The sequence below is a fragment of the Coffea eugenioides genome, chromosome 5, assembly GCF_003713205.1.
Source record: "Coffea eugenioides isolate CCC68of chromosome 5, Ceug_1.0, whole genome shotgun sequence".
Taxonomy (NCBI): Eukaryota; Viridiplantae; Streptophyta; class Magnoliopsida; order Gentianales; family Rubiaceae; genus Coffea; species Coffea eugenioides.
Window position 1 is genome coordinate 37,145,563 of NC_040039.1, and position 53,117 is coordinate 37,198,679.

Consider the following 53,117-nt stretch of genomic DNA (forward strand, 5'->3'; position numbering starts at 1 on the left):
CACTCAAAATGAATCTTATCGTCTCTTAGAGCTAAAAATTAGACTTTTTTTTTTTATAGTTATAAATATAAAAGAAACATTTTTTTTTTCATAACAATTATTTTTTTTTTGTGTAAGCAGGAGGACGGCTCGAATCTGAGACCTCTTACTTACACTCCCTCCCTCCGTACCATCCAACTCAACCCTCCTCCAAGCTAAAAATTAGACTTAAGGACAAGTGCAGCATTAATTTTGCATGAATTGGTGTATAGGAACTAAATAAAATGATTAATAAAGCAGTTACTATTATACAATTACATTGTAAATAGATAAGATATGATAGGATAGGATATGACTCTCATGTTTTCACTATTATTATTTTTATACTCCCTCCTCAATATGATTTCCATTCTTAATTTGTGCTTTAATTATTTCTCTGTGCTCTCAATCTAACAAATACCACGCTCCTAATTTGCTAATAACAATAATATCTCATAATACACCTTCACGCCACGGTGTTTAGTAACACTGATAAAAACAAGTATTCCATGTATTTAGAGTGCAATACTATACTATCGTAGACGTACATATAAAGTGTGGTATAATATACACATCGACTACATTCACTTGCTATGTGTCCAAAAAAACCCACTATTATATATAGCAATGAAAGGAACAAGTTCTCTCCCCACAATTATCCTTCTCCCCTGTACACAACTTCAAACTCACTGTCCTTTCAACACAACAAACACACACAGAGACGCACAGTAAGAGTGAGAGCTTCAATCTGATAACTATGTCTGCCATGATGGCCAGCATGATGGGAGCATCACCTGGAACATCATCGTCATCATCTTCTTCATCACCACCATCTATAGCATCAACACCATCAATACCCTCACAACCTTCTTCTCTGCCTGTCCGGAAGATCCCCGGAAGCTATGGCTGGCCATTGCTAGGGCCAATATCAGACAGATTGGACTACTTTTGGTTCCAGGGCCCAGAAACATTTTTCAAGAAAAGAATAGAGAAGAACAAGAGCACAGTTTTCAGAACAAATGTGCCTCCTACTTTTCCTTTTTTCGTTGGTGTCAACCCCAATGTGATTGCTGTTCTTGATGTCAAGTCCTTTTCTCACCTCTTTGATATGGAGATTGTGGAGAAGGCCAATGTTCTTGTTGGCGATTGGATGCCAAGCACTAAATACACTGGTGATATGCGTGTCTGTGCATATCTTGATACTTCTGAAGCAAAACACACTCAGGTATCATTCATTTTCCTGGATATGGAGATTGCTATTCTTGTTTTCCTACCTTCTAAACCAAAGAATGGATCACTTAATTGTACAAATTTTATTTTTCTATCTACGATAGGTACATCCTATAAGATCATGCAATTGAACACGAACTCTTCATTAAAGTTTTTTCTTTTTTTTTTCTTTTACCACTAGATCAAGCCTTTACTAAGTGAATTCACATTTTCTGGCTTAAAATTGTTAATTTCATCGTGCATCATTGCTATATTTTCTTCAAATTTAGTCGCAGTAGGAAACATTTATATGGTTTTTAGCCAGTCAATTGCTTAATTTGCAACATTTTTCTTAATTTTGAAAATCTTTTTAGTCTCATTTTAATTTTTAGGAATTTTCATGAATAATAAGAATTTCTATATTGTGTGCCTCCTTAATCTGAAGTGACAATTTGTTGAATGGTTATGGCCAACAAAGACAAAACTGGTATGATATTTTCTCACATGTTCACATCTTGAAAATCGGTTGCCTTTTTTACCCTTGTCCTAGGATCCGTGACCTCCATAGTTGTAAATTACGTTTTACGGTTCAGATCAGATCGTTGACGTAATTCGATCTAGATTGTAAAAGAGCATGCTGCAATGCAGCTGCACTGGTCCCTCGTCTCTTTTTCTATCTGCATGACTTGTGGGTATATTCGTGGTTCACCGTCGCGGCCGCGGTAGTACCGTGGTTACGATTGTTCTACCTTCATTGCGGTACGTCTTACGGTATGTCGGTTGAATATCAGGTGATACGCACATTATAACATATATAAATTTTCAAAATATCTTTCAAAATTACTAAAAATAAAAAAATATCATAAAAAGCATAATCTAAACAAGATGTTCGAGTTGGTTTCGAGTTGACTCGGAGATTTTGGCCGATTTCATGAATCACGAGTTCGAATCAGTCAATATCTGTTGAGTCAGAGTGAGTCGTCACAAACATGGAATTATTGACGATTCAGAGATCGATATCGTACCGATCCCTTCTATTCTGGTTATGACTCGGCCAAGTCGTATCGGGCTCGGCTGAGATAGCTAATCTTGGGTATATTAGCTTAAAAATTTTAACCATGTAGCATAGCTGTAATTACCAGTCGCTTAGATTTGGCACTGACTAATGCAGGACTGTGAAAGGCTTAGAAGATGAGAATGTAAAATGAAACTTGTGTGGCTTAAAGCTTATTTTGGGACAATGCACATCTCTAGCCGCTTGTTATGATTTTGTGATTAGTTCAGACAAGTAAAAACTGAAGGGGGCAACTAAAGTGTCGGGCATTTTTTAGGATAAGATGCTTGCCAATCCTTTATGAACAAGAAAGATCTATGCTTGCTCTCTTGCGATGCATTAGGCTGATTTTCGAGTCCAATCTAATGCACGAGAGTGATTTAAACGGACTCTTCTTGACCATTAGATGGAGACTCCATGGTTATTGTGAACCATACGGAAATGAAGACTTTAATAGGTCGCCATTATTGCTAAGCTGGTACAGCCCACCTTATCCACAAGAATTCATATCACTTTATAAATATCTTGCTGCTTCATGCCATGTGTCAATCTGCCAGTGATCCGTAACTTGGAACTGTCCACTGGTTTTTGTTTTTTCCTTTTTCTTTTGTCTGTTATGTTGGTCCTGTATCATCTCGGTAGGGTAGTGGAACTTTGGATTATTGCATATACACATAATTTTTTTTTTTTTTTATAAAACAAGACACGAGTGAGATTTCGAATGTTAGGATGCTAAAGAGAGATTAAAGTCTAAACCTTTTTTTTTTTTTTTTGTCAATACAGGATGTCGGGTCAATCCTTACAGGACCCGACTAATCCCCTGCATAAAATCTAAACCAATTGGGCCAAAATCACCTCGACTTACGTACACATACATTTTCTTCCAATTCTCTTCTCTTTTCTTTCTTTAATTGCATCAACAAATATCAACCAATATGATTTTCTCTTATTGAAATGATACTCAAGAAAGTAATACCTGTCATGATAAAGGAAGTTTGTAAGCTGTTATGGGACTGTGGCAATGTATAAAACCTTGACGAATTTGTTGTAATATGTAATGCTTCATGAAATTGTTACTGATATCGTTATTTGTTTCATTTTATCTAATTATCTAATTGAAAACTATTTTACGTAGGATATAAGAATATAAATTGCTGAAAAGTAAAAGGAATATGTTAATCAATTTGGAACAAAATGAAATTATGTTGACTGAGAAGTTCCATAATTGAATTTGTGGTACTTATTCGGTTTTAAGGTTTTTTAGATTTCAAAAACCATATAAATCTGATGTGTTACTTTGATATCAAATGGTATATATGAAAATTCTAATGCATACCCTTTTACTGATCTGTTTTAGCTAAATCATGTATTGTTCCTTAGTCTTCAATTTTCCTAATAATGTATGATTAATCTTCTATTCATTCACAGTGTATATATCGTTGGATTTAGATACATGACAAATCATTTGAATTTGAATTTAAATCTCAAATTTTGTATATATGGCACGCATCTAACCTCGTTAGTAGTATATACATTGTCATTGTATGAAAAATTAATTCAATATTGTTATCAATATGATGTTCATGGTAATATGTAACAATCTAATAACAATTCTGATGAAATTCTCAACTGGTACCTACTTTTATCAGTAAATTGTTTACTCTAAAGGTGTATAATTTTCAAGATTTGTTTGATCATTATGATAGCTCAAGAAATTTTCAATGGACATCCTAAAAAGGAGCTCAGCTATATGGGTGAAAACAATGGTGAGCAAGCTGGACACCATGTGGGCAACAATTGAATCAGACATCTCCAAATCTGGCTCATCCAACATCATCCCTCCTTTGCAACAATTTCTCTTCAATTTCCTCACTATTTGCATAACCGGAGCTGATCCCTCAACTTCCCCGGAGATATCGAAAGCCGGTTTCGCCCTGATTGATACATGGCTTGGATTGCAGCTCCTCCCAACTGTCAAAGTTGGCATTCTACAACCTTTAGAAGAAATCTTCCTCCACTCCTTTCAATACCCATTTTGGCTTGTCCAAGGTGGCTATAACAAGCTCGTCAAATTCATTGAAGAAGAAGGCACAGAAGTAATACAAAGGGGTGAAAAAGAGTTCAATCTAACTGCAAAAGAAACGGTTCACAATCTTTTGTTCATGCTAGGGTTCAATGCTTTTGGTGGCTTCTCATTATTTTTCCTTGCTCTTGTCAATGCTCTGGGAGATGACCAGAATCCAGGGATTCAAGAAAAACTCAGAAATGAAGTTAGAGAAAAAATTGGAACAGATTCATCAAAGCTTAGTTTTGAAGCCATCAAAGAATTGGAGCTGGTCCAATCTTTCGCTTATGAAACTTTGAGACTTAACCCTCCAGTTCCTTTGCAATATGCAAGAGCTAGGAAAGACTTCAAGTTGACTTCATATGATTCAGTGTACGAGATCAAGAAAGGTGAGCTTCTTTGTGGCTATCAACCATTGGTGATGAAGGATTCAAAGGTGTTCGATAATCCTGAAAATTTTGAGCCTGGAAGATTTACTGAAGAAAAGGGTCAGGAGTTATTGAATTATCTTTTTTGGTCTAATGGACCACAGACAGGGTCACCAAGTGAATCCAACAAACAGTGTGCTGCTAAAGACTATGTGACTCTCACAGCATCTTTGTTTTTGGCTGACATGTTTCAAAGATATGATTCAATTACCATTTCTTCAGGATCAATTACTGCTGTAAAAAATGCTAATTGATCAACTTGTGTGCAATATTCGGATTCAGAAGGATCAGTTTTACAAATATTATCACGTTATGAAGGTGGTTCTTTTGCATAATTATGTAAGTCTTTTCTTTTTTTCGAATTGGTTTGTTACTTCCATGAAGTTCACACTCTATTAATCCTAAGATTAATTAAACATACACTAATAATGTAGAAAAGATTAATCTATAATTTAGAAAGTTTTACTACTCTAAACATGCCCATATTTCTTGTACTTGTGTAATTTTACCTAATTATAAGACAGGTTACAATATGTTTGTCTTCTAGAATAAGGCAGAGGTTAAAATGAAGAATATGCATTTTTGAAACAATAGGTTTAAGCTTTTAGATTGTGCCAGCTAGGGCCTTGGTCCTCCTATTAGGTGATCATTGTTGTGTTTTTCGCTTTTCTCAATAAGAATAATAAAAGAGGGTAGATAGTGATTAAAAGGTTGGTGCAACTGGACTAATCATCAATCAGGAAGATATAAGATGGATGGTACTTATGTTTCACCAAAAAAAATACAAAATAAAAGTCAGGGGAATGGTACTTCTTCTCTTTTTTTTTTTTCATTCGTCGCTATTTTATTTATATCCTACTCTATTCTAATCTATCTAAGAGGAGGCCCAACTGGACCTATGAGGGACAGGTGGAGACTAAATCATCACCGAACCAAACGGGTGCATTCTAAATTTTTTAGAAGAGCCACTTATTGTGGCAATTGAAACCTTGACTTCTCACCCCACCAAGCGATCACCAGCCCAAAGGCGGGTGGTTAGGGGAATGGGGGATGGTACTTAGGGTCCTACATTTTTGTGAATTGGATGATTGTCTTTGTTTGTATATAGAAAAGTTAGGTTGCAAAGGATAAGGCATGGAATCTGGACCGAAGGTTTATTGCAGTGTCAATGAAAATTTTATCTCGGCATTCTTACAAGATGTCAGAAACATCTATTTTTGTATTAAAATTTTTTTTCTTGAAAACTGCAATAAATACTCAGAGAAGTGTTTGTTCTCCGTCATTGAGTATATCTTCGTGCTCTACATACTTCTTCTGACAAAGATAAGAAACTATCTGTTCAAGATAAGTTATTAAATTCAGGTTTGATCATCTTTGCCAAAAGAAATTTGTCTATAACAGAGCAATAAATATTCATGAAACTGCTGAGCATTTAGCATTGGTCTATTCGACACAGGTACTGTAAACATTTTTTGGTATACTAGCGGGTCTGGATAATGCAATCTCTTTTCAAATTAAAATTTTTATTTTTGTATATATTGTATGTAGATAGACTAGCTAGTACTATTTAAAAAAATCATTTATATTGACACTAGTAACAATTCACGTACTTTACACATGAATATATTTTTCCAAGATATAAAATCTTTAATATATTAAATTTCTGTGCAAAACTTGGATTATTGGCATAATATAAACAAAGAAACTATAAAATGAACAAAATTAAACAATTGGTAATTGTACAAAATATTTATTGTGTGCAAAGAAATTAAAAATTTATTGTGCATTCTGCAGCTATAAAAACTCTAAAGATGGAAGATTATCATATTTAAGTTACGTTGTTGGTATAATATTGACTAAGAAACGATATAATAAACAAAATTAAGCAATTGCTAGTTGTAGAAAATGTTTATTATACACCAAGTAATAAAAAGTTTATCGAACTCTAAAGATGGAAGATTATCATATCTAAACTATAAGTTGTTGCATATTTTACTTGGATTGTGATGGTAAGAAGAAGAAACTTTCTATGTTGTGTCAAACCAGTGTGTATAACAAAACCTAAGCAAAATACATACTAAAACAATATGATTTGGATACAACAAATTTTTATCAATTTCAGTAGTTGTAAACCTTTTCTGTTATATTTTTAATAATTATTGATACTTTTTGAAGTTTTCTTAGTCAATATGACATAATATAGTGAATTTAATAATCAATTTAACCTTGTATTTTCACATTAACTATTTATAACATTTGTCTTCTTATTAATTGTGGTTTTCTTCTAAACCAATATATATATATATATATATATATATATAGTTAGCTTTAATTATCACGCATAAGAATATAATAATTAAAGATAATTTTAACACATACAATAGTTGGAGATGAAGAACATGATTGGTGAATATAGTTGTAGATAGGTAGTTTTAATTTTAATTTCCAACATTTTGCAGATGTAATTTATTGAAATTTTTCATTTTTCTTATTAGTATCATGATTGAAATGCAATAACTCTAATTAAAAGACATAAGGGTAATTTAGGTATAACAAAAACTAAGATCAAAATATGCTTACACTCACACACCTTATTGTCAAGACTCGTCATGCTTTTTATATAATAATAATAATGATAATGATTATTATATATTTTAGAAGTTGTCACAACATGCACAAATGTATTGGGTTACAATAATTCATTCCAATGGAAGATATATAGAAGCATCAATATTATCTTATTTGTATTGATTTCTTAGATCTACTATATCTATTGATTTGGGATCTATATATATCTATATCATGTTTATTTGATGTAATTTATGTTATTAGTGAAGATTTATTGAATGAAATGACATTTACTATCAAAAAGAAGAAATGGCCATGACACAAGTCACAACCACTTTGAGATCTACTAAATCTTTAATTTCACCAACTAAAAAAAAAAGATGAAAAATGAAAAACACTCTTACAAGGATACTCTAGGAGAAAACAAAATTCTCACTTGAAAAATTTAGGGGAGAAGAATATCTCACTAAAAAATCCTAAGAGAGAACAATCTCTCACTAGAAAATCTTAGGAGAGAATTTATTTAAACAAATGAAATAAAACTAGGAAAAGAGCCCCTCCATAGGGAAAGACCAAATTTAGATGAAATTGGAAGAATTGGTCTTGTTTTACTCCAAAGAATTTAGAAGAGTCAATCTCCCTTGGCTCAGTGTTTTCACTGATAAAATCACACTTTCTATATATTCCGTACTGATTACCAAACAAATTTCACATTGCGCCTCTAAGTCTATTGTTAATTCTGATTTTGCAACCAAAATCTATTGTAGACGCTTTAGACTTCACATCCTCAACTTTTTAGTCCATCTCAATTTGACCCAAATCTTTATAACGAAAGTTTACTAAATCAATAGGTTTTTTGCTCTGTCATTTGAACTTGGCCTTGGTTTTTTTTTTTTTGGATCGCAACGATAACATTTATATAACTATTCTAACCTAGTCTAAGAGATGAAGGAGTCTGACCGACAGAGAACCCGTTGGAGGAAACCATTTAAAAGTGTAGCCATAATTAAGTGACAAGAACCCTTGCCTCCCACCTTAACCGCTCACCAACACCACTAAAACTTTAAAGTCTTGGTGATGACCAACAGCTCAAGAGGCTGTTGGCTTAAAACTTGGCCTTGTTTGGAAGAACCTAATTCAAAGATCAATTTAGTCTAGCTCTTTTTTTTCTTTTTTGGTAATTTTAGAAAAATTTATTGCAACACATTTGTTATTAAATGTACATGAAAAATAAAAAGATGATTGAAGGGTATGTGTTCGAAATTTTAAACAAACATGGTCAACATAACAGATGAGACACTATTCAGTTCCTTGCCATTTCAGAGGTGTTTACCACCCTTTTTCAATTTCAGTTCCTTTCCTGTTCTTACGAGATGAAATACTATTCAGTTTTACTGTTGCATCTAAATCCAGTAACTTCAAGCTGTCAAGATATAACCACAGTTGAAGATTGAAAAATAATCATCACAAAACCAATAAATTGCTGATTTGACAATCCAAAACTTTCCCAGAAGGTAGAAGTGGTAGTAACATGATCACAAACTTCCCAAAGCATCCTACAATTGGAAATCAACATTACTATAAGGTATGGCGTCAAATCTATATCGCTTGCTTCACAGTTCACAGCAGCACAAATGGTGGTCAGCTTCAGAAGACCAGTATGCTTTGTGTAAGAGACCTAATACTGTAAAATACACTGGGTGGAAATTCATCAACCTAATGCTCACTTCGAGGCTCAGCGCTCTGCAATATGGAGAACTTCCACCACTAAGAAGACGAATTCCATGCCGAGTTATTCCAACTAACAACAAACCACGGCCACTAGAGCTTACATAGCCTGTACATTTTCTTGTGTGCGAGACTTTGCAGCGCCTTCTTTCCATCCTTTTCGTCTGCCGCGCTCTCATCTCCCACATTGGCAGTGAGTTTCTTCTGCCGCCGCTAAAGCTGCTCAGATTTTCCCTTGCCGTTCACAGGTTCTAACATGTGCGAGCGGTATTGCACTTGTCTGCCTCTTTTTTGATATTGGAGGTCATCTTTCTTGGCCTCAAGCAATTGCATATCAGCACGTTGCTGATTTTCCAATGCTTTCAGTCTCGCCAGCTTTAATTCCTCAGACCAAAAGTTCTACAAAAATTCTTTTTCTGTGTCTTCACTAACATCTGGATATGTTTTTGCAAATCTGTGAACATAACAACAGCAGAAAACAATTGATGCAGGTAAGAAAGTCCTGCAAAGAAACGGAGCTCGGAAACCAACGATTAATTCAAAATTCAAGTTCATTCATTTTTTGTGCCCCGCTCGAAGAAGTGTGCTTTACATATGTATGACCAATGCACAAAAACAAATCTCAAGGAAAAGAATTGTGCCATATAGAAACAATAATATGTAAATATCTATTGCATTAAAGCCAGCAGTGTTATTGGCAACCATCCTCATCTATAGCCAGATCTTGGCATTAGCGTTATGGTAGGTAGTTAAATTTCTAGGTATTCAGAAACATAAATATGTAACCTGAACACATTTAGCATGTGATTAGTGGATAACAAAAATGTAGAAAATATACCATTTTCAAACAAGTCACCAAATTCTAAAATAATAAATGCTTTCAAACATTGAACTATCCCCAACAAAAAGTATTGATGTAATATCTGCAAAAATAGCAGCCAAGCAATATAAAAGTGTCAGTGTTATTTTTGCATTTAAACAAAAAGAAACATTCTTGAGTAATCATGCCAAATCATGCAATTAGATAGTAAATGATATAAGAATTATAATAAGTTAACAGTGTCAGGCTCAGAGGTTTCACAAGAAACAGCATAAGGGCTCCTTCAGAAGGCATTGAATCTAAAACCAGGAGCATGTTCTACCAAAAATCCCCCCACCTAGGCAAAATAGATGCTAAATTGCTCATGTCTACCCTTTTAGCTGTGACTGCAGCTGAAAACTTATTCTGTCGCTCTTCCTAAAAGTCCATGGCATTATAAACAGCCCAGAACTTCAAAACATCCTGCACTAAGTGTCAGGCACTCTTTAATTTTTATAGAAGGACATTACAACAAGAATTGCACTGGCTTTATAAACACCCAGAACTTCAAAACATCCTGCACTAAGTGTCAGGCACTCTTTAATTTTTATAGAAGGACATTACAACAAGAATTACGATGCCAAACCCATGTCTCATTTCGAAGTGAAAATATACTAGACATTCAGAATCAGCATTAAAGTTAAACATGCCTCCCACAAAACTCAAAAAAAACAAAAGAGGGTACACATATTCATAGCTTAAGCATTTTCTAGAACCATAAAGAGAGGCACATATACATAAAAGCCAAACAGAAAGAAGAGAGAGAGCATCTGAGCACTGACCTGCAAAGGAATTATTGCTCAAACCTGCACGAAGTAAAGACAGATTATCAACATTAGAAACTGTTTAATGTACAAGATCAAGTGACTGATCAGAAACTAAATGGCAAGAGTTTACTCAATCCAAATGGTTACATGAAGCAGACACCCATGAACAATAAAGAAAGAAGGAAAAGAATACCATGGAAAACCAAAAAAAGGAAGACAGATACCATATGCAGGAACTCCTTAACAAATATATAAGTCTTGAGTGAAAATTTAAAGCTCAATCAACCTTCACATGTCAGGACATAGCAATTAGATTACTACTATCAAAATTTCTAAAAGCAAAAAATTATAAGAATGCAAGATGAGTAGGTTACAGAAAATGACCAAAGAATGGAAAATTTAGTTATCCATCATCCCCAAGATAAATTTGACAAAAAGACAAAAATCTTCCTCAGATACTCTGACAACTTTCTGCTTACCCTCATTTTCCCGTTTCTAGCAGTTTTCTCCAATATAAAGCACTCTTTTACATTTTAAAGTTCTAAGAAACCTAACCATCTAACAAGAACCACAAAAAGCTATGATTTGAGGCAAAATAAAGCCAAACACTTTGGAAGAACTGTAAGTAAATCTCTACACGCAGAACTAGACTGAACGTAATAATTTCTTGCGAATCCACAAACCCCCACCCTCCTTTCCCTTGTCCACTCTATCTTCTGCAATTGGTTTTCTGCTAAATCAAGTGCTAGTAGATGTACCTTTAATTTTGACATATATCATCTCCTGTTGAATACTTTCCATTACTGGTTGACAAAGTTTAAAATTTCTACGTCCTACACTTGTTATGGTGCTTGAAACAGATACTCGGAAACTAAATGCAATTCAAACCAAACAAGACCAGAAGGAAGACTACATCAATGTGATGCAGTTTAGTAATCATACATATCATCTCCTGTTGAAATCATTTCCGATGCTAATCAGTTTAGTAATGGGGCTTCTCCCAGAAGGGGGAAAATTTTTTTTAAAAAATGTCGCAAACTAAATGCATGCAGTTCTGAACCAAACAAGACCAAATGCAAGACTAAACTTTTCCCGTGTTCTCTCACCTGCCAACTTACACTTGTCGCGGGGCTTCTCCCAGAAAGGGGGGAAAATTTTTTAAAAAAAAATGTCACAAACTAAATGCATGCAGTTCTGAACCAAACAAGACCAAATAGGCAGACTAAACTTTTTTTTTTTTTTTTTTTTTTTTTTTGTATTTTTTTTTTTTTTTTTTTTTTTTTTTTTTTTTTTTTTTTTTTATTCCGCGTGTCCCCCCCCCCCCCCCCCCCAAAAAAAAAAAACTAAGCAAGTGGATGAATAAATGTTATCTATGTCTTCCAAAGCCAAAAGGTGAGAAATCGAATCGAGTCAAGCTCGAGTATCACCATACTCGAGCTCCAACTCGATCCTCAACAGGCATACTCGAGCTTGTCGAGTATACATTTTCTTAACCCAAGCTCGACTCAGGGCATACTCGAGCTCGATCGAGCACTCTAATGCCACAACCATTTTCCAGCAGCTTGCAGTCCAAATTAAAAAAAAAAAAAAAAAAAGATGTTCAAGCTCATTACCATCACCAACTTGCAGATCAAACAATCAACAAATACAGGAGATTTCCAAGCTTGAAGGAACACCAAATACCAATAATTTTCAATCCCCAGAATAATAAAATGGAAGCTATCTAAACTTTAATTCAACTACTAAAGCTACTGAAGCAAGATCGAGGTTACCATCAGTTGGCCAAAGCAACCACCAAAACAGAAAATTATCAAAAAATTACAAAGTTCCATTCCAGAAAATCAATGTTTGGAGTATCTAGTTCATGTAATCAAACCCACAATTTTTTATTCCCCAATTTTTTGTTAAGCCCAATCTTCTAAATCCACAAAATGACTTGAAAAAGACTATTGAATCAAAGGTGGCTTCCGTGAGGTCAGATGATCTAAAATTTACAGAGGGAGAAAAAGAGGGTTTCTAAAGTGAGATGAGAGGTAGTGGGATCGAACAACACAATGGTGAGAAGAGCGTGTTTTGTTGGGTTATTATTTTTTTGGGCACTAAAAAGACTTTTTAGCCCGTACTAATTAGCTCATCATCAATGAGGTCTTCATGTAATTCTCAACAAAGCTGATACCCATATATATATACGTAAGAAGGCAACACTCGATTGAGCCCGTCAAGCAATAGACCTCCCTATTTTCCTGTTCAAGCTCGGCTCAAATATATAAATGAGCAGCTCGAACTCAACTCGAGCTCGGTCAACACCGATAGTAGTTGACCAAGCTGCTTGCAGTTCAAGTCGAGCAGCTTGATTCTCTTACACCCTATCAGCTTAACTATGGAAAGGATTTGACATAACTGGAACACAGTGACTTGGTAAACTCAATGGAAGTGACTTTGCAAGTTGCAAGCACACTCATACAGGTACAACAATATTGTAATATCTGGCTAACTAAAGAATATTATGACCTTTAAGGTTGAGGCCCAGGAATTAGAGGTCCTGGGTTCAAATACCTCTAACCCCCAACCCCTCCCCTGCTGGAAAACTTTAGTGAATTACAAATCCCCATTTGGCGGGAAGTGTAAAAAGTTTCATCTACTGATTAAAAACAGTAAATTCATCAAACATAGCTAATTTTCTTGCAAGATATGAATACCCAAATGGCTGACGAATCCACATTCACAAAAAATATCACTCCTTTACATAAGTGAACTATACTTAGTTAACAGGTCAAAATTTTCACCCAAACTTAAATACCCAGATGGATAAATGAGCACAAAAACAATTGGTCATCCAAAAATCACTAAAAAATTCGTTCCTTTTCACCCAATTAACTAAATATGCTAATTTCCAGTAATGGGTCAAACACAAAATCAATTCTTTTACCAAACAAATCAACTTAATATCCATAATAAACAACTAAAATCAAGAGATCTAAAGAACTCATTAAAATGCTTGCCTTGGGGAATGGAGGGAAGCGACTGAGCAGAACAATCGCAGTGGCATGGAGGGCAAGAAATCGCAGATGAGGTAGTGTAAGGAGATGCAGAAGAAGATGATGATGAACGCTTGACAGATGCTAAACCTTCCTTAAATTGCCAATATAATGGTGGACCTAAAATATAGGCTGCCAAACAAACTGCCAATAGCCCCAATCCTGCCTTCAATATTCTTGGATTTAATGCCATATTTTTCTCAGTCCCTCTTTTTCTAATCTAAGAGGGATTTATAAAATGTGGGTTTTTCTGGGATTCTTTGATTTGGGCTGAAAAAGTGGTCGAATTTTAGAGGAGTGAGATCGAGCAAGTGTGAAAGGAAGGAGACCGGGATTGAATGGAGTCCTTCGACTACCGACACGGGCGATTGCAGGACTTCTTGAAATTTATGAAATTTGAATGGAGTCCATCAGCTTTTTTTATTCAGATTAGTGGCACATATGTTTTGTGTTGTCTTAGTTTTTACCACAATATTTTAAATTGTGGATCAAATATATACGAGGAAAAATCATATATATAATCCATTACATTCTGAATTTATATTCTTACATATAAGTAAGTTTTTATTGCCTCAATTATTAAATTTGCAACATGTTCATCCAAAGCTCCACTCGGACCACTTCTTACATATAAGTAAGTTTTTATTGCCTCAATTATTAAATTTGCAACATGTTCATCCAAAGCTCCACTCGGACCACTTCCAATCCATATTGTGCTTGAAAAATGCACCAAGTTTAAATGGCAATTAATGTGTCATGGACAAATTAAGAAACAGCACTAAGATTCTTTTCCTTCAAAGTTAACCTACAAAGCATCTATCACTTTGCCTACAACATGCATTGCTTTTTCACTTAATACCATATTAGTTACGGGATATGTGTATTTTTTAGGCAAAAGGAAAGCATCAGATGAATTTTTTTTGTTCCTATGAAGGGCCACATTACATTATTGTCTCCAACTATGCTTCTTTTTCTTTCCCCTCATAATTTTGTAGTTATATGATGTGTTCATAAATTTTCTTGAAAAAAGTGGATCCCAAATAAAGTTTGGGGCTAAAATGCAATTCTTTTTTAATGTATAAGGAATTAAAATGCATCATTTAATATGTTAAGCACTGGAACAGTACAAATTGGGAATTTATGTACTGGCCCGAGGAATTATTTGTGTGATTTTTTCAATATCCAGCAAGATTCAATTTTTACTGGGCCAATGAATATTAAAAGATGATATATTAGGATTTCCAAAGGCTAATATTTATCAAGAATGTTTCACGTGAATAAAAATTGTAGTCTTATACTATACTTTTATTTTATTTAATTATATAATGCCCTTTAAAGAATGCATAATTGATCTTTTACACATCTTGTTCATTGTCGATATGAACCAATTGTATTCCTACCTTCTAAATATCTGCTTTTTTTTATTTTTCATCATAACACAATCATCCTAACAATTTTTCAATGGAAATTGATTTCATCATTTGCTGTGCACATGCTGCAAGGAAAGGAGAAATATGTCTTCAACAAAATCATTAATTCGTAAATTTGGACAAATTGATTATATATAAGAGGGTTTTTGTCCACAAATCAAAACTTTGTTGGAGTACATATTTGTCTTTCTATTTTTAACATGTCGAATTACAAGTTCCTCTCCTTATTGAATTCATTGAGGACATGTATGCCATTTTCATGCAATATCTGCTACTAAAATGGTTAATTGTGTGGCACTAAAAATATTAGGGTAAAATACATAAAATCCCCCTGTGTTAAAGGAAATTAACACGAAACTTCCTCATTGTTTAGAAATACCCACTTAACCCCCTCGTGCTTTGGACTTCTTAGGATTTTACCTGCTAACCGGCTGGAAAGCTAGCGAGTGATATTGACGCGACCTAATGGTCACCTGTGACTAGAAGAAACTCGTTTTCATTCCAATTTTGCCATCCATGTCTCTTACAAATGAAACCCACCATAGTTGTAGTTCTGCAAATGGAAAAAATGGACAGAAAAATACAAAACTAAGACAAAAAAACGTCAGAGTTTGAAAAAAACGCAAGACTGAATTGGCAAATTTTGAGCACACCAAGTTTGGACTTTGCACAAAAAAAAAAGAAAAAAAGAAATGGTGTTAGCAAGCTCCAGATTGAGGTAGTGATTGCTAGAATGGCGGCAGCAACTGTAAGGAAAGAACAACAACTAACTAACTACTTTACCTGCCTCTTAAAAAAAAAAAAAAGAGTATTCCTCCTTTCTTCATCCAAATGGCGGTAATGTTGTACTAACCAGAATTACTACCGGTGAAGTAGATTAACAAAATCTCCCGGATACAAGTGGAGACCAATCAGTGGCCAGCTGATTCATAAAATGAATGAACAAAGCAAGACGAAGAAGAGACAATTTACAGTAGTTATGGTATCAAAGGAGGAAGAAGAAAGAAAGAAAAAACTAGAGAGCCCTCTCCTCTGCCCGCACCCAAGAGAGTCCCAGTGGGCACTGCAGTGGCCCCCCACCACCACCAAAACAAGAGTAAAGAGACAGACCAATCAGTAGCCCAGCAGGTGGCAGTAAAGAAAGGGGAAAGGGTTGCAGACAGACAGCAATCAGGTTGCTCCGATAGTCGCTCCGATGGTCCCTCTTGCCTCCCACCCATGGCTGAAAGAAGAAGAAGCAGCAGCAGCAGCAATGAATCATCATCATCATCAGGTGCAACAGCAGCGACCGTGTGCAGAATACCGGATGACCACCTCTTCTCCATCTTGTTGCGTCTTCCAATAGACTCAATCCTCTGCTTTGGTATGACTTGCAGAAGATTGAGGTCTCTTACTCACTTCGACGCTCTCTGGGAATCCATCTGCAGGTGCGACTGGGGTTCAAAATATCCCTTTTTTTTTTTCAAAGAATACTTCTTTTACCAAATTTCAAAATATCCACAACAATTTACTACGAAAACACCTGCCATCAAACAAATCAACTCCTCTGAAATTTAGGGTTCAAATATGAGATTACCTGGTTAATAGCTATGCTCGATTCGTTGCAACCCTCAACCAATCTGCACAGAGACGCCGACTCATCTTCACTATAACTCAGACCGATCTACATAGAAACACCTCTTTCTTAGTTGTAGATTTAGGGTTTCTCTCTCTACACATGAAGTACTCTCAAGATTTACTAATTGCATCTGTACCTTTTCAGATATTATAAATGAGGGTATCTTTGGTATTTCATATTGTTACTGGCTTCCCAGTTGGTTAGCAGGTAAAATCCTAAAAAGTCCAAAGTACAGGGGGTTAAGTGGGTGTTTCTAAACAATGAGGAAGTTTCGTGTCAATTTCCTTAACCACAGGAGGGTTTTATGTATTTTACCCAAAATATTAACAATCAATAAAAGTATGAGGGTATAAAGTGAGAATATATACTCTTTGGTGGCATTTTGTAATTAAAATATTAACAAGGTTTATGTGTTGTTTCCAGACCAATACGCGTAGTCCATAATTTAGCAGCAACTTGTCTCTAGTGGTTTCATTCTTTGCAAAATGATATGAACTGACAAAAGCATCAAGAACCACAAGCACAATATCCAGTTTCCACACTGCTCTAAACAGCCTCATCAATGGCATTTTCCATTTCCTCCATGCCAAAATATCCTTATTCTAGCACAAATACCATTGCTTCATCACCATCCCAGTACATAAGCATCAAAATCCAGTGTCTAGCTACCAAGTGCGAATTGGATCAAGAACCATCAAAAGAGATGAAGTTGGCTTCAAAGGGCTCAAAACTTGGAATTGGTTCGGCTTCAAAGGGCTCAAAACTTGGAATTGGTTCTCCTATTGTAGTAGTTGAGGCTCCAAAGATGATTAAAACTGCAGCTTCTGTACCGTGTCTTCGAGTGAATGCAGGGCTAGTCAAGCCTGGTGATGTAGGAAGGTAATATCTCCCTCCTCTTGCTTAGTTCGATTTTCACATGTTTGTGTATATAATGTTTGTGTGAAAATATTGATAGTTAATGTAAGGACTCATATTAATTTTTAATCTCAATTTTTATTTTTATTTTTCATCTTTTGCTAGGAATCATTAATTACCCACATAAAATCTTTCAAAACAAAATCTCTAAATTTCCTAGAGGAACCATAAAAATAGTTGTTTCGAGTGATTATTTGCTTGTGCTTAAGGTTGCCTCTTCACAAAAATTTTTATTAAGCTAAAATTGTATACCATATTTTTTTAAAAACTCATACAAGAAGATGTTGGAATTAGACTTTCTATCAGGTTTTTTAGAATATTAATGAAGGAGGAGGGTTTTACAGTTTTGGAGTTATAGAAAAGAATTAAACTAAGAAATAATTAGGCGAGCTAAAATGTTCTAAAAATTGGAGAACTAATTAATCATCATTCTTCTATCTAAAAAGCATTAACTTCAAAACAAATTTGTTTGAGCCACTTGATAAACAAGTTTTTCATAAATTTGTATCTTTCTCTCATTTTTTTTCATAAACAAGTATGTTTCATTGTGTTCCATTACAATTATTAATTATTACAGGACTAAGTTAATTAGGCACCAATATAATAATCTCAAATGCTCTATCCTGACCATGTATATATGCTTTGGGTCCAAGAAAGCAATAATATGACATTGCAAACAAGTCCTTTTTTTTTGGCCTTTTTAATACAAAATAATTTCCACTTTAGGTTATAACTAACGAAATTATCGGAGAAGCTAGAAGACAATTCATCTGAAGAAATAAATAATTCATCTGAAGAATCAATAAATTCAGAAATCGAAGAAAATATAATTTTACCAATAGAAAAACAATTTGAAGAAACCAAAGATAATCAAATAAATAAAATAAAAAGAAGAAGGATTTATAATAATAATAATAATAATAATTGGAAAATGGTAAGTACAAAGAATTATTATCCAAAACCTATCCTTCCGGATATCCAATATGAAGAAAGATCAAAATTTCGTACCACTAAATATGATGGAGACTCAATTTATGAATGGAATATAAATGGCAAAGCAGAATATGAAGTATTAAATAATTTACAAGAAATGGGAATGGCTAGATTAGCTTATAAAATAAAAAATATTCAAGAAAGAAATATTGCAACATTATTAGTCTCAGGATTTACTGGACAATTAAAAAATTGGTGGGATAATGTTTTAACACTTCAAGATAAGTTATCAATATTAGACCATACACAAGAAATTGAAGATGATCAAGGAAATATTCAAATTCAATCAGATACTGCAGAATTTTTAATAGTAACAATAGTAATGTATTTCATAAGAAATCTAAAAGAAGAATTAAATTCAAATAAAACATTTTTAACAAATTTAAGATTAACAGATCAGCCAACCACTACTGCAACAACTACTCCAAAGAGGACAAGACAGCCAACTACTACTCCAACCACTACATCTACTCCAACCACTTCAAAGAAAGATAAAGAAAAGATGACAGATATGGCATCTGAGGAAATTGCAAGCAACTTTCTGATAAAGCAAATGATGCAGAATCCCGAGATGCTCAAAGAATATTTGAATTATTTGCAAAAGCAAGATAAGAAAGAAGAAACAGACAAAATTGAGGAATCAGTTGGATCATCCGAATCCACTTTTGATCCCTTTGGTGGACCATGCGGACAAGACCCAAATGACTTTTGAAAAAGATGTCGGTCACAATTCAAGAAAAGAAAATGAAATTCAAATGCAGATGAAATGCAAAGACAGACATCCCTATAAATAGATTCAACATCAGAGGAAGAAGCATCGGTGAATAACCAAACAATCCTACTGTACAAGAGGATTGCTTGGTTATTCACCGATGCTTCTTCCTCTGATGTTGAATCTATTTATAGGGATGTCTGCCTTTGCATTTCATCTGCATTTGAATTTCATTTTCTTTTCTTGAATTGTGGCCGACATCTTTTTCAAAAGTCATTTGAGTCTTGTCCGCATGGTCCACCAAAGGGATCAAAAGTGGATTCGGATGATCCAGCTGACTCCTCAATTTTGTCTGTTTCTTCTTTCTTATCTTGCTTTTGCAAATAATTCAAATATTCTTTGAGCATCTCGGGATTCTGCATCATTTGCTTTATCAGATTGTTGCTTGCAATTTCCTCGGATGCCATATCTGTCATCTTTTCTTTATCTTTCTTTGGAGTGGTTGAAGTAGGTGTAGTGGTTGGAGTAGTAGTTGGCTGTCTTGTCCTCTTTGGAGTAGTTGTTGCAGTAGTGGTTGGTTGATTTGTCCATTTTAGTTTGTCTCCAGTAGTCAAGAATCTTATCACATTAGTTTGATCTCCTAATTCTTGATTGAATCCAATCCACCATTTGATTTTGAATTCTCTGACTAGTGACATTGGAAGGGGTTTTTCTAATTCTTGATGAATTTTGAAACTCCAGCAAAATATCCATGGTACTTTGAACTCCATATGAAATAATATTTGTAAATATTATTTGAACTCCATATTAAATTTCTTATACATAGTATTTAGTTCCTCTGTAGTTTTTGTTTATATGAATGACAATCATTGTAGGCCCTGATTTATGTTTTATTATCAAAAGAAACTTTTATTCTACTCCTTCAAGTTTGAATCTTCTTTCCCTAAAGTTCTTAAATTTTAATCATCAGTGTCATTTTAATTTGAGCTTTGCAAAACAAAATTTAAGATAGGATTATAATTCATTTGCGTTATATTTGAGGATTTAAAATGGTAGTAATTCAAGATTTAGAGCTACCTTCCACTAGGACTTTTCTATGAAGAGGGACATACATATTTTGTTATTTTGTTAAGGATCTAATGCAGCATGCCAAATTATGAGTGCCTAGAAGATGAAAATCACATGCATTATCCACCATCAATGTATCATTTATAATTGATTTGTTGCATAACAAAATTGGAACTAATTTCATTTTCCACTCTTAGAGTTAACATTAATTTTTGGGTTAAAAACAAAAAAGCTTCCCTGTGGTATACTTAATACACAGAAAAGCCCTTTATGGTTTCAAAACATACAAAACGACACCTCATGTTTTGAACTAAATTGTAAACTAACAGAATTCGTTAAATTTAACGGAATCCAGTAAATTTAACGAAAAATTTAACAGAATCCGATAAATTTAACGGAATCTAATAAGTTTAACGGCCGAGACCGTCATTTTTGTTAAATTTAACAAATTCTGTTAGTTTACAATTTAGTTTAAAATATGAGATGTCGTTTTGTATGTTTGAAACTATGGGGAATTTTTTTGTTTTTTACCCTTAATTTTTTAGAACTGTCAATAGTGTCAGATCGGCCAACCTCGCCTAGTTCAGCCATAAAAAAGGCTCAACGCTCGTGTAATACCGGGCCAGTAAGAACTTGGGTCTAAATATAAGGTGGATTTTAATCATGAGTTAAGTTAGGCTTCACCAGGCTTGATTAAAGCCTGACTCTAGTAATTCTAGTTTCATCGTAGCCTTGGTGTCTTAGCCCAGGTCTGGCTATCTTAGCCTAGGTCAAGCGACCCCTATCATGTGAAGGGTCATCAGCATCATCCTGGAATTCATAGGGTTTAGATTTGAATCAGAATCGAACCGGCAGTATGTTGAATTGGAACCGCAATCAAATTAGAACCGGAATCATAACCATGACCAAAGGTTTAGGTTTAGATTCACCAAAAAGTGGAACTGAAACCTAAATGGACGGTTTAGGATCAGTTTAAACCATCTAAAACAACGCTTACTATCTAAACCTATTTGGCCAATTTAGAGTTTAATATCAATAATTAGCAAATAATACGGACATCTCCAATCTTAGACCGACAACTCATTGTCCCATCTCATTAGTAATCTTAGATCCTATAACAAATTTAAGATCATGTTTGATAACCTAATTCAGCACTTAAACTTAATTGATTCAAATCTTAATATGTTCAAATGTGTTTGATAACCAAAAATTGAATATCTGAATTAATTAAATTGTATTAAATTTTTTAGGCAAAACTTGCTCCCAAAAATAAGTGATAAGTTATTCATTTATCACTGAATATGATATATATTCAAATGTATTTAATTTAATATTTAATAATTCAATAACTTAATGAATTCAGAATTTAGATTTCAGCTTTCAATTTTTTAGACTTTAGTTTTATCAAATGCACCAAAGTCCAAGACCAATTCAATCCAATTAACAATGAGGTACTTGTCATAAAATTTTTTTCCTTACATTCATTGTTATATTTTCTCAAAATTAATTTTGTAATAAAAAGTGTTTAAGCAGAACTAAACAAACCAAAACTGTAATAGAAAGAAATCGGAACCGTAATCGGAATAAAATTGAAACACAAACCATACTAAAATTGGATATACAAGAATTGTAACAGTAATCGTAACCATCCCGATAAGGGTTGGTTTAGTTCCACCTTTCAGAAGAACCGAAATCGTCGGCTTTGTATTGTAACTGGCGATTCTGGAACCGTAAACCATGTCTAAAATAGGCTTCATCCCTATTGCTCCAATTGTCCATTAGTAAACTTGTCCATGCCATTTGATTAATATAATAGTTGTAACTCGGTGAACTAAACGATTATGAACAATTTATTTGAACATGTAATGAATTTTCCAATCCTTGGGGCATATAATTTGTAGAAATGTGATTTCATGAAATGTAGCTTGCATAAAAAATTCTACAGATGATATGCTCCAAAGATTGGAGAGTTCATTACACGCTCAAATAAGTTTTTTTCATAATCATTTACTAACTTTCTGCATGTATGTTGTTTAAAATTCTGTGTGTTAGCTTGGTTCAAAGATTTCATAATTAACCATCAATTGCTAGAAATGAACTAAGTTGAATTATGAGACAAAAGCACAGTTCCAAAGACTCAGTCATGTTGATTTTTATTGATTTTGAGTTGCACTTTTTATTGATTAAATGGAGATCCGAAGTAAGTAAATAGTTACAGAGGAAGAAGGCTCATTAACCTATTGAGATAGCCCAAAGGAATTGTCCTAACTTTGTACTTTAATTACTTCAAATGTGGTAGAAAAAATCACAAAAACATAAAAGCTTTCCTAGAAATGATAAAATCAGTATTATGACAAGCCAAATACGACTAAAAATTAGCATACAAATTGTCCGACAAGGATACAATTTCAATCAACAAGTGAAAACTATTCAACTTGATCTACAATTTCGTAGTCATGATTGTCTCCTCTACTCTATTAACTTCTCATTGGCAACAATGCAAAATACAAGGTAAATCAACAATCGCTTTTGCAAAATTTTGCATGGATATAATCTAACTTAGCAATGTAAATTAGCCAATTTTGCATGTGAATTTTTGTTACTAACTCTTATATACTTAAACTACTGTGCATCTTTTCAGGATCCTCTCAAGGAAGCCCAAAGATGTATGGGCTGTTCGCCTTAGCATTGGTACCTATCTCATAGATGGAAAATATTTTAAGCCACTTGAAGAGTTGGCCGACTGAAGTTGATGGGCAATGAAATGTGTGGTCAACTTCTAAAGATGCACCATGTTTTTCTTGTATTTTTTATTCGACAAGATGATAGAAAGTATAGATTTGATTTTGAACTAATTACGGATCAAAATCTAGGCATGATGTAAATTATGGTATAACTTTTTATATACTGACAATGTAGTGGTTTTTTTTTTTTTTTTTTTTACAATAACAGTTATGGATGCACATCACATGTATATTATTTGAATTTCAAATTTGAATTCATGTTATGTGATAATGATCTAAACTTGTTAGTTTAAAAAAAATGTACACTAACATTGTATAAAAAAAACTTATTCATAAATTATATCTATTACAAAACTAAAATGAAACACTTGTATAATAGAGAAAAAGTTTTATTAAACATAATTCAATTTCCTACTTACTCAACTATTAGAATCATGCCTACAAATTTTTTATACCTTATCCAGCATTTTATTTTGTCTATTATCATAATCTTAAAAAAAGAAAAAGAATATTTGCACTTTCCCCCATCCTGTTTCACTACATATGTTTTCTAGTTTTATATATGACTTTTTATCTGAGAGTTAATTTAAATTCCTTGTTCGTTTGTATTTTGTTTCCGGATTCAAATAAAAAATTTTCCCTGAAAGTTTTAAAACTTGATAATTGATATATAAGCAAATCTAGGAAAATAAATAGAAACCTCCCAAATTCTTGGTTTTGAGCTAAATCGAAAACTAATGTTCTTTTAATTGGTTTATATCGGTTTAACCGGTTTGATCGGCCTTATAAACCCATTGCACGGAGATGTACAAATCTTTAATGAATAAAATTCAATGTACAAGCATTTGAAGCTCCTTTCCTCGTCTGCTTTATTTTGCTTTGGCAAATTCTACTCTCTCCATTTTAGTTCCCCCCCAAAGCTCCCCAAACTCCGAAATCAATGGCCTACGAGCTTCCGACGGATCTGATCCAACAACTCAAACGGGCGACCCGAGCAGAAGCTGGACTATCCCACTACGACCCGACCCAGAAATCCTTCCCGCCCTTGCCTTCAATATCTGAATCCGTATCGATTTTCGACCCATCACCGCCTTATCTCCGCTGCAAGAACTGTAATGGAAGACTTCTTCGTGGGGTGCAATCACTTCTTTGTATATACTGTGGCCGCCCAAACGACATCGTTCCAGACTGCATTTCGTTTAAGGACACGTTTGCTTACCGCTGGTTGCTCGAGTCCCTCAACCTTGATGGATCAGTATGCTCAATTTTCCAATTTTAAAATTGAGTTTATTTATTTTTCGAAATTTAATTAATTTTTTAGAATAATTTGAGTTGGATTATGCTGATTTTTGTTTGTTCTGACGTGATTTTTTTGGGGGGTTAATTTAGTGAAAAGGGTGTAAATATTTGATGAAATTGAAGGTGAATAGTCAGTTATATTGAAGTTTTGTGAGTTTATAGAATAGGGTTTGGATACAAATGGGATCTTTTGAATAGTTGGAAATGTACAAGAATAATTGCTGATAGGGGTATTGTGATTCATTGTGTTATTTTAGTCAAATATGAAGTAAATTGTAGTAGGCGAATCCGAGGAAGCGTTAGACTTTGAAGAGTATAAGCTATCATGCGTAAAATGGGATATAGGGAAATGGTTCATTAGTATAGTTATTGAAGTGTGGTAATTTAAAGCACTGTTGAAAAATATTTGAACTTCATTGGAAAGTTTGTTGATAATACAGTGCAAGCAATTACTTGGTCTTCTTTTAAGTAGCTCAGTTGAGTGAATAACAGTGGATTTGGTGAATACAATGTTAATGGCTAAGGTCTAATTGTTTTGTTAGTCAGTTATTGTGAAAATTGATCGCACTAGGTAGAAGTCAAGAACAGTGCTTTTAGCTACTTATGTCTTAGAAGAGAAAAGTGAACGCCATGTGTCCACAAAATGGGAGAGATGAGGGAAATCTTTTAGAGATATTATCTTTTTGCATACATGTTTGCTACTTTTCTGAAGGTACATGTTGGTATATAGTTGCAAATATTTGCATGTTGGTTATAAATGTAATCACGCCCGCTTCTGTTGCATAACATAAGTCCACATAAGGACTTTTGTGGCCTATTTCGGCAATGATGAACATATCAATTGGAATTTCATAAAATCAAACAAAAAATTCTTTAGAAAATTTAACCTTAATACATTAAAACCAGACAGAAAAAACTGCTGACAGCCTAAAAATTCGTCTTGAGGTGAAATTCTTGAAATCCCCATTGTTCTTGTTGTGGATGCTGCACCAAAACTTATACTGTTTCACTTGTTTGAAGCATGCCAAATACAGGGCAAGGTTGTAAAGTAAGAATTTGTATGGTTCTGGATATTTCCTTTTCCATTTGAGAGCCCTACATTTGATAAATTAAGAAGTTCTTTTTACTCTTAGACTTTTGTTACTGCATAAACTAGACCATGGTATTGCGCAGTTTTCTATAATGAAGACTTTCAGTGTCAAGAATTCTTGGTTTCATTGCACTTTCAGTTCTAATGCTTTGATGCAATCTATACTGGCTGGTGAAAAGAAATTTTTTATCTCCACTTTTTGCATTGACTATCATGCATGTTAGCATAAAATATGTGAACATAAAATTTGTAACCATAATATACTCCCTCCGTCTCACTTTGATAGTCTTGTTTTCTTTTTTCGTCTGTCCCAAATTGTAGTCTACTTTCCAATTGAAGAATGTAGTTGTATTTTAATTTTCCTAAAATACCCTTATTCAATGTAAGTTATTGTTACTATAAACCTACCCCATTCAATGAGAGTTTATTCTTTTTTTACCATCAACTCAAGTTCCCATAAAGTTGTACTCTAATTAATGTGAGGGTATTTTAGGAAAATAGCTACCTAAATTGATTGTTCCAACAAAGTTAACTACTTTTTCTTAAACTGTGTGAAAAAAGAACCAGGACTATCAAAGTGGGACGGAGGGAGTACTTAGTACTCCAGGAGTGCAGAGGTGGAAATGTGGGGAAGAGTCTACGGACTAATCTTTTTCCTTTTGCAGCTCAGTGTATTCTACAACATTTGGCAATTCATCTTTCTAATGAATTTAGTCTACGATATTGCAGGAAACTGTTGGACCACCATTGGAAATAGGTGATTTAAACAGAGGGCAAAGTGCACCAAAGGTTGAGATTTCCTTGTCTGAGCTCTTAGATTTTAAAATAAGCTGGCCGGCTGAGGAAGCAAAAGGAGAGATAAATTTATCAAATCAGAATCCAGTTGAGAGAAGTTATTTGAAATTGACTGGAATTGACCTGGATAATTTTTTCCACGATTCCAGAAGGATAGATGCTTCCAATGCTCCCGAGGAGCACTCTGTTACAAGCAATAATGTTGTTACTGCAAAACCTAAAGGAGGTGCAACTCATGATAATCTTAGTTTCTTTGAGAATTCTAAGCCTTCTGAGTTAGCTGTTCAGTCCTCTACATACCAAAAAAATGATGCCTTTTCTGGATGGGAGGCAGATTTCCAGTCTGCTAATTTTGGAGATCGGTTTGGTGCTTCCAACTCATTTGACCCTAGTGCAGATTCTGCAGCTGCAACTATTCACCATGAGAGTCCAAAACCTCCTGAACCTTTTGGTGGATCTGAAGTTGATATTTCTTCCCATCTAGACTCAGTTTTTGGAACCAAGAAAGAGTCAAAAGATGGAAGATTAGAGGATAGTTCAGCAGCTTCTCCATCAATTGGTCACTGGACTTCTGACTACCTGTGGAACAACTCAAAACTGGAGGCATCTGTGCAGAATGAGCAGCCTGATCCAACTATCAGAGTGAAGGATGCTCAGCCACAAGACAACCTGACCAATGTTGATTTATCTTTGCAACTGGACTCTGTTTTTGGACCTGTAAAAGAGTCCAAAGATGGAAATCAAAAGGTTGATTTGGCAACTTCTCCCTCAATTGGTGACTGGACTTCCAATGACCTGTGGAATAATTTAAATAAAGATGCCGCTGCTCAGACTGAGCAGCATGACGCAACCATCGAACTGAAGGATATTTCTCCACAACAGCATATGAGCAATCCTTCAACAAGTTTTGATTGGTTTCAGGTTGACAAACGGCAAAGTGATGCAAGTACACCTGCAAATAACATGAAGAGCGGTGATGTAGTTTTATTTGATGATTGGAATGATTTCACAAGCTCAACTCACGTTCAAGATTCTCAAACTGCTCCAACACAAAGTCATGAGCAATCTGCTTCTGAAAGCACTTCAGAACTGAATGTATTCAGCTCAGACAAAGATTTGGAAGAAATGGACTTTGGTAGCTTTTCACAAGCAAATCTTTTACCGAGCTCATCTAGCAAAGGGGGTCTTTCCGCAGAAGTGAATAACATCAGATTAGAAGTTTCTGCTTCTGACAGGTACTTGTACATTCTTGTTCCAAATTATCATTTCAATTGTTAATATCTTCTATGCTATGTGCTTGCTTTGTTATACATATAAAAAACATAGATTCTGTAGCTGGATGTAATGTCCTCCAGAAGTTGGATGCTTACCATGAATTTGGTTTCGGTGTGTGGAGACTCTCCATAGTCTGTTCTCATAATTTCAAAAACTCTGTTATAGAGATTGCTAGTGGAGGTGATAAATGAGTTGGGGATATGGTGCAGGAGATGTATTCTATTTGATTGATAATGGTCGATGAATACATCTGCTAGTTGGGCTACTTTATAAGAAATATCTGTACCTGTAAATAGTCTTTTGTATAACTTGATGTCCCTCCTGTAAAGAAGTACAAACATTGTTGGAAGCTTATCTATCTATGTGCAGTGGAAGAAAATTTTCTATTTACTTTGACCAGGTACATAATAGGTGGGAAATGTTTGTATGACATCCTGGTAGTTGGTGTAGCTATGCATTCACCTCCCTCTTCTCTGTTTGGCTCTTTTGATGATCACATACTGGTCGGTGAAGTTCTAGAATGTCTTAACTTTCTTTTCACCTCATCATTGCTTAAAGTTACTGCATTATGGCACCTACGAAGGGTAACTGGATTACACTTTGAAGAAAATTTTTCCCTGGTATCAAGTTGTGCAACTACATAGGAAACAGTTATGAAGATTTCCATGCCATCCCTTTACCCAGAACCAGTGTATCAATAGATACTTCTGTCTGATGAAACTTTGAACATATGCTTGTCCTAGTTGTGCAATATCATAGCCTTTATAAGAGAGCATGTTTGAGGCCATGATAGTGGTATCCTTTCTGGGGAAGTTTTTAGGTCAACAGTTAATTATGGTTTAGAGAATAGGGAATCAAATCACTTCAAGATACCTAATATATCATCACTTAAAGATGATAGCCAAAAATTTTTTAACAGTAGAAACAACACCAAGTAGTATACTGGTGTGGATACATGGAGGAATATTAAAAGAGAGAGGAAGTGGACTTTTGAGGGTTACAAGTAACCTGGGTGAACAAGAGACTTGAGGAAGTGATTGGTGAGAGGCTTAATAAATTTCTAATTTTGGATTGTCTTTAAGGCTTTGTCTAGTTTGACCCTAACAGGGTATTCATAGTTGAGTCGCAAGAAGTAGTGGTCTAGAGTCCATCTACTTTGTTGGTGATAGTCGCAATATACTTTAAATTGATTGTTAGAAGAAGCCTTAGAGAGATTGCAGTTAGATCTTCAAGGAGATGCCCCTTGGGTATTTCCCCCCTCACCTTCCGTAACCTCCCCACTTGGCTGCCCAGAAGATCCTGTTGGGATCTTGTATGTGAGGTGCTACTTCCGATATAGTCCCATGATCCTATTGTCTTTCTTAGTAATCTCTAAGATTGCTGGAAATCCTTCAATCAACATTGGAGAAAGTTGTTCTGATGGTGGTTTGGCATATTTCAATCATTCAGCATGTTCTGATGGTGGGTTGGAAAAAAAAAATTATACTTGCTTGTAGCTCTAATAGAGGTTTCAATTTGATACACTAAACTTGCATATGTCTTACTTGCCTACATATGCTCTACTTGTGGAATTCACGTGCCTTCTACTTCATCATTAGGGTAATTGACACCAAAAGTGACTTGGGTGAAGGTTCGGCAGCACCTGACACTATTGGAGATGTCCACATTGCTTCCACCCAAACCAAGGAAGACGTGGAAATGCTGTTGTCACAGATGCATGATCTTTCTTTCATGCTAGAGGATAAGCTTTCAGTCCCAGCAAAATCTGAAGGTGTTAATTCTTTTCCATGAAGTTAAACTTCATCATGGGTTTCTTTTGTAACTTGCGTTGTGTTTTGTGCACATGTATTTGAGTTTTAGAAATACATGTACCTTTTGAGTGATCCTGCTTTTAAAAAAACAGATATTTCTTGTATCTTACATCTATTCTTTTGATCATTAAGGAAGTAGCCGTTGTAGATTATACATTTCCCTGGACATAAATTAGTTCTCCATTTGCCATAATATGCATCATCATTGTACTGAGGACCGTTTCATGCATTGGGGGTGCTGGTGGATCTTTGGTGTGTGTTTTACCAATCTCGACTGGAAACAGTTGATTGTCTCCTGCTTGATATCCTCCTGCCAATTCCAAAATGTTCTAGCTCTGAGTTGGTTTACGCGACTTGCTCAACCATGGACTGATGTACTTCATTCTTTTCATTTCAACCTGCATATATTTTGATCGCAGTGTCTGAAGTTTAGTTGCCTTCTGCGATGTCTATGTTTTGTTGACAGCCAGAAATAATGATCTTTTCTTGTCAATTGATTGTACATTTGGTGTAATTTGCTTGTAACCACTGTGAGGGCTGCTGCTTGGAGCTGGATAACTGTGAGCTGCAGGAAAACTGGCATGTTGTTTTGAAGCTGGATGGACGTAAGAACATAAGAAAATTGGTACATGTTCCAAATGGGGACTCACAAAATTTATTTTGGCCATGATACTTTGTCAAACTTTAGTATTCACAGCAAGGGGAATGCCCTCTTTCTGAGCGAGTTATGTAGGTGTTATAGATCAACTCGTCTGGTAAGTTGATTTGCACAGCTGCATCCCTGCCTTTGTACACTTTTTTCTTTTTAGCTGGAAACGTGATACAAGGGCAGAAGAATTTGGCTTGTAGAGTTGGTAAACCGAAATCGTGGACAAAAATGTATTTAGAGAATTTAACTGAGCTGTAATACTGTAATACAGAGAGATGCAACTACGTGATGATATCCAAGGTCGCCTGATACTAGAACCAATTGCTACATATAACTACTTAATTACATATCTACACTTGATAGGAAGAAAAACATAATGGGATGGAAGAAGCTTAATTATAGCCAAAAAGTGTGCTATAATTTTTAAAAAGGCCCTTAACAAAGTTTTTATGGTTGAATTATAGCCAAACAATTGCTTATTGCTATTCTTTTCCCGTGGATCTTTTAGAAGTTACTTTCATTTTCCTTTGGAAATTTTGAAGTTTTCAGCCGTGTCCTCGGATAAAATTACTTTTACCTCCTAATTTTCCCCTCCAAATATATATCTACACAAGTCTTGCCACCCAAAAGTCTACTCTTGCGTCTGCCTCAGATCAAAGGTTATGATTTGGCATAAGAATAATATGAAATTGAAACCATATTATTATCATTATTAGTACTATATAAAAAGTTTGATGAGTTTTGGCAATAGGGAGTGTAAGAATGTAAGCATATTTAATCTTCGTTTTTATTATGATTAAATTACCCTCATGTCTTTTAATTAGAGTTCATGATGCATTCCAATCATGAAACTAATAAGAAAAATAAAACGTTTCAATAAATTACATCTCAAAAATGTCGGTAATTAAAATTAAACTTATCCATTTACAATTATATCCACCAATCATTTCCCTCATTACCAATTATTGCATGTGTTAAAACTATCTCCAACTATTATATTATTATACATGATAATTAAAGTTAACTATATTTTATATACATATTGGTTAGAAGAAAATCACAATTAATAAGAAGACAAAAGGTTATAAATAGTTAATGAGAAAATAAAAGATTAAATTGATGATTAAATTCACTATATTATGTCATATTGATTAAGAAAGCTCCCAAAAAAGTTATCGATAATTATAAAAAATTATAATTGCTTTGTATACAACAAACTTTTAATTATAGATTGCACAATAAACTTTTAATTACTTTGTATACAATAAACGTTTTGTACAACTACCAATTGTTTAATTTTATTCATTATATAGTTTTTTAGTTTATATTAAGCCAATAATCAAAATTTTACACTAAAATTTAGTATATTAAAGGTTTTATATCTTGAAAAAATATATTCATGTGCGAGAGTTATTACGAGTAATATATAAAAGTCAATAGATGTCCTAGAAATTGAGAATTTGAATCATTTGTTTCTAACACAGAGAAAATTGGATTCAAGCATAATACAAATCAAAGCGATTAGTTGATCCTCATAATATTCACGTGCAAAGCACATGAGTTGTTACGAGTAATATATAAAAGTCAATAGATGTTCAAAAAATTGAGAGTTTTTAATCATTTGTTTCTAACACAGGGAAAATTGTAATATATTTTAAATCAAAACGATTAGTTGATCCCCATAATATTCATGTGCAAAGCACGTAAGTTATTACGAGTAATATATAAAAGTCAATAGATGTTCAAGAAATTAAGAGTTTTTAATCATTTGTTTCGAACACAGAGAAAATTGGATTCAACAATAATACATTCTACATCAAAATGATTAGTTCATCCCCATAATATTCTACAGAACAGATACATGATTATCGTCCAAACAGACTGATAATCTTCAACCATTTCTGAAGCTAAGCTCTCTATGGATTAGGCCTGAATCCCGGAGTCAGGTTGCGAGCAAGTTGCTGCACCAGACTTGAGATCTCTGGATTTCCCTGCGAAAGAAGAGTTGGCATCATTTAGTTTTGTAGGGATTCCAAATTCTGATGTCAATACTAAATGCTACTTATCTCAATGACAGATTGTATGCATTCAAAGAGGTAAATGAGCCCAATTTAATGCACAAATTCAAATTCTCTTGAGACCTTGGTACACTTCCTCAAACCACTAACAACATTTGGCATATCCTGCAGCAGGTTTGTAAAAGCTTACAAGATTCTAAAACTCGACAGCTAGTAAACCATGGCGGCAAGACCATCCTACACACAGTACAGAGAAAAGATTGCCCAACAAAATGCTGCTATGCCAATAGGAGTTCAGAATCCCAGTTTCCGGCCATTCTGTACAAGGGATAAGGGATAGGTGAAGAGGATGTAATGCCATTCCAACATCGGATTAATCTGTCCTTAATTTTCACTCACTTTTAAGTTTTAACACGACAACATCAAAATAACTGAAATTTTGAGCACGCATCTGTATATTCCCCCACAAAACCTTACAACAATGAACTTTATCAGACCGGACTTTTAACTTCTGCAAAGCTGATCTAGCAATTTGGACTCTTAAAGGATGAGAGTTCCAGACTACTTGATCATCTCAAGTCACTGAAGGGATAAGGTGAGGACGGGTATCCAGTACAAGACCAAAGATTGCACGTATTTCTTTTTTTTTTTTTCACATTCTTGAAACCATTAAAAATCCACATCTCTTTTCTTTCAATGCATTTTGCTAGTCAAGTTACACTGATCAATATGCAAGTAATTAATGCAAAATTTAGTTCCATATCAGCAAATACAAACTTTTTGTAATGAGATTTTGATTGCTCCAAAGGTTCTGAAGCATCAAGTAGTTATAACATGTTATGTTGCACGAAACTAAGGACGGCTAGATGATATGAACTCACCTGATAGATTTCACGGAAACTATCATCTCTTAGCTTTGCAGTGATGGTAGACCTCATTGATTCAGTAAGCCTGAAATTTTTTAGTATTTCAAGAATCAAAATCAGCAAAAATCTGTCCAAAATGCTCTATTAAAAAAAAGAAAATCTCATAGGTGCAATGAGCAAAGGTGTACACATCACTAAAGGTGTACACATCACTAAAGGTAGCAAGTAGAATTTGAAGAACTTTACTCGTCTGATCTTGCTGCTGCAGACAATCTAACGAGACAGTAAACAACCTTGTGCAACATGCTTGCACTAGGACTTCTAGCAAGCTGATCCACCATGCCAGTCAAAACTTGAAGTGTTACAAAAAGCCGGTCAGCACGTGAAGAGCAATAATGGAGCCCCTTCTCTTGCATCAAAATTTTTGCAACTATAAGGGTTGCAAGCTGTGCAAGTTCAAGTAGCACACTCAGAAATTTTCAAGATTGAGATCAACAGAAAAATTACTAAGACAGGATAATCTGTGCATCCTTAGTGCATGATACGTGCTAGTATACTAATACTAGGATATAAAGCCAAAGAAGAGGATTCAATGTTGAAACTTTTTGTCACCTTTTGAACTCGCAATTTTACCCTTGCAACAATTAAGGATAAAAAGATACTATTATACCTTCATTTTTTTTAAAAGAAACAACACACGTACTATCTGCAATACTATATATAAAGGTTTTTTTTTTTACATAAAAGAGATGGGGGGGGGGGGGGGGTTTGAGTTTAACATGAAAACTCTAAATTTGCCATCCACTCCTATAGTACAACACTGAAGTAAAATAACTTTACTACTTTGGTGGGAGAAACTGATATTCGACCCATTTCTTATCCTACTACTTGGGGCACAAAATAAATTACCAATTTGAGTCAGCTTTTTCAAAATCTTAGATTGAAATAAGAACTCTGGATTGACATGAATGTGAATTCGAGTAAGCGCAATTCTAATAACAAGACATAAAGTGCTAATGACTATAATAAAATCATGTTTTTCCATGGTTATTATCCTCCATTTGTAATTTTTTTGCAAAATTTTTTTTGTTTGCATCATAAACATGGTTTGTGATCACGTTTTTAGTTTTTTAATCAACATTTTGTCTCACATATATCACATTATTAAAAGTATTATTCTAAATTTTTTTTTCAAATAATCTCCAATCCAAACAGAATGCTTCCAATGATGAAAAACAGTACCCAACACAACAAATTTTTTCTTGACAAGTAGGAGTAACAAATTTTTATCCTATGCAAAAATATAAATGTACATGAAGAACTCACCTCCTGGGTACGTCCAGTTCCCTTATCCATCCAGCTCAGGCACAATGGAAATGCTTCGGATTCAAGCAGAAAGTGAACAACACTTTGGGCTTGCACAGGATCTTCACACTGGTATTTTATTCAGAATTAGTAAAAGTAACAAGATAGTACACAATAGAAGTGCTCATTTATATTGTGAAAATCATTAATGATACCAGAAGCCATACAGTAAAAGAGAAAAAGAGAAAAGGAAAAATTAAAAGTGCACGCTTTGTGCAATTATCCCACAATAAAAACGTATACTTTGACATAAAATAAAAAGAAGAAAAGAAAAAGAAAAAGTTGATTTTTATTTGGTACACTAAGTTAACAATTGTGGATATTTTCCTACATTTATTTGTGCAATTGTGCCACAATAAAAAAGTATACTTTGACATAAAATAAAAAGAAGAAAAGAAAAAGAAAAACTGGATTTTAATTTGGTACACTAAGTTAACAATTGTGGATATTTTCCTCCACATGACAGTATGAAAATTGTGTAGACACAGAGATATATTAATCACATAACAGCATGAATTGTGTGTACAAAAAATTCATGCAATGATTCGTAGATTGTAATATTTGACAGCATGATTTCAGAGTTCATCATCATATAAACGTTTCAGCAATGCCCCAAAAAAGCAAAAAAAAAAAAAAAAAAAATTTTGACGCAGAAAATCTTGCTTTGGCAACAAAAGTCACGATGAATGTAAAGTAACATACATCTTCTCATGCTAATAAATTTTGGGTTTATGAGATTTTATCGCCTATTTATACTTTAGTTTTTTGAGAATGACTGAAATAGAAACATGGAAATTAAAGGAATATTGAGTAACAATTATGAAATAAAAAACTATATTAAAAAAATTACCATCACAAAGGCGCAGAGGACAGCCAAGCTACTGAGCCTTATCTGAGCAAGAGCTTTGTCATCAGCTTTTGCTTGAAGAAATGGGTATAAATAATATGGTATGTTAGCTGCAATAATGAAACTCAGTATTAGATAAAAGAAAATTATAATATCAGAAATATTTATGACATGCCAAAGAAAAAAGATATAAGAATACTTAGAGCTCTGTAACTTAAATGAAATAAATGATTTTATGATGGAGAATTGAAGTAAGATAATAAGTCAGACGTGTTGAGGAACTTATTAGGAAGTAAAAGAAAAAATTATTGAACAGGAACAAGTAATTCTGTAGAGTTCTCATTATGCATACAATAGATAAGGAGGAGTACCACTATGTGTTGTTAATGCACGTCTATTATTAGGATTGAAAGATGAACCAAATTATTTAATACTCGAATCAAATTCAGTTTTGTAAGAGTTTATTCGAAATTGGTTTACCAACTAATCAAACTAAGTTTGACCCCCACACCCAGTGACAGAGCCACGTGCAGTTGAGGTGGTGCAATTGCACCTCCTCAATTTCAAAAAAAAAAAAAAGGTTTATGTTTTAAGTTTAGAAATGTTAGAAATTTTCAGAATTGTGCCTTAATTGTCCCCTAAAATTTTTAGAATTCTAATTCCTATTAAACATTGCCTCCCTAAATAATTGAAAGTTCATAATCACTCTTCACAAGAGTTTTAAACCTACCAAAAGTTTAATATGGATGTTAATTCAAAGTAATTTTCACTACAAATTTGAAGCACAATTTAGATTTGAAAGCATATTTGACATAGGAAAAATGGAATGTTTAAGATAGACATTTTTATTTATTTTAAACTCTACCATTACACAATTCTTATGCTATCAGAGTTTGACCCCTCTAACTTTAGAGGCCTTGACTCTGCAACTGCCTACACCACTTTCCCAAATCCCATTGCCAAAAAAATAAATAAAGAGGAAAATAGCATAAGAAATACCTCTAATGAGTCCCATTTTCACTTCTGGATGAGAAGCCATCATCTAGTTGAAGGAAAAAAAAAAAAAACAAGTACAATAAAGTGGTTAGATCAGTCAAAATATATTTAACTTTTAATCCAAAATAATTTCGTCTTGCTTTAAGGATAATTGTGCGAACTGGTCATTCTAACAAAAGTACATATATATCAAAACGTAACTTTCCCATATATGTTAAGGGATTAGAATTCTTGAAAAATAAAAGAACCAACCTGAAACAAGGCAAGAACGCCACAAATTCGACCAAATTCGTGGTTGGTAATCTGCAATGGGTCCAACTTCTTGTATACTGATATTAATACCTAAAAATCAATAAAACCTAACATATGAATCCAGAAATAAGAAAACAAGAGACTATATTACGAAATAGTGACTAAGATGATGGCAAAAAGGGTACAGGATACCTTCCTTAGTATATAAATATAACTTGAAATTAACCTTTAAATATAGGACTTTGATTTATTAAAAAGTTTCCAACATTATAATCCCATGCTCACAGTTTACTGAGTACAACTGCATACAAAGAATTGAAAATCTAAGAGTAGAGCAGGAAAGAAACCTCCAAGAGTTTGAATGCAGTTCCGGGAGAATCCCACACCTTCTTGACATCTACGTTATGTGACATCCGGCTCTAATCAAAGTATCAAACAAGGAAAACAAAATTAATATTCCACTGCACAAATCAACGATCACAAAAAAAATATTGCAATACATATTTAAAACATGGGATAAGCAATCTCACTCAAGAATACTACAAATTGCGAACCAAAACAGTTAAAACTGCATGTAATCCAACTTATAACCTTTTTAAAAAAAAATCTTTTTTTTAAAAGGATTGGAATTTAAGAAGCAAGGAGGAGAAACAAGAATTTGAATTCAGAATGTCTAATTCATGCACTTGAACCTTAACTACTAGATGAAAACTTGCTCATAATGTCTAATTCGGCAACAAATAATTTGAAGAACCTTTATTTATTTATTTTCATAATGTCTTAGCGAAGGAATAAGCTAGAGAAGGGACGGGTGGGTCGATGATGACCCAGCCCTGAAAAACAAACAACTTTAGCCACTGCATCGTAACATATGATTTCCAAGAAATCTGAGTAATTAGTTGAGTATTGACCACAAAAACTGCAACCATGGTTTTGTGCAGTGTATGGGAAATAAAGAAATTCCAGCTTAAATTGAACATTCAAGAGGAAGTACAAATTTTTGCAAAGCTGCTGCTGCTGCTGCTAGCAAACGTTGATGCGGCCTGAAACTAAACCCATGGGTGGCATCGCCTACTAAAGGGTCTCGTCGCTATAGAGCTTCCAACTGGGAGAGAAAAATAAACGGGTTCGGTCTATTTTACTAGAGGTGTTCCTATGAACTTCCTTATGTGCAATTCGATCTAGTTTTCTAAACATAGAACGATAAGATTATTTATGTTTAGGTTTTTTGTTTTTTAGGGATGTCACTGGCGCAATAGAAAAAGCTTCTAACACAAGTCAAATTTTTGCCCATTAAAACTTGTAGGTTAGGTATAGTTTGGTTTGGTTAGTTTGAGTAACTCGTTAAGTACTTAACCAAACTTTTTTTTTTCTTTTGTGGAATTCCAGGATCTCAGGGATTACGTAGATACTTATGTTCGTTTATCTTAAGTTTTCCAGGTAATTTTGATAAAACTATAGTTGATACCAACTATTATTGGGTTAAATGGTAAAGAGTTTGATAACCCTTAAAAAAGGTATGGGATTTGAGTCTTATAGATGAAGAAAATAACGTCTGAAAAGTCCTTACCCAAAAGGACTTCGACAGTACTTGATTCTGAATTTGTTTGAGCCCAGTAAGACCACTGGATGCCGGAAGGTCTATGCCAATAAAAACTAAGGTTGCAAAGTTGGTTCCACACAAAAAGCATGGTTGTACAAAATTGCTGCACAGCACTACAACTTCTACCACGGCCTATCGACTAAAACCTATTGACAATAACAAGTGCCCTTTCAGACGAGGTTGTTTCCTTTTAAAAGAAAAGGAAATATTATTATAGAAGTTGCCAAAAGAACTAATAGCACGTGTTTTGATTATTGTCAAGATCTCCAACTATGCGGCTTCCAACTCCGTATACGCAACTAACAGTAGTGAATTTCTTGGCCAGGAAGAAAATACTTAACTGGTTAACCCTTTTAAAGGAGTTGATATAATTTTCCAGCATGTATATGCCTGCATGATGCTATACACTTAAAATGGATTTTCAAGAACAAAGCATGTCTACAGTTGACAATTTCTTAAAGCACAATGCAATAAAATTGCATCTTCAGCTCTAAAGTATAAATATATAAAGTTCGAATTGTACAAAAACATAATGAAAAAAGGAAGTTACCAAGAAATATAAAACTTGATTGAAAGACAAGGATAATGTCTTCCAATTGTCAAATCGAAACGGTTCGAGTTGCGCATGTTAAAAGATTAGAAAAGTAGATACACTATTCCATTTAAATGCCTTCAGACAGAAATTAAATGTATTACACACAATATATTTTTTGGAGCATTACACGCAATAGTTAATTCTGTAGTAACAGAAACTATAAGCAAAGATAAACTAAAGTTGGCGTACAAATGAGAGACTACTAAAGGAGAATTTGGACATAATCTTATTAGGCAAAGGGTATGAATATTACTTACTAAAGTTTGGTCTAAGATGGAACACTATTGTGGAATGATGCTCTCTTTCCTTCATGAACACGACAGTTGATTTGATCCATAATGTCTATCTGGATCCGATGATATAGGGTGGACATTTCATGCATTTAAGTGAATAGATTATTTTTTGGTTACTCTATGTCTTATAATACAGTTGGCATCCAAGTCCAATTATTTCAACAACAGAAAACCTTGATTTGTGCATTTTTTACGGTTTAGGATGCTTGCGTAGATACAAATGCATAGTGTCTATGCTGAATAAATCTATGTGCATAGAATATAATTAATTCTTCCCAGAGAATGTCAATAGTTTTTTCCCGTTTACATGCCACATTTGTAAGTAGACCAAAAAAAGAATAGTGGATGTTATGTATCATGTTTCTATATTCCATCTAATGATAAAAAATAGAAGAATCTTCAAATTGTAGTGTAACATTTTCACAATAAAATCAATCAAGTAGTGTTTTGAAAACTACATTGAATCGTCTAATTTAATGGGGTTGAATACGAATTAATCGGTTCAACCAATCAAACCATAGATCAAATGGTTAGAATTGATTGAACCACAAACCCATATGTCATTGGTCCAATTCTATATTAAACCCTAAAATATAAAGTTAGTCAATCAGGTCAAAATTTGACTAAACCAGTCAAAACTAGTAGAACCCAATTGATTGAACCAGTACCACTGAGTATTATCCAGATTGTTTTTCATGTTATTCAATATTACAATTAATAAAATAGAGTTGAACCCATCCTAGTCCCACCAATGCAATAAAGTTCAAGTCCATAATCATTATTATCCTTTCCCCTTCCACTAATTACCATGCAATTAATCAATATTACAATCAAATTACACGTCAAAATTAATTAAAGTAAAACAAAAACTATACATGAGCATAACATATGCATAGAAATAGTCACAAACACAGGAACAAAAATGGTATAGAAGTACATACACATGCCACAGATTTGCTAGATGATGCATCTTTCAAATGCAAGAGAGTCTTTTCACACAAGTTGAACTCATCGAGAATTGGTATGAGTCTTTCGATTGTCATGGAGCTTAACTCTAAAGGAATAAAAAATGCATCCGAAGAAGAGAGGTATGCCGGGGATTGTGTATTGCCTGCAACGGACGGGTAGTTGCTGCTGGATGACCCTGATCTAGGCGAAATGCCTTTGGTCTTTTCCAAAGAAGATCCCAAAAAGTTATCCATTCTCTTTAATTTTCTCTGCAAAACATTTGACTAGAGACTGTGAAAAGGCAGTTGTGATAAGGGGGAGCAAGAAAAGTTAAACAAACTTTTGGATGATAGAGGAAAAAATAAAAGAAAAAAGAGGCCTTGAATTTTGTTAGACAAACTACTTATTGCAGATGACTAAAAGCATTTTTTGCCTTGCTAGAACATTTTGTATTTATTTTCTATAAGGTATGTAGGTGTCATACATGTACAGAACCTAGAAGATAAAGAGGAAAAACTTTGTTGACTTAGGTGTAAAATGTTAGCTAATGAATTCAAATTAAAGGTGATACTTATTAGCTTTCCTAAGATGTTGATAGAAATTTTTTGAGAATATAGGAAAGTAATAATGGCCGGTGAAAGGCTATGAATTTGGAAAGTTTTTCTGTACAACTCTGTATTCTATTATTTGGCATAGTAGCTATTCATGATTAAAAAATTATTCATTTGGATAGTATGTTTTTCAGGAATTTGTTTAAAATTTTATGTAACTTGCTGTGAAGTTTTTACAAAAAAGTTTTATATATTTTAAGTGCTTGGGGAATATTTGTAAAATTCTGTCACTCATCACATGCCACCAACTGGTACCATCACACCCATTAGCAACAATTAGTACCCCTTCCTATTTCTCTCCCTCCTTCTCTAGCAGCCACCACCCCTCTCTCTACCACCACCTACTACCCTCCTCCTCTTCTTTCTCACTACCACCTAAGCCTGTCAACGGTCTGGGTCTAGACCCTCAATTTTTTTTAGGTACGGGTTGAGATATAATTTGTTATCCGGATCAAGATCTGTACCCGCTTACTCTAACAAAAAAAACAGATTGGATACAAAATATAGGATTTCGACTCGTATCCAACCCGAACCCGTTTAAATAGATAAATAATTATAATATATAAATACTTCTTAATACAATAGTACTTCTTTACCCTAATATTGCATAAAAAGTGCAAAATTTTGTAGGGTTTTGTTTCTGCACCCCTCAAACCCGATTCCGAGATTATAAGTACAAGACCTGTTGGGTAGACGGGTCAAATCCGGAATGGGAAGATTATAATGGGTTTGGTCCGGAATGTCCAATTCCGGCCGGTACCCGTTCCGTTGATAGATCTGCTACCACCGATCACTGTCACCCTCTTCTTCCCCATCACTACCCACCATCCCTTTCCTTTCTCCCCCTTCTCCTTTTTTCTCTTCTTTCCTCTCCCTTCTCTCATCCAGATTTGCTCTTGCGAACAGAAGGAGGGGGTAGGTGAAAGGAAAGGAAAAGAGGTGGTAATGAAAGAGGAGAGGGAGGAGAAGGAAGAAAGGAGGGGAGAAAGGAAGAGAGTTGCCGGTGGAGGTAGGGAAGTAGAAGGGGAGAGTGGGTGCATGGAGGTGGGGAAGGAGGTGAAATGAGAGTAGGAACGAGAGAGAGGGGAGAAAAGAGAGGTGGCAACAGCAACGGAGGTGGCGGCAGACAATAGAGTGGGGATGGTAATGGTGTGGTTTTGGGGCGGGGAAAGGGGGAACCCATCTTTTTAGCTAAAAATTCCCCCTATTCCTACCTCGTACCCGTCCTACCCTGCTTCCCCCCGAGTACCCATGGTTGGGAAAAAAACCAGAATTAGCTAAGTGGTAAATATTAGTTAGCTAAGTAGATTTCCAGAAATTCCTTAATTCAACCATGTAATAATTGCTTAAAAAGACTTAAAAAACCAGAAGCTGCAGAAACATGCAACAAGTCAAAACAGGTCAAGTTTTCAAATTCTAAAATAAGGGAAGAAGTTATCAACATACACTAAAAATCCTAAAAGATGCTAAAAATGCTAAAATAGGACATGTCAAGTTCTTAAAGTTCTTAAATACTACTGCTATTCCAATACTAGAATAGATTAACAAGTTATCAACATATCAAAAATGCATCCTTTTCAATTGGTGGACAATCGCACCTTTGAACTTAAGTTCAGGAAGATTGAGAAATTGAAGGCTCCAATGGCGCTCTAGCAATGAAGGAATGCTCAATTGACAAGATCAAAGGAAGGAGTGGAGAGGCTGAATGCTGGTGGTTGGTCGATCGGCAGTGACTCAAGAAGTGGGCGAGTGGCGGATAAGGAAACTAGAAAAAGAGAGAAGAAAAAAGTGACTGAGGGAATTAGGGTAAGAATCGCCTGACATTTCTATCGATGGACAGTAACTCAAGGGGTGGGCTAGCGGCTGGCGGTGGATAAGAGAACAAGAAAAGGAAGAGAAGAAAAGAGGGATTGAGGGAATTAGGGTAAGGGTTGTTTGAATGTCTTAATTCTTATGCCTGTATAATTATCAGTATGACTAATAATATTAATTATATTACATATATAATATGAATGTATTATGTATGTATGATCATTATAACTAATAATATTCAATTATTAATTATAGCATATATACATAATTTTTTTTTTTGCATTTTTTTTTATTTGGGAGACTTGGCACGTGATGGGGCAGGACCCCATTTTTGAGTGGGTGGAGGAAAACCCCACATGCCTTGCCGCCCGCCGCATCACTCTCCCAGCCGGGCAGGTGCTCGTGATTGCCATCCCTAGAGGTGGTGACAACAGTGGTAGGATGAGGTAGGGGTGGTGGCAATGGAAGTGGAAATGGTTAGGGAGAATAGTGGTGGAAGAGGAACACGAATTGCATTTTAGGTATTTTTTTAGATATTTTGGGGGTTTTCTTTTTATAAAATTTAGAATGTTTTAACAAGTTACTATAACTAAAGCTGAAGAAAAATTTTGGCTTTATTTGTATTGGTGTGCGTTTGTTTTTAGAGTTTTATTTTTTGAGTCTATAGTGACATAATTCAAAACACCACCAAAAATACTTAAATCATACAATCTTAATTATACCTAATAAAAGCCAAAAAATTTTAAAAATAAAATAATTCTTACTATCTCTTTCTTCTTCTATCCACCACCACCCACCATACCAAGCCACTTACCACTACCACAAGCCTTTCCCTTTCCTCCTCCACTACCCCCTTCTCCCTCTATCCTTCTCTCTCCTCCCTCTTTTTCCCTCATTCCTCCCTCTCTTCCTCCTCCTTCTCTCTCTCTCTCTCTCTTCCTCCCCCTCCCTCTTCTTTTCCTTTCTTTCCCTCCCCTGCATATCTCTCCTGTCCATCTGATCTTCCATGACCATATCTGGTCATGGCCAGGGAGACCAGTGAGAGGGGAGGGGGTACAGGGGAAGGGAAGAGAGAGAGGGAGGAGGAGGGAGGAAAAGGGAGGGGAAAGAGGAGAGAGGGGGAGAAGAAAAGAGGAAGAGGAACAAACAAAAAGGGTGGAGGTGGTGGGTGGTGGGTGGTGGCAGTGGATATGATGGATGCACCTGGTTATGGTAGGGGCATCATACAAATTTTTGAACTATTCCAACAAAATTTTAAATTTTAAAAACACCCTCAAAATACATCTACAGTGAGTTTTTTAATATATAATGCTATGGTATAATTTTTGAAAAACATCTCAAAAACATGTAATCCATATGAACCCTTTGTCTATTAAAAATATGCAAAAGCCAAGGATGCAAAACGGATCCTAAGTTTTGCTCATATCCATAACTCACCAAAATTTCCATACTGGCATGTAACTGATGTAACATGTGAGTTTGTAATCAATTCTCCGCGGATGGGTCTAGTGGTACAACTTGACATGGTATGTTGGTCACAATAGAATATTTCTCATAAATTTGACATTGTGTGGAAAATTTAGTAAGTGCCTCGTTGCTCAAACATGATCAATTTCAATTTGTTTCTGTATATCTTCAATTGTCCTGATAGCATTTAGATATATAAAATTTTTGTTGTAACATCTGTAAGAACCAAAACACGGGAGATCAGATGTGCAATCTAAGTGAATTACTACTCAATTGAGACAACAATTACAAGTAGTGGAGGAAGGGACCTTCTATAATGGATCATAGTCTGCATGAACCGTTTCACGTAAATTGTGAGCGCCACATTTTTGTGGGAAACTGTTGACGTTGTCCGTGTCTATATTAGAAAATTTCAGCATGTGAGCAGGTAGAATATTCCTAAATTATACATCCTCCTGTCTTATTAATTTCTCTTCTGATCTCAACCTTGAAAATTTCTTTCTGTGTTATGTAGACTTGCATAGGTTGCAACCCTTAAAGTTGCAAAAATTCTGATCCAAGAGAAGGGGCTCCATTGCTGCTCTTCCCATGCTGATCTTCTTTTTTTTTTTTCCCCTTTTAAGGCAATACCTTCGAGTTTTAACTCGCATGGTGGATCAACTTGCTAGAACTCCTGGTGCAAGCATGTTGCATAAAGTTGTTTATTGTCTCGTTTGCTTGTCTGAAGCAGAAAAATCATGATCATACAAGCATATTTTTTCTCCATGCTACAGCTAGATATGTAGCTATGCCCATTGCATCTATGAGATCGTAGAAGATTCTATAGCCCTGTTAGGATACAATATACTCTTGTTTGATATGGTGTTATACCAAAATTGTAGAATTTTTGATGTGCTAGATTCGTGCTGATCTTGTTTCTAAAACATTGTAGGGTTACCAAATCAATGAGACATAGAAATCCTACAAAACCCCAAAAATGGTAGTTTCCATGAACACAACTAATTTCCTTCCTTGTTCCATTTTTAATTGTTTATCCCGGAAGGATCTTACCCAACAATTTAGATTTAGCGCAACAACATCTAAACTATGAATAACATCATTTGATAGGTCTTTAATAATTAGTATGATCTTTTATGCATGCCTGTGATCTCAGCAGCTACTTTGGTTCATGTCTCCTCTTAAGCTTCATCAATTGGAATAGATTTTTGTTCTTTGTTTCTGTTTTAACAAGTTCTTCGTCAAAATCGATTAGGTAATTTCATAAAAGTGCACGTGATATGGTGTTTATGCCATGAAAATTGGAGGGATCTTATTATGATTAACAAAGTTCTGAAGAACCTTTGATCGATTTTCAGTTGAAAAGAATTCGGATAAATGCATTACACATATTACACATAAATTTGCTACTACCACCCCCCACCCTCCCCTTGAGCAAAAAAAGGTTTCCATTTAATTCTTTTTTCTTTTCTGACCGCATTGTGTATAGATGTTTTTCAAATTACCAGTATTCGATAATATTTTAGGACACAACTTAACTAGTAGAAATATTAGCCAATCACGACTACTCAAATCTAGGTTACTCTAGTACCCCTATTAATCCAGCTAAGGCACCTTGGAATACTTCAGTTTCAAGCAGAAACTGTATAGCACTCTGGACTTGCTCTGGATCATGACATTGGTAAGTATTAATTAAAATTTAGTACAATCAAAACAGTTCACAGCAAAAGTGCTCATTTATATTGTGACATTAGTTTATGATGCATGAAAGTATAGTATGAGAAAGAAAAAAAAAGGAAAAAAGAAACATGAGATAGACGTTGGTGGAAACTGTCTAACGCCTAAAGTGTAAATTATAAAGAAAACATATTCTTTTATCATTCATAGTTTGTGATTTGGAAAGCATAGGTTCAAGTATGCCCCAAACCAAAAAAAAAAAAAAATTGAACAAGAAAATCTTGGCCCAGGGGCAAAATGCAGTGAAAATATAATTTCTATTCACTCTAAACGCATACCTCATATATATGATTCTTACATGACAAATTTTGAAAAGATAAGGAGGGTTCAAGGAGATGGGTACAAATGTTAAGAGTTAGGGCCAAAGGTGTGACCGGATGGTCTCTTTGTGCAGGACCAGTGCAAGTACAATTTGGAATACAGAATCTTTATTGCAAAAAAGATTTTTGGGGTGAAATTCCTGGCCCATTTGTCAATTACTCAAAATGAAAAAAAAAATGAAATTGTTGTCATTTTCTAGGTTATACAATTAAAAAAAAGTTTCAACATTTTCGTTGATAGCTACATGAAAAATTGCTTACATGCTAATAAGTTTTGGTTTGATAATATTTGATTGGCTATCCGTGTCTTAATATTTTGGTACACAACATTTTATTGGCTAGCTATCCGTTGAAATTGCTGAAATTAGAAACATGCAAATGAAAGAAATATTGTCTATGGATTATGAAATCCAAAAACTATATTAAAAACTTCACCGTCACCAAGGCGCTGAGGATAGCCAAGCTACCAACCCTTATTCGAGCAAGAGCTTTATCATCAGCTTTTGTTTGGAGTAAGGGGTATAAATATTAAGGTGTCCTAGCTGCAGTAATGGAATAGAGTACTAGACAAAAGAAAAAAAAATAGTATTAAAAAAAAAATTATGACATGCCTAAGAGAAGACCTAAATAATGGTGTTCTTTGTTATTTTCCCAACATCGTGTATGGATTTTTTTGGGAATTACCAATTTCAATGGAGCAAATTTTTTACGCCAGAGATGGAAAGGGAAAAAAATGGGGAGAAAAAGGTATGGTTTCTTCTTGATAAGTAACGATTTATCTTGTACATGAAAGTCAATGTACTTAACCTACTCAACTCCTTGTTACAATGGAATACTTCGATTTCCAGCAGAAACTGAACAGCATCACACTGGTAACTATGAACTAAAACTAAAAATTAGTACAATTAAATGAGTTCATAGCAAAAGTGCTCATTTGTATTGTGACATTAGTTCATGCTATATGAAAGTATAGTATGAAAAAGGGCAAAGAGAGAAAAAAAGAGAGAAGAAATTGGCATGACTGAACTCAGTTACAACAATTAAAAAAAACCTGAATTTAATATGGCGGTCTAAGTTAAAAATTGTGAATATTTTCCTACTCATACGCATGCATGCACTCATATGTGCGCGCACACACACAGAGATATATATATACATATATATGTATACATATATATGTATATGTATATATATATATACATATACATATATATGTATATGTATATCAATGCTAAGGGTATAAAGCAAAATTCATGTTGAGGGGACAAATCTTAATACATCTAAATTTAATTAAGTATATAAAATAAAATAATTTTATACTTTTACAGATGCAAAAACTTAACATTTTTATAGAATATTTTTAAAAATTTTTAATTATTTTTACGAGAGACAAATCAAATTTTCTAAAACTTGGGAGGTGAGCCCTCTCTAGGTCTGTCCTTGGATATTTGTGCAAAAGATTTAACTCATAAAGTATAGATTATATATTGAAAAACATATTCTTTTATCATCCACAGTGTGTAATATCGGAAAGCATAGCTTAGATTTTATCAAAGTATAGCCATTTCAAGAATGCCCCAAACCAAAAAAAAAAAAAAAACTTTTGAACGAGAAATCTTGGCTTGAAAAGTTAAATTCTATTCACTATGAATGCATACCTCAGAGTATATGATTCTTAAATGATACATTATTATTTTTTTCTTTATAAATTCTTCCATAGAATTTTCATAATTAATTATTTATAGAACTATTCTCATGATAAATGATTATACTTTATAATATTTAACTTTCATAGAATATTAGAATATAGTATATGAATTTTTATTGTATTGTCTTGCTTTAATATTATATCAAACTTAGTTTGTTTGAAACCTAAGATAATCATTTGTAAAAATTAAAGTCATTTATAATAATTATATTTTGAGACATAATAAGATATAAGCTTTTTGTCGCATCACACTTGCTTGCTCTATTTATTTAACCTTACATATTTGTCTTTGGGTTTTCTTTCACTTGAACTTTTCCATTTGCTTTTTCAAAAAAAAGAAAAAAAACTTTTCCACTTGCACATTATCTGCTCCTATCCCAGTTGCTGTAGGGAAGGCTCTTGTGCAAACACTGCTGCTTTTGGGCATAAAAGGCCTGTGTCAGAAATCATGAGTAATGTGACGTAGTTTTGGGGCGAGTTCAGAGTCTTTGCAAAAACGGTGCCGTTGCACTAAAAGTTAGTTAGGAATCTATTACAATTTGTTTCAGTCAGTTGCAAGAATTAGTTGGTTAGTTACTGATGAAGTGTAAATAATTCTATAAATAGCAAAAGGAAAAGAAAGGTGGGAGATAAGAATTCATAATCAGTTTTTTCAATAAAATTTCTTCCCATTTCTCTCTCAGCTCATGATCATTTCTCTTTTCCGCCTTTTCTTCCGAAATTATCAGGTTGATTCCTGACAAGTGGTAATCAGAGCCTTCAATCCTCGGTGAAATTCAACGTAAATTTCAATGGCAGACGGTACTGATAGGGCATTATTTGATAGTAATTTTATTACTCATTTACCCTGTTATACCTATCAAATATTGTGCTAATTGCCGATATCTACTTATATTTGGTACTTGGGTCTAATTCCAGGAATGAAGCAGAAAACTACCAAAAAGAAAGGGAACAAAAGACATTTGGGCTAAGGGCCCACCTTGTGTACTTCATTGGCTCAAGTCCTACGGGAGAGAGCACTAGTAATCTCCTTTGGCTTTTAAGAGGGACATCTGTGGGGACCACGAAGGAGCAAAAGGCTTTTCTTCAATTGGGTTTTTGAGAGAAACACACGAGGAGTTGCTTGCTTCCTAATTTTGGTGGGACTGCAGACTAGGCAGCTTGAGTCAATTTCCTTTTTGCTTCTCTATAAGTAGAGAACGGACAGAAGCAGTCGAGTAGGCAGTTTTTTAGCTTTTAGTTCAGTTTTTAGTTTTCTTTCTTTTCTCTCTGACAGGCCTCTGACACACGCCAGGTGTTTGACAATATTTTCCAACGGGAAAACATCTTTCATTCCTTGCTTTCTAGTAAAAAGGCAATGCCGTTGCAATCATTTAATTCGTGTGGTGATTTAATTATGCGGCGTGGCTAAACCTTCAATCTAGTCAAGGGTCAACTCGACGGCGCAGTCCCGGAAATCTGTGAGATCTAATTAGTTTTCACGCGTTCCTCAATTTATTAATATTTGCACGTTGCCTGCTTGAATTTTCTTGGGATTATTTTATTAATTGGATGTCAAGGGCCCGATGTTCAATGTGATTTATTAATCTCATGCCAATTTAGTCAATTAAATCCGTAATTTTTTGATTGATTAATATTAGTGGCAACTGGTGTGTTTACACATTAGGGGAATGTGCAATCTAATTTAAATAACCCTCGTAGCGTGCTATTGATTAGGGCTAGGTTTTTCTAGTTATTAATGCAATTGGAAATTTAATTCCTACGGTCGTACCTAGGAGTATTTTCTGGTTAGGGGTGATCAATGGTCGTACCTTGGCTATCAATAATTTAAGGAAAAATTGGTTGTTAGAGTTCATCGGCGACTATAACTAGCCTATTAATAAATTAAGTGAACCTCTCTTACATCAATGATCGGATAATTGGACTGTGCCTGAGTAGTTGTATCCTTGGCTAGAATTTTTATATATTCTTGATTTAATTCCTTTTCGTATTCGTGCTAGTTAATCATTTGTTCCAGTGAATTTTTTAATTGTTTTTTGTTTAACTCCGATAAAATCCCCCCCTTATTCCAATTGAAATTTTAAAGGAAACAAATATCCCCAGTCCCTGTGGATTCGACCCTGCTTATCACTATCTACAGAAGTATATTTTACTTGAGCAGGTATTTATTATTGCACAGGTTCGGCACCTGTCAATTTTTGGCGCCGTTGCCGGGGACTGGCGTTATTTATTTGTTCCTTTTTAAATCTAATTTGTTTTTGCTTGCTTTCTTTCTTTCTGGTATTTTTCTAGTTTATGCCTCGTTCTCCTCGTACAGGCGACTTAATTTTTGACCCTGAAGTAGAGAAGACTGTACGCCGAACTAGGAAAGAGACTAGACAGCTCAGAGAGGAGCAACCTAGTGGTGCACCTCAAGGACTGGATCCGGAGGGGGAATCGTTAAATCTGCATAGTGATCACTCGAGTGATTCGGACCAGGAGGAAGTCACCATGGCAAATGCACGAACAATACGGGAGTTGGTTGCTCCAAACTTGACCCAACAACCTCTCTGCATAACTTTCCCTCGCCGTAGTGAGAATGCAGCTTTTGAATTAAAACCTGGTCTAATATATTTGTTGCCTACTTTTCATGGTCTGTCAGGTGAGGAACCCCACAAACACATACAGGAATTTGATATGGTGTGTTCGAGTATGAAGCCTTCGGGAGTAACTGATGAACAAATTAAGTTAAGGGCCTTCCCTTTTTCTCTCAAGGATGCGGCAAAGGACTGGTTATATTGTCTACCTGCAGGCATAATCACCACGTGGCCAGAGATGCAGAAAATTTTTTTTGAAAAATATTTCCCTACGTCCAGAGCTGCTAGTTTGCGAAAGGAAATATGTGGCATCAAACAATTTCACGGGGAATCCTTGTATGAATATTAGGAGAGGTTCACTAGGCTGCGCACCCGATGCCCTCAACACCAAATAAGTGATCAACTGCTGATTCAGTACTTCTACGAGGGGCTACTGATGAACGATAGAAATATCATTGATGCAGCAAGTGGAGGTGCACTGGTGAATAAGACTACCCAAGAGGCTTGGGAACTAATCGAGCGAATGGCAGAGAACTGCCAGCAGTTTGGTACAAGAGAGAGGATGTTCTTACGAGAAAGGTCAACGAGGTAAGCTCATCTTCCATTCAACAGCAGTTATATGAATTAACCTCATTTGTTCGACAGATAGCTGTAGGAAATGCACAGCAGGCCAAAGTGTGTGGGATTTGTACGAACATTGGTCATACCACTGACTCGTGCCCACAGTTACAAGAGGAGGGAATTGAGCAAGCAAACATGGCTGGTAACATGCCCCTGCCACGTAGACAGTATGACCCCTATTCCAACTCATACAATCCGGGTTGGAGGGATCATCCAAATCTGAGCTATGGGGGAAATAAGTAACAAAATTTCAACCCCAATAGACAACAGAGCTTCCAGCAACAATATCAACCAAAGAATCAACCCTCCTTTAACTCAGGTATGTCCTTAGAAGACATGGTTAAAACCATAGTCTCTAACACTATGAAATTTCAGCAGGACACTGAGGCCAGCAATCAAGAGATGAAGACACGTATGCAAAACTTGAAAAATCAGATGAGTCAATTGGCCTCAATTGTCAACCGACTGGACTCCCAGGGAAAGGGAAAACTTCCTTCCCAACCTGAGGTGAATCCCAAGAATGTAAGTGTAATGACCCTCAGGAGTGGGAAAGAGGTTGAAGGACCAGCACCAGTGGCTCCGAAAGACAAGAATGAGGACCGCATTGAGAAGGAGCTTGAGGAAGAAGGAACGCTCGGCACAAATAAAGAGGTAATACGTACCCCAGTGGTTCCAGTTAAGCCTAACCCACCACATTTTCCTAGCAGGTTGGAAAGGCCTAAAAAGCAAGACAAGGAAAAGGAAATTCTGGAGATGTTTAGAAAGGTGGAGATAAATATTCCCTTATTTGATGCAATTAAGCAAGTACCCCGGTATGCCAAATTTTTGAAGGACCTATGCATCAATAGGAAGAAATTGAGGGGAGATGAAAGGATAATTGTGGGAGAGAACGTATCCGCAGTGCTTCAAAGAAAACTTCCACCCAAGTGTGGAGACCCAGGTATGTTCACTATCCCTTATAAAATAGGGAACACTAGCATTAGGAATGTCATGTTAGATCTAGGAGCCTCTATAAATGTGATACCCAAGGCTATTTATGCTTCGCTAAATTTGGGTCCCTTAAAGAAAACTGGCATTATAATTCAATTGGCTGATAGAACTAATGCTTATCTCGATGGGGTGATAGAAGATGTGTTAGTGCAAGTGAACAATTTAGTGTTCCCTGCTGATTTTTATATTCTTGATATGGGTGACAACGTTCTCCAAATCCATCACCAATTTTGTTGGGGAGGCTCTTCTTGAGCACGGCTCGTACAAAAATTGATGTTAGTGAGGGCACCCTAACGATGGAATTTGATGGAGAAATAGTTCATTTTAATATATTTGAGGCCATGAGATATCCCTTGTCATTCTAATGCTATTTTCGCTGTGAGTGTAATTGACCCTTTGGTGCAAGAAGTATTTGAGATTAATGGCAGGGATGAATTGGAGACAGCAATCACCAAACATTTGGATCTGGAAGCAACTTGTGAAATGGAGTTAGATGTCAGTTTGCAGAGAATGGTTGGAGCCTTGCATTCACTAGGCCGAAGTTCTCCAAGGTATGATGTCGCTCCTATATTCGTGCCTGAACCACACCTAAAGCTATTACCTTCTATCATGCAGGCACCTGAAGTGGAGTTAAAACCTCTGCCCGAGCATTTAAAGTATGCCTATCTAGGTGAAAAAGAGACGTTACCAGTGATAATCTCATCCAAATTATCACCCAGGGAGGAGGATAAGCTGCTACGGGTTTTAAGGGAGTATAAGGAAGCTATAGGTTGGACAATTGCGGACATAAAGGGTATAAGCCCGTCCGTGTGCATGCATCGAATTCGCCTAGAAGAGGATGCTAGGCCGATAAGACAACCACAAAGGAGATTGAACCCCATCATGATGGAAGTGGTCAAGAAAGAGGTAATCAAGCTCTTGGACGTAGGAATTATTTTTTCTATCTCAGATAGCCCATGGATGAGTCCAGTGCAAGTGGTGCCAAAGAAAGCGGGGGTAACTGTGGAAGAAAATCATGAAGGGGACCTCATTCCAATTCGAAAGCCTACGGGGTGGCGCTAGTGCATCGATTACCGCAAATTGAATGCGGTGACCAAGAAGGATCATTTTCCTCTTCCATTCATCGATCAAATGGTTGAAAGGTTAGCTTGTCGTGCCTATTATTGTTTTTTAGATGGTTTCTCTGGTTATTTTCAGATAGCAATTGCGCCAGAGGATCAAGAGAAAACAACTTTCACTTGCCCCTTTGGCACTTTTGCCTATCGAATGATGCCCTTTGGATTGTGCAATACCCCTGCAACATTCCAGAGGTGCATGATTAGCATTTTTTCTGAATATGTGGAGAGAATAATTGAGGTATTC

At 35.0% G+C, this 53,117-nt stretch overlaps 5 protein-coding genes across 6 annotated transcripts; 3 read left to right on the plus strand and 2 right to left on the minus strand.

Moving 5' to 3' along the window:
* Positions 1-664: 664 nt before the first annotated feature.
* LOC113770093 (fatty acid hydroperoxide lyase, chloroplastic) lies at positions 665-5,112 on the plus strand. Its single transcript, XM_027314450.1, has 2 exons — positions 665-1,243; positions 3,988-5,112. Exons 1-2 carry the CDS (start codon positions 776-778, stop codon positions 5,026-5,028), a joined length of 1,509 nt encoding a protein of 502 aa, XP_027170251.1. The 5' UTR covers positions 665-775; the 3' UTR covers positions 5,029-5,112.
* A 4,944-nt stretch (positions 5,113-10,056) lies between these two features.
* LOC113770732 lies at positions 10,057-14,079 on the minus strand. Its single transcript, XM_027315298.1, has 2 exons — positions 13,699-14,079; positions 10,057-10,735 (listed from the first exon to the last, which is right to left on the minus strand). Exons 1-2 carry the CDS (start codon positions 13,925-13,927, stop codon positions 10,470-10,472), a joined length of 495 nt encoding a protein of 164 aa, XP_027171099.1. The 5' UTR covers positions 13,928-14,079; the 3' UTR covers positions 10,057-10,469.
* Positions 14,080-17,235: 3,156 nt separating this feature from the next.
* LOC113770489 lies at positions 17,236-23,400 on the plus strand. Of its 2 annotated transcripts, XM_027314958.1 has the most exons (3): positions 17,236-17,522; positions 17,556-17,661; positions 23,112-23,400. In XM_027314958.1, exons 1-3 carry the CDS (start codon positions 17,345-17,347, stop codon positions 23,215-23,217), a joined length of 390 nt encoding a protein of 129 aa, XP_027170759.1. In that variant the 5' UTR covers positions 17,236-17,344; the 3' UTR covers positions 23,218-23,400. The 2 variants fall into 2 exon arrangements, with proteins under 2 accessions (XP_027170759.1, XP_027170758.1); XM_027314957.1 differs by having other exon boundaries at positions 17,239-17,661.
* A 735-nt stretch (positions 23,401-24,135) lies between these two features.
* Positions 24,136-29,640, plus strand: LOC113770647. Its single transcript, XM_027315174.1, has 3 exons — positions 24,136-24,469; positions 26,333-27,633; positions 29,272-29,640. The coding sequence occupies exons 1-3, from the start codon at positions 24,155-24,157 to the stop codon at positions 29,462-29,464; spliced, it is 1,809 nt and encodes a 602-aa protein (XP_027170975.1). The 5' UTR covers positions 24,136-24,154; the 3' UTR covers positions 29,465-29,640.
* Positions 29,641-32,049: 2,409 nt separating this feature from the next.
* Positions 32,050-40,170, minus strand: LOC113771529 (CCR4-NOT transcription complex subunit 9-like). Its single transcript, XM_027316105.1, has 9 exons — positions 39,910-40,170; positions 36,478-36,567; positions 36,229-36,271; positions 35,233-35,339; positions 34,344-34,451; positions 33,264-33,463; positions 33,033-33,102; positions 32,275-32,316; positions 32,050-32,124 (listed from the first exon to the last, which is right to left on the minus strand). Exons 1-9 carry the CDS (start codon positions 40,168-40,170, stop codon positions 32,050-32,052), a joined length of 996 nt encoding a protein of 331 aa, XP_027171906.1.
* Positions 40,171-53,117: the final 12,947 nt, after the last annotated feature.

Coding starts and splice junctions, on each gene's coding strand:
- LOC113770093 (XM_027314450.1), top strand. CDS start 776: ATGTCTGCCATGATGGCCAGCATGATGGGAGCATCACCTGGAACATCA. Junction 1,244..3,987: donor CTGAAGCAAAACACACTCAG/GTATCATTCATT, acceptor TCATTATGATAG/CTCAAGAAATTTTCAATGGA.
- LOC113770647 (XM_027315174.1), top strand. CDS start 24,155: ATGGCCTACGAGCTTCCGACGGATCTGATCCAACAACTCAAACGGGCG. Junction 24,470..26,332: donor CCCTCAACCTTGATGGATCA/GTATGCTCAATT, acceptor ACGATATTGCAG/GAAACTGTTGGACCACCATT. Junction 27,634..29,271: donor GAAGTTTCTGCTTCTGACAG/GTACTTGTACAT, acceptor CTTCATCATTAG/GGTAATTGACACCAAAAGTG.
- LOC113770732 (XM_027315298.1), bottom strand. CDS start 13,927: ATGGCATTAAATCCAAGAATATTGAAGGCAGGATTGGGGCTATTGGCA. Junction 10,736..13,698: donor GCTTCCCTCCATTCCCCAAG/GCAAGCATTTTA, acceptor TACTTCGTGCAG/GTTTGAGCAATAATTCCTTT.
- LOC113771529 (XM_027316105.1), bottom strand. CDS start 40,170: ATGGATAACTTTTTGGGATCTTCTTTGGAAAAGACCAAAGGCATTTCG. Junction 36,568..39,909: donor CTAGCAAATCTGTGGCATGT/GTATGTACTTCT, acceptor ATTGATTTTTAG/GTATTAATATCAGTATACAA. Junction 32,125..32,274: donor GTTTGAGGAAGTGTACCAAG/GTCTCAAGAGAA, acceptor CTTCTTTCGCAG/GGAAATCCAGAGATCTCAAG.
- LOC113770489 (XM_027314957.1), top strand. CDS start 17,345: ATGGCATTTTCCATTTCCTCCATGCCAAAATATCCTTATTCTAGCACA. Junction 17,662..23,111: donor AAGCCTGGTGATGTAGGAAG/GTAATATCTCCC, acceptor GCATCTTTTCAG/GATCCTCTCAAGGAAGCCCA.